The sequence below is a fragment of the Vigna unguiculata genome, chromosome 6 (assembly GCF_004118075.2).
Source record: "Vigna unguiculata cultivar IT97K-499-35 chromosome 6, ASM411807v1, whole genome shotgun sequence".
Taxonomy (NCBI): Eukaryota; Viridiplantae; Streptophyta; class Magnoliopsida; order Fabales; family Fabaceae; genus Vigna; species Vigna unguiculata.
In genome coordinates this window covers 13,046,087-13,111,639 of record NC_040284.1, presented here as the reverse complement: position 1 = coordinate 13,111,639, position 65,553 = coordinate 13,046,087, and the positions used below count along the sequence as shown (strand labels likewise).

The 65,553-nt window shown below is 33.2% G+C and overlaps 1 protein-coding gene, 1 long non-coding RNA gene, 5 other non-coding genes and 3 pseudogenes across 7 annotated transcripts; 3 read left to right on the top strand and 7 right to left on the bottom strand.

Moving 5' to 3' along the window:
* Positions 1 to 7,515: 7,515 nt before the first annotated feature.
* On the bottom strand, positions 7,516 to 7,676 carry LOC114189355. The gene has a single exon (XR_003605658.1). It is a non-coding gene; the product is annotated as a U1 spliceosomal RNA (small nuclear RNA).
* A 1,353-nt stretch (positions 7,677 to 9,029) lies between these two features.
* On the bottom strand, positions 9,030 to 9,177 carry LOC114189282 (annotated as a pseudogene).
* A 12,503-nt stretch (positions 9,178 to 21,680) lies between these two features.
* LOC114189338 lies at positions 21,681 to 21,841 on the top strand. Its single transcript, XR_003605641.1, has one exon. It is a non-coding gene; the product is annotated as a U1 spliceosomal RNA (small nuclear RNA).
* A 7,134-nt stretch (positions 21,842 to 28,975) lies between these two features.
* On the top strand, positions 28,976 to 29,135 carry LOC114189371. The gene has a single exon (XR_003605674.1). It is a non-coding gene; the product is annotated as a U1 spliceosomal RNA (small nuclear RNA).
* A 7,642-nt stretch (positions 29,136 to 36,777) lies between these two features.
* Positions 36,778 to 38,852, bottom strand: LOC114187560. Its single transcript, XR_003605279.1, has 4 exons — positions 38,177 to 38,852; positions 37,905 to 38,038; positions 37,748 to 37,819; positions 36,778 to 37,650 (listed from the first exon to the last, which is right to left on the bottom strand). It is a non-coding gene; the product is annotated as an uncharacterized LOC114187560 (long non-coding RNA).
* Positions 38,853 to 38,867: 15 nt separating this feature from the next.
* Positions 38,868 to 40,638, bottom strand: LOC114187559 (TMV resistance protein N-like). The gene is made up of 5 exons (XM_028075838.1): positions 40,012 to 40,638; positions 39,702 to 39,840; positions 39,444 to 39,528; positions 39,195 to 39,353; positions 38,868 to 39,017 (listed from the first exon to the last, which is right to left on the bottom strand). The coding sequence occupies exons 1-5, from the start codon at positions 40,187 to 40,189 to the stop codon at positions 39,000 to 39,002; spliced, it is 579 nt and encodes a 192-aa protein (XP_027931639.1). The 5' UTR covers positions 40,190 to 40,638; the 3' UTR covers positions 38,868 to 38,999.
* Positions 40,639 to 42,029: 1,391 nt separating this feature from the next.
* Positions 42,030 to 42,188, bottom strand: LOC114189368. Its single transcript, XR_003605671.1, has one exon. It is a non-coding gene; the product is annotated as a U1 spliceosomal RNA (small nuclear RNA).
* Positions 42,189 to 58,252: 16,064 nt separating this feature from the next.
* Positions 58,253 to 59,917, top strand: LOC114188427 (annotated as a pseudogene).
* On the bottom strand, positions 59,787 to 59,946 carry LOC114189341. The gene has a single exon (XR_003605644.1). It is a non-coding gene; the product is annotated as a U1 spliceosomal RNA (small nuclear RNA).
* A 1,176-nt stretch (positions 59,947 to 61,122) lies between these two features.
* Positions 61,123 to 61,248, bottom strand: LOC114189279 (annotated as a pseudogene).
* Positions 61,249 to 65,553: the final 4,305 nt, after the last annotated feature.

The window sequence follows — 65,553 nt, the reverse complement described above, 5'->3', positions numbered from 1 at the left end:
ATTTATTTATGGAATACAAGTAAAATTCTAATTAAAAGGATTATAAATTGAGAAATTTAATTACGAAATTTGAAAGTCTATTGACTTGTTTAAAACTTCTAAGTAGCTTTAGCATTAATGTGTTACAAATATAGATAGGTTGGAAGTATGCATGATGGTTTGATGAGAGAATAACGGGAAAAGTTGCGTTTATGGATTTAATGGTGAGGTTACCATGCTTAGAGTTCTGAAAATGACTAGTATTTCAATTTTTCAAGTGTTAACTAAATTTTATGAGTCTTCTTTTTCTTGGTCATCTGATGAAGGATTATCATGTTCCTTTTTAGAAGATTAATGAATATGATGTGAGTTGATTAAGAAAGCTAAGTGAAATCTCCATTGGACATTAAGATAGCAAGTTATCTAGATGTGAAGGTTCCTTTCACAAAGCTCAAGAGAATAAGATGATGGATTGATTCAAAATGAAAAGGAAATGGAAAGCACATAAATCACAAAAAACCAAGAACAATTAAAGGAAGAAGAAAACATAAAATGGAAAGGAAAGAAATGGTAAAAATGTGAGAAGCACGCCACTACAAGACTAGGCTAGAAGCCATGGCAACCTTGAAGATGAGTGGATGTGTGCCACCACTTGCTATGCAAGATAAGGCTTAAAATTATTCACTCCCAAGGGAGGAAACTCTCACAAATGGTTGAGACACAAGAGTGTTTTTACTTCAAAATGTTCAACCCTTTTACATGTCTAGGAGCACCCCTTATATAGAAGAGTTTAGGGGCCTCTAAGCAAATAAAAGATACCTAAGGATGTCTATACAAAAACCTAACCCTAGCTTCTAGAAACTAGGTCAAATAAGGTTACAAAAATGAGAGACAAAAGAGCTAACTATGGTGTGTGCAAGGCTAATTTCGTTCTAGCACAAAAGGAGACAAATAATGTGTCTCATATGTCTCCAAAACGTGGCCAAAGTGTGCTAAAAACAAAGGAGACCAAAGGACATAGGTACACTTGCTTCATGCCTTTTACTTTATGCTTTTTGCATTTGCTTTACTCTCTCCTTCACATCATTTATGCTCCCCAATCACCATGCGCCACCTAGCATTGCTTTCTTACTCTTAATTAACTTACAAAGCAAATAAACATAGATTAGCATGTTGGCTTAAGTAAAGTCAACTATAGTCAACAAGTCAAACCTAGTCAAAGGTCAACAAGTCAACTAAAGTTGATTCAACTAAGTCAACTTTGGAAATGAAAAATAACGAACACAAATGAAAGGGATGAAGGATTAGTGAGCTTCCCTTCTAAACATGCTTAGTCTTCTTAAGCATGTGCCTCCATCCTTGGTTGGGGTCAATCCTTCGTCATCATCTACTTTTCCTATATCATGTTCTCTAGTGCCTCATATTCTTAATATAGAAGGTAGGACTAAAATAATTCGGGATAAAGGATCTCAAATTGGAATTCGGTTGTTATCCTTACAAAAGATAGCGTTGTATATCTACATCGGTGGTGATTTTCATGTTTTAGGCTCCAAAATAAAATCCTTTCTCACTGTAGTTTGTGTTAAATTTTGTCACCATTTTATATATTTGGATTTTCAAAAGTTGTTCAACCCATTGTCATCGTCTCTCTCCCTTGCTTTGACTCGGGGAAATTATATTAATACCATAAGGGAAAGGAATGCTTTGATTGGTTAGTATCGAAATCTTCAGTAATAGTATATGTATTAAATTCTTTGAAGGAAGGACGGCGTGTCCATGTTATTGAGAGAGACTTAAGAAAGCCAGACAGAATCGTTAGTGAACTTCTCTAGCCAGGAGGATATCTAAAGCTAATTGATTTAGGGTTAGAAGGTATGTATCAAATTGGCTAGTAGACAAGATTATTCCAAGACTGAGGTTGGATATGGTCCGTTTTCTAAACATATATCTAATACTATATACAATTCTGAACTAACAAAAGGAAAGTTTTTCAATTAAATAATATATCTAACCTACTTCTCTTTTTATTTTTTTATCTACAAAAGTAATAAAGGCTGATGTGTCAAGCTCTTAGAATTTTGAACGTAGAAAAAAAATTGAAAAACAAATTAATCTCTCTCTTTTGTAGTTCTCATTGTCCACTCCTCTCCCTCTTTCGTAGATACCTAATCTTTTAATTGAAACTTCTTTCTCTCTCTTTCTCTGTGTTCTCATCGTCCGCCTTCTTACTTCTTTCTCTCTCTTTCTCTATCTCTCTACCTCTGCCTTCTCACTTATTTCTCTCTCTTTCTCTGTCTCTCTGGCTCTACCTTTCCACTTCTTTCTCACTCACAGACATCCTAAACTGTTCATCCTCTTCTTTATCTTCAGGGTTTCTCTATCTTTCTTAGCTTCTTCTCTAACATCTTATTCTCTTTTTATATTTACTTTGATGTTTCTTTCATCTTATGTTTCTTTTGTTTACAGGCTTGAACAGAAGAGTACAAACATATGCATCTGACATTTTCCGTTCATCTTATGTTTCTTTTGTCGACATCTTATTTTTTTTTGGCTTTCTCAAGCGAACAGGTATGGTTTTTTTATATTTACTGAGATCTAAGTGATTCTTGCCTTGATCTTGTGTTTCAGGTGTTTAAATGCTTGAAATGAAGAGTACAACCACATCCATCTGTTTTAAACCTAAAAAAACCGAGTATTGGTGGAGCTCTATATTTTTTTTAGCTTTCTCAATCAAACAGGTATTTTTCTTTTTATATTTACTTTGATGTTCCTTTCATCTTATGTTTCGTTGGTTATAGGCTTGAACCGAAGAGTACAAACACATGCATCTGACATTTTTCGTTCATCTTTTTTTTTTGTTTTGTCGACATCTTATTTTTTTTGCCTTTCTCAAGCCAACAGGTATAGTTCTTTTAATATTTACTAAGATGTAAGTGATTCTTGCCTTGATCTTGTGTTTCAGGTGTTTAAATGCTTGAAATGAAGAGTACAACCACATCCATCTGTTTTAAACCTAAAAAAACCGAGTATTGGTGGAGCTCTATATTTTTTTTAGCTTTCTCAATCAAACAGGTATTTTTCTTTTTATATTTACTTTGATGTTCCTTTCATCTTATGTTTCGTTTGGTTATAGGCTTGAACCGAAGAGTACAAACACATGCATCTGACATTTTTCGTTCATCTTTTTTTTTGTTTTGTCGACATCTTATTTTTTTGCCTTTCTCAAGCCAACAGGTATAGTTCTTTTAATATTTACTAAGATGTAAGTGATTCTTGCCTTGATCTTATGTTTCAGGTGTTTAAATGCTTGAAATGAAGAGTACAACCACATCCATCTGTTTTAAACCGCAAAAAACCGAGTATTTGTCGACATCTATATTTTTTTTAGCTTTCTCAATCAAATAGGTATGTTTCATGTGTTTAAATGCTTGAAATGAAGAGTACAACCACATCTATCTGTTTTAAACCGCAAAAAATTGAGTATTTGTCGACATCTATATTTTTTTTAGCTTTCTCAATCAAATAGGTATGTTTCATGTGTTTAAATGCTTGAAATAAAGAGTACAACCACATCCATCTGTTTTAAACCGCAAAAAACTGAGTATTTGTCAACATCTATATTTTGTTTTGAGCTTTCTCAATCAAACATGTATTTTTCTTTTTATATTTACTTTGATGTTCCGTTCATCTTATGTTTCTTTTGTTTACAGGCTTGAACTGAAGAGTACAAACACATGCATCTGAGAATTTCCGTTCATCTTATGTTTCTTTTGTCGACATCTTATTTTTTTTGGCTTTATAAAGCGAACAGGTATGGTTCTTTTTATATTTACTGAGATCTAAGTTATTATTGCCATTATCTTATGTTTCAGGTGTTTAAATTCTTGAAATGAAGAGTACAACCATGCAAGTGTTTTAAAGAACAAAGAACTCAGTCTTTGTCGCTGCAGAAATGAAGTGTTATTTAAAGTTTATGAATACATTTCATCTTTGTGAAGTAAACAGGTAATTTTAGTTTCTATATTTAGTTTGCTCTAAGTGATTCTTCCGTTTGTTGTTGGTTTTTGGTGTTTACAGGGTTGAAATTACCTGTTCAAAGACTGGCATCTTTTTTAAACAACAAAGAACTCATTATTTGTTGCTGCATAAATGAACTGTATAATAACATTATGACTACAGCTCAGCTTTGTTCATGTCGTTATTTGTTCTTATTTTTAATATTTTTCGATTCTTTCTTTAACATGTTCACAAATCTTTGTATTCTCTTTTGGCCAGTTTTCGTTTTTATGACTTCTAATGAGGTATCAAGCTCACGTCAATACAAAGTATTGCAACAAGACCAATTTAATAAAATATTTGTTCAAATATGTGAACAAAGGTCCTGACAAAGCTACTCTTAAAATAAGCAACAACTTTGCACAGTCTGAAAAATCAACCATTATTGATGAGATCAAAAGGTATTACGATTGTAGGTATCTATCACCATGTGAAGCCGCTTGGAGAATATTTGCTTTTGACATCCATCACAGATGGCCTCCTGTTCAGAGATTGACATTTCATCTTCCTTGCCAACAATCAGCTTTGTTTAAAGATGATGATGATGATATTAATGTGGTCTTCAACAGATATGAAAATGCTAACACAATGTTTCTAGCTTGGTTTGAGGCTAACAAAGTTTATATAGAAGGAAAAGAATTGACTTATTCAGAATTTCCAAGCAAATTTGTGTGGTTTGCCAAAGAAAAAGAATGGAAACCAAGGAAGAAAGGCTACAACATTGGTAGACTTACTTATATTCCTCCTGGGTCTGGAGAACTTTATTATTTGAGGATATTACTGACCATTCAAAAAGGTTGTACTGATTATGAAAGCATTAAGACCATTAATGGCAAATATTATGAAACATACCAAGAAGCTTGCTATGTTTTGGGATTATTGGCTGACGACAAAGAATATATTGATGCAATAAAAGAAGCAAGTGAATTTGTTTCTGGGTATCAACTTAGAAGATTATTTGTTACTTTGTTGTCGATGAATACAATTTCTAAACCAGATATAGTTTGGAATTCTACTTGGAGTATCTTATGTGATGGAATTTTGTACCAAAAAAGAAAGGAGATGAACTTTCCAGGTATTTTATATTGTGATTTATTTAATTTGATATAGATATAAATTTTAATTGCATTATTTACTTTATGCAAGTCTTGAAATTCAGACAGCTGAATTACAAAAAATATGTCTGCTGGAAATACAGGAAATGCTAATGTCAAATGGTAGAAGTTTGAAAGATTATCCTTCATTACCTCAACTTGATCTTTCAGATGTACATACATTCAATAATAGATTTATTGTTGATGAGCTGCAATATAATAAAGAAGAGATGGCGAAAGAACATGACCGTTTGTTTAAAGCACTGAATGATGAACAAATTCATGTATATCAGGATATCATGACAACAGTTCTTTCGAAGAAGGGAGGATTCTTTTTCTTATATGGCTATGGTAGTACAGGGAAGACTTTTATGTGGAAGACATTGTCAGCTGCTCTAAGAAGCAAGGGCATGATTGTTTTGAACGTAGCATCAAGTGGAATTGCTTCTTTATTACTTCCTGGTGGAAAAATAGCACACTCTACCTTTTGCATCCCACTGTTAATTAATGATGAATCAACTTGCAACATAGCACAAGGTAGTCTTAGAGCAAAACTTCTTATGGCAACCAGTTTGATTATCTGGGATGAAGCACCAATGATGAATAGAATGTGCTTTGAGGCATTTGATAAAACACTAAGAGATATTATGTGAAATGTTGATGATGCCAATAATGACAAACCATTTGGTGGCAAAGCAGTTGTGTTGGGAGGTGACTTTAGACAAATTCTACCAGTTATCAAGAAAGGATCTAGGTTTGGTATCATCAAATTAGCAATAAACTATTCAGAGTTATGGAATTGTTGTAAAGTGCTAAAATTGTCCAAGAACATGAGATTAAGTACTACATCAAATACTCAAACAGCCAATGAGATCCAAGAATTTTCTGATTGGATATTGAAGATTGGAGACGGAAAAATGGATCTAAATGAGAATGGTGAGTGCATGGTTGAAATTCCAGAACAGCTCCTGATTACAAATACAGATTTACCTTTATTAGCATTTAGTGTATTAGTCATATTTTTGTTGTTGGTTGTTGAAGATAATAGAATAGACAAAAAAACATAAAATGAAATAAAATATTAACTTCACATGCCACTTTAATTACATTCTAAATTGATTTATTCTATTTATACACTTCAACATCTTTTAAAAACATTAGATTCTCATCATATAGATTATTAAATATCCAAAAACCTATTGCTATTACAAAAAATATTACATCTAAAAAAACTCTGTGCGTTGCATGGGTAGACAGACTAGTTTTATACATGCGCAAATTCCCAATTGCCACTCACATTACATTAAAATGAAACTTATAAATATTACCATGTTTGAAGACTGCTATGCGCCTTTCGCTTTGTGTGCCTTGTGCTAAATATTCATTTTATTCATATTCTCTTACAATTTGTTAAAGTGTGCTGGAATTAAGCGTATGTTTCTTAATTTTTTATGTATTATGTGCCGAAATTTGCTTATGTTTAAGTGTGGTGGAATTAAGCTTGTTGAGATACCATTCTCATATTTCCATGTGCTGTGTGTATCCTTTGTCAGACATTGTTGATCAAATTGATGCACAAAGGGTGTTAGGATATGTTCTTTTCATGGATGGGAAAAAAACTAAGCTGCCTTATCCTTTGGAGAAGTTTCATGCTGAAGTGGCTGGCAGGAGCTTCCATGATGGACGTTTTATATAGATGATGAGAGAAAAAGTTGCTGCTCTGCAATTGTAGTCCTTAATATATTTTGATTGTTAATTTAATTATTAAAATTATTTATAGGGCAAGAAAATAAGCCTAAAAAATTACTAATTTTTAATTGAAATTATTGTTTGCAATGTTCTTTTTTGCCTGATAATATTGTTTGGTTTGTTTACTGTTCAATGTACGAATGGAGTAGGGCACTGTGACATCTCTTCTTGAACAGGATAACAAAAGTGTTGTAGGGGTCCAGTACAGAACTAAAGGTGGTGAATAGATTTTCCCTAAAATACTTGTCTAGCATAGATTTTTTTTTGTTGTAGAAAGATTTTTCACTTCCTCGTATTCATTCTGATTGTAAGGTTTAATGTTTTTGGATTTTAATAATTGAACAAAATTTACCTAATAAAATATAGAAACTATAAAAAAATAAAAAATAATAACTCAATGTGAATACTACAATAAATTAACCTTCAACCTTTAATATGAACAGTTAAATCAGATAATCAGATAGGTACTATTAAACGGAGATTTATGCTGAACCAACACAAACAGAGATTTATACTAGAGAAGAACTTAAAAGACTGTTGGAAAACATAAACTACACAAACAACACAACACTTAAGATCATAGATAAACCTGAATAAACCTAAATTTCACAAACAAAACAAAACTTATGACCGAAATGTAGGGGTCGCGTGAACGCAGACCCCTTCTGCCACAAATTATGACGTAGGCTCTGCCACTTGGACAGACCTTAGAGCAGCACCCTTTCCAAGTGCAATGGAAGTCATTGTCCTAGACCATGAGCCTTCTTGATCACCCAATGATCCCGTCCAGGTAAGTATGTTGCATAACCATCCACATTTTTCTTATGTACCACAAGCTCCACACTTCTCACTACTCTTTTAGTGATGTGGGACTCCAAATATCTTTGAAAACAAATCTCTCATCACCTATGTCACCAAATACATTAACATACCTTGCTTCATGCTTAAGATAATAAACTATTTGAAAATACCAACTTGTAACAACAAAAGAGAAAATTGACCTTGCACTTGTACCATAGAATGATTAAATGATTCTTCATTTAGGATACATTAGCTGCAAAGTGCAATCTTATCATGGGATTACAAACTTAAATATTTCAAAGAGAAATGACTAAATTTGTTGTAAAACAATTAATTACTTAACATGTTACTCTATGAAATGAGAATTTGAAACCAACATAGACAACATACAAAGTGCATGTCTTTCTTCTTTCTTTTGCTTTTGAAGGTTAATTTTTTAATTAAATTCATAATAACTATTTCAAATTTGATTAAAAAAAATAGATTTCCATGTGTTACATGAGATAAAGAAAATAATTTTTCCAGGTTAAATGCAATCATTATGTATAAACTAGACTAATTTTGAAGAATAGAACTATTTCAAAGCTAAAATCTAAATAATGAAAACACATGAATATAAAACTTTTAAATCTTCATAACTTGTGGATTTCAACTCAGCATTTGACATTTTGTTGCAAAACTTATAAGTGTCCTCTTATATATAATGTTTGGTACTCCACCAATCAAACCAAAAAGAACATGTACCGAGTATAAGATACAGACACAAGAGCAAAAGGCTAAATAAACAATAAGAGAAGAATATATCTATTGTAGATAATATAATGTGATAAAAAAGTTATATCGTTAGTTAGATATTTAAAAATAATGAATATATCCCAAAAATATATTAATGTTCTTTTTGTTCTTGTATATACCTTTAAACAAATTCATATAACTATTTCAGTAACTAACTTCAAAAAGTTAAGTGGATATTTATTCAACCTGAACCTAAATTTTAATGATGTTGTCTATATTGATTACTTACATACAATAAACTCGAAACTAAAAGGTCAATAAAAATCTATTTATAAAATCGGTAATAAATGAATCAAAATCTATGTTATTAAAAGATAATCACTTAGTAACAAATTAATTATACATTTATTTCAATGCATACTTTCATTTTACTCTAATAGATTAGAAGATAGACCATTTATTTGAAATTCACACACTATATTTTATTTTCTCTATTCATTGTCACCAAAGTTCTTTTGAAATAGATGATAGACAATATCTAGACATTATAATGTAAATTAAAGTGTATAGTAATGTCACTTGCTTTAGTTTTTATGGAAAATGTTGAGCTACAATGAAGGAGTTGCGCGAACACAAACTCCACTACCACAAATTATGATGTAGGCTCTACCATTTTGGTAGTAGGCTCTACCATTTTAGCAGACCTCAAGGCAATATACCTTAAGAGTGCAATGAAAGTAACTATCTTAGTCCAGGTAAGTATGTTGCACCTATGTATACACTTTTTTTTATATCTCTTGATTTTCATTACTTAATATACCCTAAAGAATGTGGGACTTTACACACTTGTATACTCTCCACTTGTACCAACTTGACCATTTTCTTATACATATGTTACTTTGCACGAGTATAAAGCTCCTTTGATTTTTATAAAGAATTACAATTACAACTAAAACACATCAAGAAATTGTTATTGCCAAAAAAATAATGAATGCTGAGTTGGTGAGAAATAACAAGTGAATACTACATTATTCATACGATGTAGGAGGAAAAAATAGTATATAATTACACACTTGTATACTTCCCACCTGTACCAACTTGACCATTTTCTTATACATATGTTACTTTGCACGAGTACAAAGCTCCTTTGACTTTTATAAAGAATTACAATTACAACCAAAATACATCAAGAAATTGTTATTGCCAAAAAAATAATGAATGTTGAGTTTGTGAGAAATAATAAGTGAATACTACATTATTCATACGATGTAGGAGGAAAAAATAGTATATAATTACACACTTATATACTTCCCACCTGTACCAACTTGACCATTTTCTTATACATATGTTACTTTGCACGAGTACAAACCTCCTTTGATTTTTATAAAGAATTACAATTACAACCAAAATACATCAAGAAATTGTTATTGCCAAAAAAATAATGAATGTTGAGTTGGTGAGAAATAACAAGTGAATACTACATTATTCATAAGATGTAGGAGGAAACAAGGTATTTTGATGCTTGCATGGTTTCACATATTTTTGAAAATCGTAAGTTTTTGAGAGGCTAAAACAAAGGTACTAGTAGTGACTAGTTTCATAGACGTAAAGTTCTTGTGACAAGAATTGTGGTATCTTCAAAAATTTTACTTGCTTTCTACTTGTAGTAAAATGGATCTAGATCCTCTAAAATGATCCATTCAACTTAGAGAGTAAAATCAATAATGTTAATAGTTGATATTGCATTCATATTCATATACATAAATTTCTCATTACTGATTGAAATGACTTATATCATTTTACTCACTTTAGGTGAATTATATCCTAGTACAATATTTTGATACACTGAAACTAATGTAGTAATAAGTGGAATTCATTCTCATTCTAGTCCCATGGGTTGTCTCTAATGTGTTGTATACATTATTATTTTTGTTTGATTTGACAAATGCATGCATTATCCTTATTCATGAAAAACTCTGCCAAGGATAAATATTCTTAACAAGGGTAAGGGAAAAAAACACTTTTTCCTTTTCTTTTCTAAGCACTTATTTCACATCAATTTATTTTAGAATGATGTTAGTTTTGTGCATTTTGAAAATGATGTCAGAAAAAATGGAATTGTTTGGAAGCTCGTTTCCTACTCGTGGAACTTCAGTTAGGTGTAAAAACTAATTAATAAGAAGGTATATAACAAATGTGTTGTTTGTTGCCCCATAGAAGGCTAAAAAGATTATGGACTAATGGATTTTTTTTTGTATTTAATGATTATAAACTGCCACCCTTGAATCTTAAATATAATTCCTAGTCCTTATGATAATCATATTACTTACCCTTTTATTTAGAAGTAATGCATTCATTAATGAAGCTATTATACTTTTTTCAATACAAAACTAAGAGACAAGATAAAATTAAGGTGATTTATATTTTTTATTTATATTAAATATTTTTCTTTGCATTTTCTATTATTGGTAGATGTAAAAGAGAGAAATAAAAGAAATATATATATATATATATATATATATATATATATATATATATATATATATATATATATATATATATATATATATATATATATATACCATAAATGAAATGGGGATGCATATAGGGTCATCAAAGAAAAAAAACCATGACAGCTGTAGGATTTGAACCCACACACTTTTGGACTAGAGCCTAAATCAAGGCACCTTAGACCACTAAGCCAAACTATCCTTTGATATTGACAATTGGGCTTGTAAATGTTATACTTTATTTACTTTTTAACATAACAAAATAATTTGCACTTACTTTATTAAGGAAGAAAATAAAGAGACTATGAATAAATTAGATTACATGATATTAAAAGGGACAACTTTTTCGCAATTGTGCAATTTAAGTGAGATATTATCCAAATTGCAAGTTTTGAAAAAAATTATGTACATGACTGAGTCTTGCTTGCATGGCATGACTTATAAATCCTCAAATTGAAGTTGTGTTTAGTCAAACATAACTCCCGTGTGTTGTCATCGTGTTCACGACAAGACAGTAAGAAATACATCTTTTGAAAACAAGAATGGAGTTGTCACCATAATTTATCAAGAAAAACTACGAGAAAACTACACAAAAAGTGGTATCCAACAATAGATTAGGTTTGTTCTAAGATGGTCCCTTTTAGTTGTTAAAATATTTTTTTCTCCAAAAATCAAACAAACTGTTTTTATATTTTTTATTAAAAAAAAATATTTATGTGGATCTGACAAGGATTGAATTTGCTCCAACTTAGTCTTGTTCACAATAAGAAATAAGAGTTATGTAGTTCTTTATTAAAAAACAACTATTTTGTGGTTGTTGATATTTTTAAAATTTGAAGTCTTTTCTATTTTTTGAAATTTTAATAATTATTTATAATTCGCGCTGTAATACCCCTTTCGAGTTGTCACGTGTAAATTTTTTTATCTTTTCAAACCAATGAAAATACTATGATACCATTCTATAAATAGGAACTTCATAAATACTTGTCCAAGTTCATTCAAATAAAACCTCACAAATACCAAAAACATCTATAAAGGTTCCTATTACAATTCTTTTAAACCACAAAAATTCAAAGGAAATTTCAACATAAAAGAAATCCATTTTTTTTCAAAAGCTTTAAAAAAATCCCAAAGTTCTCCTTAGCACATCTCCTCACACCTATGCATTTGCACCAACATCTATGACAACATTTGCTCCCGTATAACATTCACATTATATGATCATCGCACAAACACAACAATGCAATGCAACTCACGTCATGATCACAAACGTGTTACATAAATTTAACCAAGTCATATTACCACCAAGTAATATCAATCAAATTATATTAGCCCCAAGTAATATCGATCTAGTATGTCATTCTCTTATATCTTACCACTATCACAACGGTCAAATGAAAGAACAACGTGTTACTGATCAAATGTCACAATTTTAGCTCAATCCAATGGTTAACGAACCAAAAAACTCAATTTTACCAAAATTGTGTAGACTAGAAAAATACACACTTGCTTGAATACGGAAAATAACGTTTTGGCATATTAAAATGATCATGTTTCAATACAACCAATTCTCTAGAATACACAACAAAAATTTTGATCATCCCACCATCAAATTAATTGAGCATAGAATCATTCCCATATTCAAAAGGTCAAATTCTATGTGCTTATTCATTAAAATTGATACAACCTTCAGAGTTCAAATAATAAGGAGAAAAAAATACACTGCACCTGTAATCCTCTTAACATTGGAGTCACTTACCTTATATTCACTTAATGAGCATTCTCTTATTAAATCAAAATTATTCTCACCACTTAATATTAACAATTCAGCATGTAATTATTTAACCCAAACAGCAAAACTATAAATTTTCCATAGAGAATAGCAACCCGAAACCACTTCTTATACCCTTATAACATCATTCCATTGATCATATAAAAAAAAACATCAACAATTAACATATAGTCACAATTTAGTACCTAAAAATATATTTCCATTGGATATTCCACTCATAATTATTAACTCTAAACCCAAACTGACCATTAATCCAAAAACTCAAAATTTAATCTTGCATTATAATTTCCTGTATTTATCATGAATAGAAAAATTGCAAAATGTATAGAACCAACGTCACAACCATTGAGCGTCCCTTGAGAATCGTTATCCAATAATATAACTCATCATTCACTAAAATTCCATTTCACAATCCCATTATCATTATTTTTCCCAAAACCCAACCGTGCAAAACCACGTAACAAAATTTCCTTCCATTACACCCAATAATAGTCCATAAAAAATGTGTTCATCACCACCACTTTAGAATATCAACATTTCGATCAACCAATAAGAGCAACAATAGAAAACATACATTGCATCCACTATAACATCCCTATCGGATATACTAATTTAAATAATTAAAATAGGAAATAAGTATAAAATCGCATTTATGATAATTCATTTTCCAAAACGCGAGAAAGTTTGACATTTATTATACCGCAACAAACCAAAATCAACAAACTATAATTGTTGATTACAAATTTCGAGTCTGGTAAGATAAAGGTTTACAAAATGTTCAAAATCCATAAAACAAGAAAACATCATAAAGGCTTTTCCCCAAGCTAGCCCCTCTCCAATCTATGCTTCACCAACAACACCTGCAACATCATCTACTCATTACACGATCATCGTCAAACACAAGCAGACAATGTGAGCTTAATAGAATAAAAGTACACTACACAATATGATAAATAATCATTCATTATTCCAAATACATCTAATACTCCCAAGTCTCACCACATAATACACCATCCCCTCACAACCAACTAGTTTCCTTTCCTACGCCCTAACACCTATTGGAAGAGAATTTCTCCCCTTGCGCACCAACGCCTCGTGGAAAAACAAGCAACAACCCTTGCTTGTTCACCAAAACCCTAGTAAGAGTATTACTTTCCTTAGGACTTACAAGCAACCGCCCTTGCGTGCTCACCAAAACCCAGAAGGAGCACAACTCTTACCTGTTCACACAAAACCCGGTAAGGGCGTTGCTTTTCCTAAGACTCACAAGCCACAATCCTTAATCCTCGACTTCAAAAACTTCCCTTGGACACATCTTGATTCTACACCCTTTGATGATTACATTGATCGATCTTTGCTGCCACGAGTGTCTACTCGTCCCTTTGACTACAAACCACCACCTAATAGTCCACACATGGGAATAAATTTGCCACGACCACGATCCGCGACACGAAGTGGAGTTCCGCAATACGAACAACAATTTGTATTTGTCCCATGACTACCAACTCATCAGCTAACACTGAGGAAGGCAATCTTCCGGAACCCATCCGTACGAGCCACGATCTCGCACACTCCATTGGACTTTCAAAACCACCAGGCTACAACCTCGAGTGGCCACGTGTTACCCCAATAGAAGTTGCACTCGTAACTAGGCCCCCAACAAAGCATCACATCAAAACCTCCATTTAAAGCTGTGTAGAATACTCCTCGCAATCCAACTCTCCACCCAAAACTGCCTGGCGCATCACTCGAGTTGCTAGGCGAAAATTGGTCCCAAACCGCTTGGCGTTGTGTTTCTCCCAAAGCTTACTTGCACCCACTATCGCCTAGCAGCTTACCCTGTGCCGCCAAGCGCCACACCAATAACGTCAATGCTACTAGTTCTTGGCACTCCAGAATAGGTTCTAATGAACCTACTCACCTTACACATGTTGATACATATACCAAAACTCAATACACATTCCACAAGTTCTAAGAATCAAGCACATATATTTTTACACAAGGATTCATGCATTTATATCCTATCAATACTTGGTTTAATACGAACCATTCATGTTGTAAGGAACTAAAAATCTTAACCCAATATGCACCCAACTGATAACACAGTCATCAAGCGATCAAATTAATACTATCTATAACAACTTCAGTATTGTTAAGAAAGTAGTCAACAAAATAGAAAGGGTAAAGTAACCCAAAGTCGTCTACCAACGAACACAGAATTGATTTTTAACAAATCAGTTCTTATAAAACTATACAAAAGAGTTAGTCAAATAAAATAATAAAAATATGAAAGATAAAGATAAAAAGATAAAATAAGATGAAAATAATAGAAAAGAAAAATAGGTCGATTCCACTGCTTTTTCAAAATAGGATTCATGATTAGTTTCCTAAAGATTATTGTTATTGATTTCTTGTTGAAAACTTCACATTAATCAATGTAACTTCTCAATTAATTTGTTGGTGTCCTTACTTTTAACAAAAGTAACTTATCAATCAAAAGCAAGAACTTTGTAGATTAATCTTAGTAAATTTAACCAAAGTAACTTCTCAATTAAATATTACTAATCCTAATCATGTCTATTCTTTTACCTCTTATATCTAATCTAAGTTTTCACCTTTAATCAAAGTAACTTCTCAATTAAAATTTAAAAACCCTTGGACTCATACGATTGTTATGTTATGTAGATTTAACACCGTGCTAACTTGCTACAATGTAAAATTCATTACTTTTACTAAATTAAGAACCAAAAGACATAGATGAAAATAAATCTCAACAAGAATCAAAAGAACAAACAAATTAATTGATCTAACCTCACAATCCAATAAAGAAATTATAATGGAATCAACCCAAGAAGTTTAGCCTTCCATGGAATGCAAAAGTAAAACAAAAATAGAAGAAGAATAGAGAGAAAAAGAAAGAAAGGAAACGAAATTAGGCCCCCCTAAGGGTTCCTAAACTCCAAAGTCTCGAGCTTTTTTTCTCTGCTTCCCCCTTAGTCTCTTTATATAGGACTTGGACTGGACTTTTCTGTTGCTAAAATCTCTCAAATATCTTTTAAAATAAAGATAAAGATAAATATTCAAAGATATTTGGAGAGATATAGACTATTTGACAAATATAGTTGGTTGATAATATCAATATCTAATATAATTAAATAAATTAATTGCTTAAAGATATATGATAAATTATCACCAACTAATATTTGTATTAGTTTTCTAAATCAACCATTTTGAGATCTGAGAGTCCAAATTTGCAGAGACATCCAAAAATATCAACATTTGTACTTAAACCCCTCTTGTTTGATGAACTTTGATCAGAATTTGCCCAGAGTTGACTGTTTGACCATATTTGACTCTTTGACTATCCATTGAGAAGCTGACACGTGGCATTCCTCTCTTTCTCTCAAATGAAGCTTTCTCTCTCCTCCCTTAGGGTTTCTGCCGCAGAATGAATTATGGTCGTTACTGTTCATGCTTGGAGGCACTGGAGGAACGATGCAAAAACGCTGGTGCAGGTGCGTGAAGCTTGGTTCACGTTTTCCAGATCTGATTTGGACTACAAAGATTGTTGCAGCGCGATTTCCCTGTGTCAAACTCGTGTTCGTGTGCTGGTCTAGGGGCTCGTGCAGGTTTTGCATTTTCTGCTTAAACGAAGGTGTGCATGGTTGCGATGGTGGAATAGAGAGCAGTGTGACTAGCTGTTGTAGATCCGATGGTGGCCGGCTCACGGACTGTTGCAATTTTATAGATGTAATTTCGTGAGTTATGGTTGCTGTCGAAGGTTCATCAATGGAGGTCGACAACGGCTATCATGGTCGTTGTTCCCGAAACTGGATCTGCGTTTTGGAGTGTTGCACTAGTGTTTCACGAAACTGCATCCATGGTTGCTGCAATGGAAAAGATAATGCATCAGTTGTTGCAATGGCTGCTCCGACGAGTTGGTGTGTTGTGAACGCGGAAGGAGTTTCAAAATGAAGATGCATGGAGGTGCTGCTACTGCAATGGTGATTGTTGGTCCGTGAGGTTGCAAGAATGGTGTGGAACTGATGTGCTCTCCGTGCAGGTGGTGTTTATGGTGGCCAACGTTGTGCGTTGCACTGGATCGCAATGGCTCCGGCAAAAAATAGGAAGATGTTTCTAGACCAATTTGATGCGTGTTGTTTCTTTTTGAGATTACTTTTTGAGAAAATTGTGAAAATGTTAACTTTTTACTAAGTGAAACTTTTAAACAATATGTCTCATAAGAAATCCACCAAAAATCTACGGTTGCGATATTGGATAGATATAAGAGAATGACATACTAGATTGATATTAGTGGGTGGTAATATGATTTGATTGATATTACTTGGTAGTAATATGACTTGGTTAAATTTATGTAACACGTTTGTGATCATGAGGTGAGTTGCATTGCATTGTTGTGTTTGTGCGATGATCGTATAATATGAGTGTTATACGGGAGAAAATGTTGTCATAGATGTTGGTACAAATGCATAGGTGTGAGGATACGTGTTGAGGAGAACATTGGGAATTTTTGAAAGCTTTTGAAAAAAATGGATTTCTTTTATGTTGAATTTTCCTTTGAATTTTTGTGTTTTAAAAGAATTGTAATAGGAACCTTTATAGATTTTTTTGGTATTTGTGAGGTTTTATTTGAATGAACTGGGACATGTATTTATTAAGTTCCTATTTATAGAATGGTATCATAGTATTTTCGTTGGTTTGAAAGGAGAAAACAATTTACACGTGACTAGGGATGGCAACGGGGCGGGGCGGGGACGGGTTTCGCTATCTCATACCCATCCCCGTAGAAAAATTCATAGCCATCCCCATCCCCAAACCCAACGGGTGTCAAACTTTTTTCCCATCCCCATCCCCACCGGGTAACGAGTATAATCTCGTACCCATGCCCATACCCGTTTTCCTACTACTCCAATATTAATTTTAATTAATTTTTATAAAATAATAAAAAATTATGGTAAAGGAAACATAATATTATCAAATATTCATTATTAGAGGATAATTGTTTCTTCAATATCAAATAGTTTTAAATAAATTATAATTGTTTACATTTTATATTAGAGTATCAAATAAAATTTCATGAAAATCAAAACATTTATTAAATTTCCAAAATGCAAACATTAATGAAACAAAGTTGATAAAATTTAAAAATATGAAAGGAAAAAAAATTCAAATTAAAATATATTTTAAATTTTGTTTTACTTCAATTTTTAAAATTCTAATGAATCTCTTTTTTATACACTAATAAAAGTTATAATACATCACTTGATCAAAATGATGCAAAGAACAAATAATAAACATAATAATAAAATTTTGACATAGATATTGTATCTTTTGAACTTCAATGTATGTTGGATGGTGATAAAAAAATATTCACGGAAATTACATTAAATTTTTATATTGTAATAAATAAAAGTTATTTATACAATTATAGTGAAAAAATACAGTATGATTGATAATGAGTTAAAAAATAAAAAATAATTAGATAAAATATATCGAAATGATATTGTACATGATGAAAATAAACAACAAATAAAAATATTAAAAAATTATCAAATGTGTGTCTTAGAAATAATTTGAGAGACTATTGAAAGAAATCACACAAAAGAAAACAATTGTACAATTAAGGGTATGGTAAGATAAAAAATACCTTAGAGATCTAAGAAAACATTTCAAATATCAACATACATACTTAATGTTTGAGAAATAATGAAAAATGTATTGGAGATGCGAATGAGTTTCATGACAAACCAAATAATTAGAAAAAATAAAAAATAGAAAGTATATATATATGGTTACTTAATTAATTATGAATATTTTAATAATTTAAACGGAGACGGAGATACGACGGGGACAAGTATTATGGCGGGGATATGTACATCCCCATACCCATCCCCATACTCAATTGAAAAAGTCAGGGATTCTCCATACCCATATCCATAACCAGTCAATGCAAGAATTTTCCGTCAAAACGGGAACGGGTTCGGAAAATACCCATAGAGACGGGTTTATTTGCCATCTCTACATGTGACAACTCGAAAGGGGTATTACAATGTGAATTATAAAAAAATATTAAAATTTCAAAAAATAGAAAAGACTCCAAATTTTAAAAATATCAACAACCACAAAATAGTTGTTTTTTAATAAAGAACTACATAACTCTTATTTCTTATTGTGAACAAGACTAAGTTGGAGCAAATTCAATCCTTGTTAGATCCATATAAATATTTTTTTAATAAAAAATATATAAAAAAAAATTGTTTGATTTTTGGAGAAAAAAATATTTTAACAACTAAAAGGGACCATCTTAGAACAAACCTAAATCTATTGTCGGATACCACTTTTTATGTAGTTTTTTTGTAGTTTTTCTTGATAAATTATGGTGACAACTCCATTCTTATTTTCAAAAGATGTATTTCTCAATGTCTTGTCGTGAACACGATGACAACACACGGGAGTTGTGTTTGACTAAACACAACTTCAATTTGAGGAGTTATAAGTCATGCCATATAAGCAAGACTCAGTCATGTACATAATTTTTTTCAAAACTTGCCAATTTGGATAATATCTCACTTAAATTGAACCATTGCGAAAAACTTATCCTATTTAATATCATGTAATCTAATTTATTCATAGTCTCTTTATTTTCTTCCTTAATAAAGTAAGTGCAAATTATTTTGTTATGTTTAAAAGTAAATAAAATATAAAATTTACAAGCCTAATTCTCAATATCAAAGGACAATTTGGTTGAGTGGTTTAAGGCGCTAGATTTAGGCTTTAGTCCTACAACTGTCATGTTTCTTTGTCTTGTTTATATATATGTTTCTTTTATTTCTCTCTTTTACATCTACCAATAATACAAAATACAAAGAAAAATATTTAATATAAATAAAAAATAAAAATCACCTTAATTTTATCTTGTCTCTTAGTTTTGTATTGGAAAAAGTATAATAGCTTCATTAATGGATGCATTATTTCTAAATAAAAGGGTAAATAACTTGATATTATCATAAGGACTAGAATTATATTTGAGATTCAAGGGTGGCAATTTATCATCATTAAATACAAAAAAAATCCATTAGTCCATAATCTTTTTAGCCTTCTATGGGGCAACAAACAACACCTTTGTTATATACCTTCTTATTAATTAGTTTTTACACCTAACTGAAGTTCCATGAGTAGGAAATGATCTTCCAAACAATTCTATTTTTTCTGACATCATTTTCAAAATGCACAAAACTAACATCATTCTAAAATAAATTGATGTGAAATAAGTTCTTAGAAAAGAAAAAGAAAATGTGTTTTTTTCCCTTACCCTTGTTAACAATATTTATCCTTGGCAAAGTTTTTCATGAATAAGGATAATGCATGCATTTGAAAAATCCAACAAAAATAATAATGTATAAAACACATTGGAGACAACGCATGGGACTAGTATGAAAATGAATTCCACTTATTACTACATTAGTTTCAGTGTATCAAAATATTTTACTAGGATCTAATTCATCTAAAGTGAGTAAAATGATATAAGCCATTTCATTCACTAATGAGAAAATTATGTATGCGAATATGAATGTAGTATCAACTATTAACATTATTGATTTTACTCTCTAAGTTGAATGGATCATTTTAGAGTACCTAGATCCATTTTTCTACAAGTAGAAAGCGTAAAAGTTCTGTAGATACCACAATTCTTGTCAAAAGAACTTTACGTCTATGAAACTAGTCACTACTAGTACCTTGGTTTTAGCCTCTAAAAAACTTATGATTTTTAAAAATATGTGAAACCATGCAGGCATCAAAATACCTTGTTTCCTCCTACATCTTATGAATAATGTAGTATTCACTTATTATTTCTCACCAACTCAACATTCATTATTTTTTTGGCAATAACAATTTTTTGATGTATTTTGGTTGTAATTGTAATTATTTATAAAAATCAAAGGAGTTTTGTACACGTGCAAAGTAACATATGTATAAGAAAATGGTCAAGTTGGTACAGGTGGAGAGTATACAAGTGTGTAATTATATAACCTTGTTTCCTCATACATCTTATGAATAACGTAGTATTCACTTGTTATTTCTCATCAACTCAGCATTCATTTTTTTTTGGCAATAACAATTTCTTGATGTATTTTGGTTGTAATTGTAATTATTTATAAAAATCGAAGGAGCTTTATACTCGTGCAAAGTAATATATGTATAAGATAATGGTCAAGTTGGTACAAGTGGAGAGTATTCAAGTGTGTAAAGTTCCAACAAAATGTCAAATCATGAGTTGAAATTCACAAGTTATGAAGATTTCAAATTTGTATATTTATGTGTTTTCATTATTTAGCTTTTAGCTTTGAAATATTTCTTATTCTTCAAAATTAGTCTAGTTTATACACAATGATTGCATTTAACGTGGAAAAAGTGTTTTCTTTATCTCATGTAGCGCATGGAAATCTTTTTTTTAATCAAATCTAAAATCGTTATTATGAATTTAATTAAAAAAATAACCTTCAAAAGTAGGAAAAAGAAGAAAGACATGCACTTTGTTTGTTGTCTATGTTGGTTTTCAAATTCTCATTTCATAGAGTGCCATGTTAAGTAATTAATTGTTTTACAACAAATTCAGTCATTTCGCTTTGAAATATTTAAGTTTGGAATCCCACAATAAGATTGAACTTTGCAACTGATGTATCATAAATGAAGAATCATTTAATCATTCTATGGTACAAGTGCAAGGTCAATTTTCTCTATAATTTGTTGTTACAAGTTGGTATTTTCAAATAGTTTATTATCTTGAGTAGGAAGTAAGGTATGTTAATGTATTTGGTGGCAGAGGTGATTAAGTTAATGAGAGGTTTGTTTTCAAAGATATTTGGAGTCCCACATCATTGAAAGAGTAGTGAGAAGTGTGGAGCTTGTGGTACAAAAGAAAAGTGTGAATGGTTATGCAACATACTTACCTGGACGGGATCAATGGGTGATCAAGAAGGCCCATGGTCTAGGATAGTGACTTCCATTGCACTTGGGAAGGGTGCTGCTCTAAGGTCTGCTCAAATGGCAGAGCCTACTTCATAATTTGTGGCAGAGGGGGTCTGCGTTCGCGCAACCCCTACATTCCAGTCATAAGTTTTGTTTTCTTTGTGAAATTTAGGTTTATTGCAGTTTATCTATGATCTTAAGTGTTGTGTTGTTTGTATAGTTCACATTTTCCCACGGTAAGTTCTCTATTATAGCATAAATCTCTATTTGTGTTGGTTCACTCTATGTATGTTGTTTTTTATCTTGTTTTTGGTTGCTTATAAGTTTTTCTAAGTGGGATTCTTATGTTCCTGTAGTCGCCAATTATTTCATTTGATAGTACTATCCGATTTAACTATTCATATTAAAGGTTGAAGGTTAATTTATTGTAGTATTCACATTGAGTTATTATTTTTTTTTATAATTTCTATATTTTATTAGGTAAATTTTGTTCAATTATTAAAATCCAAAAACATTAAACCTTACAATCATATTGGATATGAGGAAGTGCAAAATCTTTCTACAACAAAAAAACTATGGCAGACAAGTATTATATATATATATATATATATATATATATATATATATATATATATATATATATATATATATATTACACTCATGTATAAACATGTGGCATAAAAAATTCTTACCTTTGTAGTTATTTCTTGAAACACATGGGTGGATGTGAGAGACATGTTAAATTTGTCATTATATCATAATTGGCTTATTTATGATTTATTTATATAATCTACAATTATGGTATATTAGAGGTGCAAATGTAGGAGATAACTATTTAAAACTTGATTTTTTTCTAATAATGTAATAGAAAAGTAAAAAGTATGGAGTTAGTCTAATAATTAATAAATATTTTTTAGAATTTTAAAAATTTAAAAAAAACATTTCAAATAATTTTTGGCGGTTTTTAATTATGAAAATATGATATATTTTTGTGGCAGTTTTTAACAATAAAAATATGAAATTTTATATGTAGGTTTTTAACCGTAAAAATATGACATATTTTGTGGTGGTTTTTTATTATCAAAATATGATATATTTTGTGGCGATTTTTAAACGTTAAAATATGATAAAATATATTCAAATTAGACTACATTTTGTAGCGATTTTTAACCGTCGTTATTTTTTTTCTTTTCTGACAACAATACCCGTAGTTAGAATATTTTTGTCACAAACTATTTTTGATTTTTGTAACTGTGATGGATAACTTTTATTTTAACTGTAAAAAATTTCATTTGTTTTTTGTATTGATAGTCTTCTCTTGTTATTTCAAAATTACTTTAATAAATATTAATTTTATATATGGTAAGATGTATAAAACAAGTGTTTTTCTCAGAAATTAAATTAACGCTTGATATATGTTTACATTATCATCTCATATTGTGCATTTTGTAAAACTATCCATCTAGTCACTCGCACAACGTTATATTCTAAATGGCATGAGTTATAAAAAAAATATTAAAATCTTAAAAAATAAAAAGGACTTCAAATTTTAAAAATATCAACATACAAATAGTTTTTTTTATATAAATAACTACATAATCCTAATTTCTGATTGAATGAAAACATGTTGAATTATATTGCTTGTTTGAATTTTGGAGAAAAATAAATATTTTAAAAATTAAATTAATCTTGCAAGTTTAATTAAAGGGGTCATATTAAAACAAAACTAAATCTAGTTTCATAAAACATTCCTTAATTAGTTTTTTCATAATTTTTCTTGATAAATTATGATGACAATTCCTCTATTCTTTTTTTTCAAAAGTTGTCTTTCTTAGTGTTTTGTCATGAACAGAGTGATGACACACTGGAATTGTGTTGACTAAACACAACTTCACTTTAGGGAGTCATAAGTCGTGTCATGCAACAACGATTTACTCATGTACATAATGTTTTCAAAACTTGCCCATTTGGATAATATCCCATTAAAATTGTACCACTATGACAAACTTATCCCATTTACTATCACCTAGTCTAATTTATTCATAATCTCTTTGCTTTCTTCCTTAATAAAGTAAGTGCAAATTATTTTGTTATTTAGGCCAGTTGTATGATTGAGAGATGGTAAATTTGGGTCGGTTGTGACAATTTAATTCATGATTACATGACAATGCAAGACTTCATGAGTATCTAATTCAATGCATAAATCTAGAATTGAGTGTAGAATAGTTTATGTCAAAATTATAAAGTTGATGAATTGATCATGTCTGATATATTGTGAAATGTGCTAGTCTAGTAATTCTGGTCATGTAAAATAGTTTATATTATGTGATGACCATATAAAGTACTTTTAGCTTACCCTATTTCCTGTGTTGTGTTATAGGTTATCCACTTGCAATGGTCATATGTTGTACGTGAGCATATGATAATGCAGGTAAAGATTCAACAATGAGATAGCTCAAGAGTGATATAGACAGAAAGAGGTTGCATATGTATAGTTTCTTTTATGTTTTGCATATTTCCTCCAATTTAGAGTACTTTTATGTTTTTTTTTTTTGTAAAACTTTATTGTGTAACTTGTGAGGAGTACGATAATACACAATTCATATACTATGTAGTTGTTTCGCTTATATATAAAATTTCAAAAACTTTAATATAGTACAGTGATTCTATTAAATTGGGTGTTACATTTATGGTTTTAAGATTTTATAATTTTATAAAGGTTAAAATACCTTTTTAGTCCCAATTTTCGTCAAATTTTTTCAAATAAGTCATAATTTTGGTTTTGTGTTCAAATAGGTCCCAATTTTCATCAATTTTGTTCAATTGGTTCCTTTTTTGCTAACACTGTTTAAATCATTAGCGGCCATGAACAGTGACTGTCACGTGTCACTTCGTAGTTTTTTTGATATTTTTTGATATTTTTTTTATTTTTTTTAAATGTACACGTGTCAATCCAGGAGTGTGCCACGTGTCACTTCGTGTTTTTTTTTTAAATTTTTTAAATTTTTTTTGAAATTTTTTTAAAAATGTCCACATGTCAACCCAATAGCGTGCCACGTGTCAAAGTCAATGTTCTAAATTCAATTTGGTCCCTATATTTGTTATTTTTGTTCAATTAGGTCCCAATTTTTGTTAACATTAACCAATTTGGTCCCTCTCTAAATTAAAACCAAATTTAATTTTTATATTAAAATTCACATTTTTTATTAAATATTTTTATAAAATATATTAAAATTCACATCATTATAACTGATATAAAAATTAAATTTGGCCACATCTTCGATAGGGACCAAATTGGTTAATGTTAACAAAAATTGGGACCTAATTGAACAAAAATAACAAATATAGGAACCAAATTGAATATAAAATATTGACTTTGACAAGTGGGACACTACTGGGTTGACACGTAGACATTTAAAAAAAATTCAAAAAAAATCCAAAAAAAAATCAAAAAAAAAGTAAAATAAAAAATTCAAAAAAACCACAAAGTGAAACGTGGCACGCTCTTGGGTTGACACGTGTACATTTTAAAAAAAAAATTCAAAAAAAATAAAAAAAATCAAAAAAAAAATCAAAAAAAAATCAAAAAAAAAAAAAAAATTCAAAAAATTCAAAAAAACCACGAAGTGACACGTGGCAGTCACTGTTCATGGCCGTTAATGATTTAAACGGTGTTAGCAAAAAAGGACCCAATTGAACAAAATTGACGAAAATTGGGACCTATTTGAACACAAAACCAAAATTAGGACTTATTTGAAAAAAGTTGACGAAAATTGGGACCAAAAAAGTATTTTAACCTTTTATAAAATAAGTCTTTTACACTGAAATAAAATTAATGCACTAGTATTGATATATTGTTTACATTATCATCTCATATTATGCATTTCGTAAAAGTATCAAGCATAGTCGCTCACACTAATTTATACTCTAAATGGTGTCAATTATAAAAAAGATATTGAAATCTGAAAAAATAGAAAAGACTTGAAATTTGAAAAATATCAACAACTATCAAATAGTTTTTTTAATAAGGAATTACATAATCCTGATTTCTTATTGTTAATGCGATTATGTTGGAGCAAGGTCAATCATTGTTGGATCCACATAAATATTTTTGTAATAAAAAATATAAAAATTGTGTGTTGATTTTTGGAGAAAAAAATATTTTAACAACTAAATTGATTTTGCAAGTTTAATTAAAAGGGACCATCTTAGAACAAACCTAAATCTAATTTCGCATACCACTTACTATGTAGTTTTTTTGGTAGTTTTTCTTAAATTATGGTGACAACTCTATTCTTTTTTTAAAAGATGTCTTTCTCAATGTGTTGTCGTGAACATGGTGACACAATATGGGAATTGTGTTTGACTAAACACAACTTCACTTTGAGGAGTCATAAGTCTTGCCATGTAAGCAGGACTTAGTCATGTACATAATTTTTTCAACACTTGTCTATCTGGATAATATCTCATTTAAATTGCACTATTGCGACAAACTTGTTCCATTTAATATCACGTGGTCTAATTTATTCATAATCTTTTCATTTTCTTCCTTAATAAAGTAAGTGCAAATTATTTTATTATGTTTAAAAGTAAATAAAATATAAATTTACCTAAAGTCATGCTTATGATTTACATCTACCAATAATACAAAATTTAAAGAAAAATATTTAATAAAAAATAAAAATCTCCTTTATTTTATCTTGTCTCTTAGTTTTGTATTGGAAAAAAGATAATAGCTTCATTAATGGATGCATTACTTCTAGATAAAAGGGTAAGTAACATATGATTATCATAAAGACTAGAAATTATATTTGAGATTCAATGGTGGCAATTTACCATCATTAAATACAAAAAAAATCTACTAGTCCATAATCTTTTTAGCCTTTTATGGGGCAACAAACAACACCTTTATTATATACCTTCTTATTAATTAGTTTGTACACCTCACTGAAGTTCCATGAGTAGGAAACGATCTTCCAAACAATTCCATTTTTTCTGACATGATTTTCAAAATGCGCAAAACTAACATCTGTCTAAAATAAATGGTAAAATTACTCTTTTAGTGCTTGTAATTGTCAAGTAATGTCAAATTGGTCATCCAATTTTTTGTTGTCTCAATTTAGTCCTTGTTTTTGTAAAAATGATTCAATTTGGTCGTTGTCGTTAATTTTGACCAAACGGTGTTAAAGTCAACGCCAATTTCTGTTTTTTTTCTTATTTTTTGATTTTTTTAAAATTTTTTTAGTGTTTACACGTGTCACTTCACAGTTGTGTCACATGTCAAAATTGTTGGTAGGGGGAGCTACTTCACCTATGAATGAAGACTGATTTGATGATGTCTACTGGTTTAGAATAGAACATAGATTTGGTCCAGTTAGGTTATGCATTAGGCTAACAGTTTTTCTATTATCAGATGTATTTCAGGCCTGCTGTGTAATTCTGCATATGATTAGTTCTTTAACTAATGGATTAGCTGTGAGTATTGTACAAAGTAAGTGAAAATATACTCACGATAATCGATTAGGTAAATTGCTAATCGAATTAGTGACAGCAAAAACCTTTGTATAAAAGCTGTTTTAGAATCTGTTTTGGGTCTGGAATATTAGAGAGATCACGCAGTCTTCATCTGAGATAGAGCCATCTGAGAGACACAAAAGCTTTAGAAGATTCTGCAATAACTCAAGTACAGATCCAAGTACACATAAGTTCAAAACAAAACTAAAGTTTAATGATTTGTTTAGAATTTAAAGTTATTTTAAAATATTTCTAGAAATATTTAATAAAAACGTTAATTTTAGTAAGAATATCACTATAAGATTTATAAAAAAGTAAATTGAGTGTCAATTTAAGGAGGGACAATATTGCTTCATTTTTATAAAAATTGGGACTAAATTGAAACTAAAAACAAATATAGGGACCAAATTGAATCATTTTGACACATGACACAATTGTGAAGTGACACGTGTAAACAATAAAAAAATTAAAAAAAATTAAAAAAAAATAAAAATAAAAAACATTTTAAAATATTAAAAAAAAAACAGAAATTCACATGTGATGTTAACTTTAACACCGTCTAGTCAAACTAACGGAAATGACTAAATTGAATCATTTTTTAGAAAAAGAGGACCAAATAAAGAAAGAGAAAAAACTTGAGGATCAAACCGACATTACTTGACAAATAAAAGGACCAAAAGAGTAATTTAACCAAAATAAATTGATGTAAAATAAGTGCTTAGAAAAGAAAAAGAAAATGCGGTTTTTTCCCTTACCCTTGTTAAAGAATATTTATCCTTGGCAAAGTTTTTCATGAATAAGGATAATGCATGCATTCGACAAATCCAATAAAAATAATAATGTATACAACATACTAGAAACAACCCATAGGAAATATTTTACTGGGATCTAATTCATCTAGAGTGAGTAAAATGATATAACCCATTTCAATCACTAATGAAAATTTTATGTATGTGAATATGAATGCAATATCTACTATTAAGGTTATTGATTTTACTCTCTAAGTTGAATGACTCATTTTAGAGGATCTGGATCCATTTTACTACAAGTAGAAAGCAAGTAAAATTTCTAAAGATACCACAATTCTTGTCATCAGAACTTTACGTCTATGAAACTAGTCACTACTAGTACCTTGCTTTTAGCCTCTCAATGTTCACATGTACTACCCGATTACCCTCTGGTTACGAGACAATTTTAATAGCTTACCATATCAAAATTTTGAAATTATATAACCTTGTTTTCGTCTACATCTTATGAATAATGTAGTATTCACTTGTTATTTCTCACCAAGTCAGCATTCATTATTTTTTTGGCACTAACAATTTCTTGATGTATTTTGGTTGTAATTGTAATTCTTTATAAAAATCAAAGGAGCTTTGTATTCGTCCAAAGTAACATATCTATAAGAAAATGGTCAAGTTGGTACAGGTGGAGAGTATACAAGTGTGTAATTATATAATCTTGTTTCCTCCGAGATCTTATGAATAACGTAGTATGCACTTGTTATTTCTCACCAACCCAACATTCATTACCTTTTTGGCCATAACAATTTCTTGATGTATTTTGGTTGTAATTGTAATTCTTTATAAAAATCAAAGGTGCTTTATACTCATGCAAAGTAACATATGTATAAGAAAATGGTCAAGTTGGTATAGGTGGGGAGTATACAAGTGTGTAAAGTCCCATATTGTTTAGGGTATATAAAGTAATGAAAATCAAGAGATATAAAAAAGAAGTGTGTACATAGGTCCAACATACTTACCTGAATGGGGTGTATGGTTGATCATGAAAGCCCATGGCCTAAGGTAGTGACTTTCATTGCACTCTTGAGGTATACTGCCTTAAGGTCTACCAAAATGGTAGAGCCTACATCATAGTTTGTGGTAGTGGAGTTTGCATTTGCGCAACTCCTTCATTGTAGCTCAACATTTTCTGCAAAAGCTAAAGCAAGTGACATTACTATGCACTTTAATTTACATTATAATTTCTAGATATTATCTATTATCTATTTCAAAAGAACTTTGGCCATAAGGAATAGAGAAAATAAAAGATGGTGTGTGAATTTCAAATAAATGTTCTATTTACATGTTTGTGGTGGTAAGGAATAACCCAAGGACCAAATTCCAAACATCTAGTGGTGGTAAGGACTTTTACATGTTTGTGTTTATGTTTTGGATTTTTTTTTTCACTATTTAAAGCTTGGAATATAAGAATCATGAAATGTTTCCTCCATGAATGAAGTGTATTACCCTTGTAAGTTTTATTCCTGAATGGTAGTGTATGTGTATGCATGATTCTTGGGGATGTTTTCCTGGTGGAATATCACACCATCTTTGACTACGCAAATCTCCAAGTTGGGTTTGTTAAAGTTGTGTTGACACCAAATCTTTTTTAAAGCGTGTACTTTTAAATTGTTTTTGAATTTACTTTCTATACATAATTAAATTTTTCTTCGGGAAAACACTATTAAAGATGTAAATTTATTCTCTTTATATATATATATATATATATATATATATATATATATGTGTGTGTGTGTGTGTGTGTGTGTGTGTGTTTTCTTTTAAAAAATTGTACTTTTATTCGTTTGAATAGAAATTGAGATTCTGATATAAGTTTGGTTTAAATTATGTTTTTTACTATGAATCTTAATTATTGATTCAAAAGAAGACGTAAGAATTGTTACAAAAATGTTTTTCTTTTATATATATATTTCAATTATCTACGAAATACTTCGTAGGTAATTTATTTAGGAAATTGATAACACTGTCGTTGACGCGATCAAATTCATACTACTAAACTATAGCAACTTCAGTATTGCTAAGATAGTAGTCAAGAAAACAGAAAGGGTAAAGTAACCCTAAGTCGTCTCCCAACAAACACGAAATTGATTTTTAACAAATTAGTTCTTATAAAACTATACAAATGAGTTAGTCAAATAAAATAAAAAATATAGGGGATTAAGATAAACAAAGATAGAAATAAAATTTAAAAGATAAAAAGAAATAAAAACAATAGTAAAGAAAATAGATTGATTCCATTGCTTTTTCAAAATAGATTCATCATCGGTTATCTAAAGATTATTGCTCAATTAATTATTGTTATAGATTTACAAATTAATCAATGTAAAGTCTCAATTAATTTGTTGGCGTTCTCTTTTTTAACCAAAGTATAGTCTTAATTAAAAGTGAGAACTTTTAGATTATCCACATTAAATTCAACCAAAGTACAGTCTCAATCAAATTTACTATGCCTAATCATGTCTATTCTTTTATCTCCTCACCAAATAAAAAGCTTAATTAATCAAAGTAAAGTCTCAATTAATTGTAGTTAGAGTAAATACCTTTAACAAAAGTAAAGTCTCAATTATTGGTAAAAACTCATTTAATCCTATGAAAGTTTCTAAATAAAATCAAAGTAAAGTCTCAATTCAAACTAAAAACCCTTGGACTCATATGACCAACATGCATATAGATTTAAAATCATTACTTCTTATGTGATTTAAAGATAAAAGACATAGATGAATGAAAACCTCAACAATAATAAAAAGAACAAAGAAATTAATTGATCTAACCTAAGAATCCAATTAAGAAATTACAATGGAATCAACCTAAGAAATTTAGAACTCCATGAATGCAAAATAAAGAAAGAAGAAAAGAGAGAGAGAGAGAGAGAGAGAGAGAGAGAGAGAGAGAGAAATTAGGTCCCCTTAAGGGTTCCTTAATTCTGACATGCCAAGCTTGTCAAGCTTGGTGTGATGGTTTCGGCTGATGTGTTGGTGCAGGTCTATTCCAGCGTCAATGGTTCGCATTTCTAATGGTGGAGAATTAAGATGCGCGAGATGGAAGATGATTCCATGGTGATTGTTCGAACAGCTGGTGCGAATCTGGATCTGATATGGTTCAGAAACTTGGTGCTCGACTCCTCTCTTCTCCGACGACATAGTGAACGGCGGCGGCTGCCGGCATGGTGACGACTAGGGTTTGAGGAGAAATTAGGGTTTCTCATGGGAGAGATGAAGATGATGACGTGGCACCATTTGGTTGGCTGAATTTTGAGTGCTTGGATGCCGCCACATGTCATTCTCTAATTGGTTAGTTTAATAAGTGGAGGATTATGACATGTGTCATCATGGTTTATAAGTGGAAAGAGGGGTGAAAATAGAAAAAGGCAGGGGTGTAGAAGTAGATTTTCTGTAGCCCATTTTGGAAGAGGGGAGTGTATAAGTAAAAATTGGGGTGCAGAAGTGATTTTTCTAGAACTTGCTAATTTCAGCCTTATTTAAAGGTGTTTTGTAATTTCAATCAATTTATTTTTCCACCTTTAAATAAGCTTAATCTTAACTTCAGCTGCATCAACAAACGTTAAAATATCCAAATATAATTTATGCAGCTAAAAATCACTTTTTAAGACATTTTTATCATACAAGTTCAAACCGCCTAATTATCAGAATTATCAATTAAATCAATCTTTAAGCACATAAATTCAATTAAATACCCAGAATTAAACACCGAATGAGGGCAAAAATACGCACTCATCAGAAATATTTCGTAACTAACTTATCTATGAAAATCTTCATAGGTAAATTATCTACGAAGATTTTCGTAGGTTAGTTACCTATGTAATATTTCGTAGGTAAACTTTGTAGGTAAGTTACCTATGAGTGCACATTTCATAGAAAAAGTTACCTACCAGCTGAATACCTACAAAATATGTTTCGTAAATAATTCATAGATAATATCAAATTACCTACGAAGATTGTCCATTACCTACGGATTCTAAGCGTATATAATAATCATATTTCTTATAGTGGAAGGAAGATTACATCAGTCGTGGTTTGAAAATAGCCCATTAGATATGGAACACGTGGCAAGGGTCAGTTGAGAAGTCATGATGGCGCATAGAAAGTGGTGAGCAACAGTTACTGAAAGGACAATTTTGGAGTTTCCTCATCTCAAGAAGAGAAAACTCAAAAATTGGAGAGTCATGTACCTTTCTAGATCCAACACGTCAACAATGTGTCGAGGTATTATGCAAGGATGTCTCCTAGGATTGACGCGCTCAAGGAAAGCTAGTTGATAGTTTAAGACCTACAAGGATGTCTCCCTAGGACTGACGTGCTTAAGGAAATCTAGTTCATAGTTCAAGACCTACAAGGATGTCTCCCTAAGACCGAAGTGCTCAAGGAAAGCTAATTGATAGTTCAAGACCTATAAGGATGTCTCTCTAAGGCCGGTGCGCTTGAGAAGGATGTCGCTCTATGACTGACCTCCCTGTAGGATGCTAAGATGTGGCAGAGAATGTTTGAGAATCTTGGATTATGTGAAATTAATTAGTTTCGAGGATATTTTAGTTGTTATTTTAGAAGACATTTTAGTTATTATTTTAGAGAATATTTTAGTTGTTATTTTAAGAGGATATTTTAGTTATTATTTATTGATTATCTTCTAGAGTGATTATTTTACAATATCTGATTATGTATATCTACAAAAATTGTACTAGACTTGCTTATAAATAAGAATGTTGCTCCCAAAATCAAGGATGGGAATGATTTTGGCCTAAGTGAATCATTAGCTAAGGTTAAAATATTTCTTTCTATTTTGTCTTCGGTCTAGGGTTATTTCACACCTTTTTTACAAGAACAAAAAGTGTAATGAAATTGTAAAACAAAAAAAAATTAAAGACATGGAATTCAAAACCATAATGAAATCCTTACTCTTCTATGATGCTTTTTATATTGCTATGATAGCAATCAAAACAACAACTTCTTTTTTCTTTTCTTTTTTCAGCTAAACAATAATTAGATATGTATAAGTCATGAGAAGGAAAAATATGTATAAGAGGTGTTTGATGAAAAGTAAGTCACAGAGCTTTCTTATTTTTCATATTGATATATTAGAAATTTGTTCAATATATAGAATACAATAATATTTGATGATGATGATGATAATAATAATAATAATAATAATAAAGAAGAATAAAATATGTTATATCTTAATAAATAGAATTGAAACTAGGAGATATATGAAATCTCTAAAAAATAGCCGCGTTGTTCGACCACATTGTACTAAGCACATACTCTTTCACAATTCTCATCCCACCATTGTTGTGCTTGTTTCTCGCTAAACAATTCCTGACTACATTTATCGTTGCAAGGTTAAACCCAAGTTATATATCATATGGGTAAAATTTGGAATGCAAAAACAATTATCTGAATCTGCTTGAAATTGGTACAAATTTCTAGAAAATATCACCGGAGTTGTAAGAAACAGAAAAATAAATCTAGAAAAGACTACATAGCATTATTAAATGTTATAATTCTAGAATTTTCATTCCAGAAAACTCACTTCACCTACTGACATGCCTATAAAAATGCAATTCACTCATACATTGTAACAAACCTCTACAATTTACAATATAAAGCTTACTATATTTCACCTTACTAGAAATCCTTAACTTGTTCCCTTCCTATATTCTCTTTCTTTCTTTACTTAAATATTTTTCAACTAATTCAACCACATTATATTTTTCTTCTAAAAACCTATCAATCAGAGCTATGTTTGGTCATCTATTGCACATAGATAAACTTTTCAACTACTTCAAAAAAAACCTATAATTTTATTCTACACCATTTCCAAAATATTTTCTCTACACATGGCCAGTTCCATTGTCACTTTTAGTGTGTCAACATGATGACATTCTTTTGCTCTCAAGATTTATGGGACATTATAAAAGAGAGATTCATTATTCTAGAACTCTTACTATAGCTCACAAGAAGGGGTTGAAGGAAAACAAATAGAAGGAATTACGTGCTTAATTTGCTCTTCAACAAGCAATTGATGACACAATCTTTCAAAATGCCACAAATGCAAAATAAGCTTCGAACACACCACAAGAGGAGTTTCAAGGTAGTGATGAGATATATAATGTTAAACTTCATAAGAGAAGAGTTTTAATTAATAACAATGAAAGAATCTTAGACCATTAAAGACTACTATTCTAGAATAAAAGAAATAGGTAGTCAGCTAAGAGCCTATGGAGAAAATATTCTTGACAAAAAGATCGTTAAGAAAATTTTAATTTCTATTTTCCAGAAATATAATGCAACCGCAACCGCAATTGAAAAAAAGAAGATTTGGCTACACTGTTAGTAACACAATTTATGGGCTATCTTGAAACTTATGAACAAAGATTTGAAAATTTATGGGCTACCCCGAAAATGCCTTCAATCAAAACTAAAATTATTGTCTCAGAATAAAAAAATATGAAGGAAATAAAATTAAAGGAGAAATTTCTAGAAATAAAGAAAATTCTAGAAGCTTATCTATGACCCGTCAAGGAAAATATCCTCCATGTTGCATTTGTCAAAAGACAAGTCACTTGGAAAAAATGGTCGGCACCTCAATGTCAATACTACAAGAAATTTGGACACATGGAGAACATTTGTCGCAACAAAAATCAACAAGCAATTTTTTTTAAATAAGAAGATAAATAGCAAAATCTTTTTTATGCACGATACTCCAACAATCAAAAGGGAGATGATTCTTGAATAGTGGGTGCAGTAATCACATGATTAATGATCCAAGCATCTATAAAGAAATTAATAACTCTATCAGAGTTCAAGTATGATTGGGGAATGGAACAATGGTGGAGTCAAAAGGCAAAGGCACTATCATGGTGAAGACTAAGGAAGGAACGAGACTCATCAATGATGTCATACTAGTACCTAAGCTTAAAGAAAATCTCTTAAGCATTGGCTAACTGATGGAGAAAATCTACTACATACATGTTCCTAATCAAAGAAGGCACAAGCTTGAAGACAATTAAGACTATATGAAGAATGTTCTTGGGATATAGTACATAGTCAAAAGGTTATCGAGTCTACAACCTACAAACAAAAATCTCATCATTAGTCGAGATGTTGAGGTTCATGAAAATGCTTCATGGAATTGGGAAGAAGAAAAAGTTGTTAAAAGTAACATTTTAGTTTGAGTGCAACAATCTTAAGAAAAAAAAAATCAAGAAGAGACTAAATATTTAGGTACACTTTCTACACCTCCATAACAACAACAACAACAACAAGATTCTTCACTACAGTCCACTCCAAGACTTCTAAGATCTTTGGTAGACATATACGAAACTTGTAATATAGTAATGATTAAACCTAATTGTTGTGAAATAACATCAAAGCAAGATGTATGGGTTAAGGATATGGAATAAAAGATTAAAATAATTGAGAAGAATAACACTTAGGAGTTCGTAAATTGTCCTCATGGAAAAGACATTATTGGAGTGAAATGGATATATGAAAAAAAATGTTCAATCTTGATGGACCTATACAAAAGAACAAGGAAAGATTGATCGTTAAAGGCTACTCACAACAACAAAAAATCGACTACAATGAGACATTTTCTTTAATTGCTCGCTTAGATACAATTAGAGTTTTAATAGCTCTTATAACACAAAAAGGATGAACATGAATTGGATGTCAAATCAGTCTTTCTAAATGGAGTGCTCGAAGAAGAGATTTATGTTGAACGACCACAAGGCTTCATCAACAAAGGAAATTATGAACGAGTTTAAAGAAGACATGGTGAAGACATTTGAGATGACCGACCTTGGCATGATAAACTATTTCCTCAGAGGTGAAGCAACAAAAAGAAGATATATTTATCTCTCAAAAGAAATATATTGAAGCTCTATTGAAAAAGTTCAAGATGTATGATTGTGTAGTAAGAAGCAGCATAAGAAGCAGATGCATCACACTACATGAGTTTAATTGGAAGTCTCCTATATCTCAGCCACATGGCCAAACATTATGTATGCTACAAATCTGTCAATATTCATGCAAAAGCCAAGTTAAATTCATTAGGAGTAGGAAATAGAATTTTAAGATATGTGCAAGGCACAAAGTAGTTTGGTATATGATACAAAACTATGACTAACTCAAGAATGAGCGGCTACGCCAATATCGAGCATCAAAGAAGCAAGTAATTGTGGCACAATCAATAACAAAAGCAGAGTATGTAGTAGCTACTAAAACCACGAGTCAAACAATATGGTTACGAAGAATACTTGAAGAAATAGGTGAACCACAAGATGGACCGACTATTATGTATTGCAACAACAAATGACAATAGTAATAGCTAAAAATCCAATCCATTATCAAAGAACAAACACATAACCATTAAATATCACTTCATTTGAGATGAAGAGGCAACTCAACAAATTCAACTCTAGTATTGCACAACAGAAGATCAAGTTGCACACATATCTATGAAAGTGCTACCAAGAACAAAGTTTTAACAATTACAAACTATTTCTACTAGTAGTTCTATTTCTACAATGGTCCCATTAATTCCAACTAAATAGAGAATCTGATGGAAAAGAGGCATTGGAAAGTTCATTCCTAGCATTCCCTTGCTCAAAAAAATGCAAAAATATAATAGAGCATTCTATACCTGAAGCATAGTCTTTTAAGATATATTAGACCTACTAGGGAGGTCAGATAAATATGTACACCAGGTTCATCTTGCTCAATCCATTCAGTCTCATCGGAACCAAGAACATGCACCAGTACAGGAAGGTGATTTGACAGCGGTTCTTTTCCTCATTTTGCCTCGGGTTTGGAACCGAGGCATATTGGGACGAGGCCAAAAGGGATGCCTTTTGGCCTCGGTTGTCACCCGAAGCCATATAGTCCCTTTTATGCCTTGGTTGTAAAAAAATCGAAGCCATAAGGTTGATTTTCTACCTCGGGTCATAGTGAACCGAAGCCATAGGCTGAACATAATTTTTTTTAATTAAAATTTTCGCAGAGTCTTTGGCCTCGGTTATGATAAGAACCGAGGCCTATTCTACTGCTTTTTAATAGTTTTCTTTTCTCGTTTTCTAAAACTATCATCAAGATGCAAACTGCAGAATTACTCAAATCATGGCAATATCACAGACCAAATACAATGCAGCACATTTCAATCATGGAAATGCCAATGCCGCAACAGTTTTCTTCAGCGGGCCTCGTATTGGATAACTGCACAAAAAACACTATTTTAAGTACAGTACATAAAAATAATGCAGCTAAAATGTGCAAAGTTTATATTAGATATGATAATTTTTGCCAAGTCAAGTAGTTCTTCCGATGGATATGCCCAAACTTGTGTCTAGCCATTAACAAATCATTTTCATGATGCTTCATATTCATTAACACAATGAATAGCAGTGTCCTCTTCTCCAACAACTGTGGAGGAAGATTCGCTCACATCTCTGTCCCCTTTCAAACCAAATTGTCTCTGTCCTCTGTCCACAATGGATGAATCACCACTCTGAGAATAAAAGTAGAAGAAAACACCAACAATCACCAAAAACAAGACAGCCACCACCCCTTTTTTTCTTGAATTCACATCTGCTCTTCCTCTTGCCATGCTTGCCACTGCAAAAAGAATCACCTTTTTCAATACGACTTCAACTGCCACACCACAACATCAAAGATCAAAACCTACACAAAATCTTTCACATAAAGCACTTACTTATTCGAAGTTCACTCACTCACGCCCGTGAGGAACTTGTGAGACTGAGAAGTTAGAACCACAAAACAAGAACTGCAAAGACAGTTGAAAGGTTGAGAAAAAAAATCATAGAAAATAAACAGCCCAAAGGAATAAGGATGTCTGAAACATGATTTACTTTGTGTGGGACCTGCAGCACATCCGTCATGATAGAAACATCTGAACTAGTGTTGAATTCATTGTGCTTTGACTGCAGATAAGGTGGTGGTTGAGGACGCGGTGCTTCAAACGTAAGTGAAGAAGAGAGAATTTCTAACGGCAAAGAGGATCACTGATTAGTTCTAGTATTTGAATTAATGAACATAAGTGAAAAAGACAAAAACATAACTCAGCAACAACGAACGAAACATAATGTATATAGAATATCGCGTAAACGAAATTGAAGCTTACTGCAACGAGTGCGCTTCTTGTAAAGGATACGGTAACTGCACTCGCGGCACTGTATAACGTCACCAGGCTTCAGCGTATTCTCCATGCCACAATCTGAAGCATATACACACACACACGTATATCACTCTTCATTCTCAAAACCTAAACACACATTTATATTTACGGAAAAGAAAACAGGAAAACACGACTAGGTCAAAGTGAGAAGAAATTAGGGAATAAACACGACCGGCTCAGGCTGAGGATCCATCGGTGATTCCGGCAAACTATAAAAGAAGAAGGTTCTAGGCTTTAGGTTTCGCCAAGTGGTGGTTGTGGTGGACTGTGGTGAAGTGGTGCGATGGAGGGCGCGACGGTGGCACAATCTGGATGCTTTTCGTGTGCTGTTCGGTGGCGGAGCAATACCGACGATGCTAGTTTCATGGACGGAGATGCAATCGACAATGGAGGGCAACAGAGGACGCAATCGCGACGGAGGGCGACGGTGGCGAAGAGAGAACGCTGCGTTCGCGAGAGAGAAGATGAACAGTGATGGGCCTCGGTTCTGCAAACACCCGAGGCATAAAGTGTTATAGGCCTCGGTCCTGTGCCACTCCTGCTGTAAGTGGCAATTTTGTAATATTGGGGGACACTGACAGGTTATAGGCTTCGGTTGATGAATAACCGAAGCATAAAACAAGTTATATGCTTCGGTTGGATAAGGACCCGAGGCAAAAAGGTTAGAAAAATTTCAAAAATGCCACCGCTTCCTTATAGGCTTCAGTCCCGCAGTAACCGAGGCCTATAAGGCGAGTTAAAAACCAGAATCTGCACTAGTGATGTAACCTCATGGCATATCCTTCAACTATTCAGTGCAAGAAACAAAAACATGTAAGATTAGCCAGATCAATTCTGATACATCCACACTATATACTCAAGAAATAACTAAAGAAAGCATCACTAGGGATAAAATGTACTTGAATAAGGGTTTTCTCTAGATATAGTTAGGTTATTTTAAATGAAAAAACAAAATAAATGTTACCAATCCTCTATCTGTGTACGTGAGAGATTGTAGCTCTTGTAGGAATATAGTTTCTACTTGAGAAGTAAGTGACTTGATCACTTTCTCTACTGCTTTGCATTTGGCACTTTCTTCAATTGCAATTGCTTGAAGTTGGGCTTTCCGTGTAAGGTTTTCCACCTGAAGGGAGACAAAAAATTCACCAGCCTCACTACAAATGAATGAACACGAGATTTCATCAATCTGTTTATGGTGTTCCTCGATTCTTACCCATCCTTTACATTGGTTTCTGCATCTAGGAGGCAATTTTTCCAAAACATCTTCAACAATGTCCTTAAGTAATTCAGAGTCAGTCCTAGCATATGAAAAAGGAAAACAAAGAATTACATCATGAAAACATAACTACACAACTAGCATGAAAGGTGTTGCACCACAACAATATGCTTAATCTAGAAAGGAATTAGGTAAACATAATCCAACACAAAATAATGTCCGACTAATTTGCACACTCTCAATTCATTTTGTTACCTATAATTTTGAGAGCTCCATCCAGCTAAGTTGGCTGCTTGAGTGAGAGCAGTTTTCCATTTTATGCAGTTGGGTTCTCCTTCATGTTTTACAAAGCTCTCCATAAACCTCCCAGTTTGGTTCCTGACATGGGATGGATCTGTGTTGTAGAACACTGGTATTACAATCTATCCCAACTCTTTCTTGTAATCCATAATCTTTATGAGTTCATTCAAGCACCACTTTGAGGAAGCAAAATTCTCTGAAAACACAACAATAGATACACGAGAATCTTCAATGGCTTTCATCAGTGCTGCTGAGATTTCATCACCCTTTTCAATATCTTCATCTACATAGGTTTCCACTTTCTTTTGCACCAAAGCCTCATAAAGATGGGTGCTGAAGTTCCTGCGTTTGTCTTTACCTCGATAGCTTATAAAAACATCATATTTTTTTGTACAAGAGTTAGAGGAAGAAGAAACAACACTCATAATTCTCTGCTCAACCATCTTGCACCTGCAATGAGTATAACACTACAATTGAAGAGATAGAAAATGTTTTTATATTTCCCTTTGTTCTTGACACTTCTCCTCAACATGAGCATAGATAGAAGAGAAAACCAGAAGATACCAAATTAACCATATCCATTATTTCTATTCAGAGGTAAAATTGAAAACAGATCACAGTTCTTATGGGAGAGAATGAAACAAAGATTATTTCCCTAAGCACAAGAAATTCTGAGATGCAAGAGAGAATAACTAGACTCTTTTACAACAATTAAAGAACTAGAAAAATGAATGTAAATAAAATGTCCATGTGATGCAAATTTCTGAGAAGTATCGTAAAAGGGTTCCAAGTGGGGTCCATTGGTTCAACATTGCTTTGAGAAAGTGTTTCATGTCTCTTCACTTTTGACCAGCACAAGCTTGAGTATGCAATATTCCTGCTGTGAATAAAATTTAGGACTGTTTATACGAAGAGCTATTTATATCTAAATTATATATAAAAAATACAAGATGATACATTTATTCTAACAAATAATATAGTAATATTTTATCTAAATTATTTATTTATTTATTTAATCACATTAAATATCTAATGTAAATTAAATATTAACTTTTTTAACAAAAATTATACAACAGTAAACATTTTTCTTAATTCATTCATTCTACTCTAATAAACTCCTCTTAATTTTATTATAGAGCTCAAACTTGTTATTAACGCTGTGAAACGCCTTCTTAGTCGGTAAAATGTTTTGCATTGATAATATAAGGTAACATTAACAAATGAAATCAATTAATATTGATTTATTTCCTTATTATTCAATTTATGATAATCTTAGAATCATGAACAAATGAACTAAAATTATAAAATACTTGTTTTTCATTATCTTTATCTCTTCCGTTTGCTTCGTACAAGAAAGCCAACAATAACTATGCTTTATGTAGAGTTGTACAACCGTAAAAAAAAGACAGTAGTTGCACTAAAACAATGTGCATGAAAAGCAGTTCCTAACCATCAATAAAATTGTATTACATGCACTACACTATTTGTTTCTACAATTGGAGCATAAAAAATGTTCTTCTTGATGCAAATCTTGGTTTAATCACGAGGTTCACGACAACATTATCACTTATGGTGAAGTTCTCATCTCTTTGGTTGCAGAAAGAAGTTGTTCCCTCTCTCTTTCAGAGCCTCTGATTTCTTTACATTCCCATTCAACAATTTCTTTGCTACTACTATTAATCACCTTCAACCATGTTGTTGTTGTGTTGTGGCATAATATAGTGGAAACACACCCACCCTCTTTTATCATCCTTTCGGTGCCAAAAGTGCATTCATGTTCAAACACAAATGTTATGTCCCTAAGCAATTCAGGATCGGTCCTACCATATTAAAAGGGAAACAAAGGAAGACAATGATTCTTTACTTCACAAAACAGAATAGTTATACAACCATTGTAGTGTTCCTGTTTTTTGTCTTCAGAAATTCACACGTTTTCCTAGATAGTGTGATCCAAGTTTCATGTAACTATGCTTGTCGAACTTTTCACCATGCAAAAGGTTAGGGTATATGCTTTTTTTTATCCCGTTGGATATGTTTTTTCGTAAAAATCGATTCTTTTACAATATTAATCTCAACAAATTATGGTATGAATTTAAAGTGGCAACTACAAAAACATCCCTATTGGAAAAGCATACAGCAAAATAAAATTGCCAACCAGATAAATTAACATCACAAGTACCTAAACAGAAACTTCTGCTAAACCTAAATAATCTCAAATAAATGGAAAAACGCATAGGCTACAAAGCCCAAATGACTGACAAAAGCAAAACTTAGGACTGAAATGCAAGGGCCGCGCAAACGCAGCTTCCTCTGCCACAAATTATGACGTAGGCTCTGCCACTTGGGCAGACCTCAGAACAGCACCTCCTCAAGTGCAATGAAAGTCACTGTCCTAAACCATAAGCCTTCTTGATCATCTAGTGATCCTGTTCAGGTAAGTATGTTTTATAACTGTCACACTTTTATTTTGTACCACAACTTCCACATTTCTAACTACTCTTTTAAAGATGTGGGGCTTATATATCTTTGAAAACAGACGTCTCTGATAACTTAACCTCTGCCACCAAATACATTAACATAAGTTGCTTTCTAATCGGAATAATAAATATAGAAAAAATTAACCTTGCACTTGGTAACATAGAATGATTATTCATTTAGGATACATCAGGTGCAAAGTGAAATCTTATCGTGGGATTACACACTTAAAAACTTCAATATTTGAAAGAGAAATCCCTCACTTTGTTGTAAAACAATTAATTACTTAACACAACACTATGTGAAATGAGAATATGAAACCAACATAGACAACAAACAAAGTGCAATGTCTTTCTTCTTTTTCCTGTATCCGAAGGTTAAATTTTTAATTAAATTCAGAATAACTAATTCAGATTTGGTTCAAAAAAATTAGATTTCCATGAGCTACATGAGATAAACAAAACACTTTTTCCACGTTAAACTAGACTAATTTTGAAGAATAAGAAGTATTTCAAAGCTCAAAGCTAAATAATGAAAACACATAAATATAATACTTTAATATCTTCGTAACTTCTGGATTTGACATTTTCTTTAAAACTCATGATTGGCCCAAGGGTGTTCGGCCAGAGTGATTGGTCATGGTGTTCGGTCAAGGTGATCAGCCCAAGGATGTTCAACTAGGGTGATCGGTCATGGTGTTCAGTTCAGTCAGGGTGATCAGCCTAAGGATGTTCAACTAGGGTGATCGATCAGGATGATCGATCCAAGGGTGTTCAACTAGGGTGATCAACCAAGGTGATGCCCCAAGTGTGTTCGGCCAAGGTGATCGGTCACGATGATTGGCCCAAAGGTGTTTGACAAGGGTGATCAGTAGGGTTATGAGCGCAGCTTTGGCGTGTTTGCAAGCTCAAAATCTAAACCCATCCAATGCTTCTCCCTATAGGCTTGTGGTCTGCCCACCTAACCCGTCCTGCTTTACCACCCCTACGACAACATAGACATGTTTACTAGTTAGACCAATGTAGTCTGTAGTGAGGATCTCATTAATTGGGGTTTGTTTAAGGAAGGTGTTTAGTCTATGGTAAGCAAGAGTTGTGAAGAGTCTTTCTTTTACTCTATGTTAATTGGTACAATTTATTTCTGGTTTGATTGGGTGGAGAACCAAAGACTTTATATAGGGCACGTACAAGTTTTAAACAAAATGTCAAGTCATGAGGTCCTATGGTCTAGTACAGAACGCAGCCCTTATATTTCAGTCTTGAGTTTTGTTTTGTCTGTGAAATGTGAAATTCATGTTTAGATGTTGTCCCTGTATTACAGTCTTAAGTTCTAGTGTAGTTTATTGTATGTATTACAGTCTTACATCATGTTTAGATGTTTTGTTTTGTTTTTTGTTTTTATTGTTACTTCTTAGTTGCTTATTGTTCCTGTAGTTGCCAATTATGACTTTTGACAGTATTTTCTAATTTAACTGTGCAAAATCTTTCTACAACGAACAAAAATGATGCCAGACAAATATTTTGACAATATCTAATTCTAAAATTTAGGATTGTTTATATGTAGGGTTATTTTATATCTAAATTATATAAAGAAATAGAAGATAATACATTAATTCTAACAAATAATGTACTAATATTTTATCTAAATTATTTTTATTTATTTAATCACATAAAATTATCTAATGTAACAATTAAATATTGATTTTTTTTTAACAAATATTATACAACAGTACAAATATTCAATCTACTATAATAAACTCCTTTTAATTTTATTATACAGCTCTAACTTGTTATTAGCGCTGAGAAACCCCTTCTTAAATAATAATTAATTTTACACAAGTATTACTTTTAATGTATGTAACAAAGTAGACGAGCTTCAACTTTTCCCTTCCAAGACATTCAACACATTTGTATTTTCTTCCTAAAATACTGTCTGGCATCAATTTCTTTCCCTTGTAGAAATTTTTTGCAATCCTCACTTCCAACATTATTGTAAGGTTTAATAAGTTTTGGATTTTAATAATTGAATAAATTTTACCAAATAAATTATAGAAACTAAATAAATACTATAAAAACACTTAATGTAAAGTCACAATAAAAGAAACATGAGAATTCCAAATACAAGAGCATAGAACAATAAAAAATAAACATCATAAAAAATAGAATGGAAACATCATATAAAACCTTAAACTTACACAAAGAAAACAGGACTGTGCAATTATGGGCTGCAATCAAACTTAAATTATACAATATAACAATACTAGAAGAGTTACACTTGAACAAGAACTATACAGACAAACAACTTACGACCGGAATGTAGGACGCGAGCGTAGGCCCCACTGTCCTAGATCATGGGCCTTCTTGATTATCCATTGATCTTGTCCACGTAAGTATGTTACATATTCATACACACTTTTGTTTTGTAGCACAACTTCCACACTACTCACTACTCTTTCACCCATGTGGAACTTGAAATATCTTTGAAAACAAACATCAATAACTTAATCACCTCTGCCACCAGTTACATTAACATACAATGCTTTCAGCTCAGAATAATAAATTATTTGAAAATATCAACTTATAATAGCAACATACAGAGAAAATTAACTACTATAATGGCTTGCACACAATGATTGTTAATTCAAGACACATCATCACCAAAGTGCAGTCCTATAGTAGGATTACAAACTCAAAAACTTAAATATCTAAAAGAAAAATGACTGAAGTTGTTGTCAATTAATCAATTAATATACCCATGTAGTGAAAACATGAAAGATATACCCATATAGTGTTTTGTGTGTTAAAGTTGTACATGTTAGTGTGTATAAATGTAATTTATTCTGTATTTAATAGATTATTCTATACTTTTTATACTTTTAATACATAGCTCTTAGTGATTCTCAATTACTCCATGTAAATAGAAAATCTCCTATAATTCCTACCCCTTTATTGAATATTAATGTACATATATTCTATAGTGCCTATTTAAGAAAAGGGGGCTGCAGAATAAAAGCAAGTCATTCTAAAATACACTCTTGAGTATTGGATTGGTGTATGTTTTCATATACTGTGATATTGTGACAATACAACCATCAACAGAAGACCGTATTTGTGGTAAACAACTGTGCATGAAAGCAGTTCCTAACCATGATAATATTGTATTACATGCCCTATAGAATATTTGATTTTTCCACTTGGAGTATTGAAAATGTGGTTGTTGATGCAAGTTTTGGTTCAATCATGCGGTTCACAAGGTTATCACTTATGGTGAAGTTCTCATCTCTTTGGTTGTAGAGAGAAGTTGTTCCCCATCTTTCATTTTCATTATTAGAGCCTCCAACTCTGATTTCTCTACATTCCCATTCAATAATTTCTTTGCTATTGCTACTAATCAGCTTCAACCCTGTTGTTGTGGCATATTTGGAAACACCTCACACTCTTTTATCATCCTTTAGTGCCAAATTCATGTTTAGACACAAATGTTATGTTCTTGAAATCATCATACTCTTCATTTATTGTTGTCAAATTTTCTGATGTCATGATGCCAAAATAACGCATGATCTTAAATTCAATTTGTGAAAATTATCTTCTTGAAACTCGAACACGCCTCATCAATGGGTGTGTCCGTGTCCAACACGTATCGAACACCGACACTCGTATGACACTCGTACGACACGTATCAGTAAAATGTCCAATTTGAAAGACATTTTTTTTGTCTTTAAGATGATTTTGAAATGACTCCATACAATATTAATAACTACAAATTCAATGATTTTATAAAAAATCCATAAACTTGTAAATTTATCACATAAGTTTCTATTATGATTATAAAAATAAGGAAAAAGTATTATATGATCACTAATTTTCATTTTTTTTATATTAGATAAATAAATTAGATTCATTTATATATTAGTTGACAATGTGTTAGTTGAAAGTTTGAAAATAATATGTATATACATGTGGTGTCCTAGGTCCTATATTTTTCAATTTAGCCACCTTTATACCATCTAGATAGACATAAAATGAAACTTCATTGTCAAAAAGATATAATCCTATATAAAGAATGATACAGTAAATGAAACCAAACAGGTTAGATTTTGGAAGGTAAGAAATACTTATTTCTAGTTGTAACAATGACTCAATCTGCCTTCTGTCTTTCTTGCATTCCATAATCTTAATGAGTTCTCGCAACCACCACTTTGAGGAAGCATATTTTTCTAAGAAGACAACAATAGAAACATGAGAATCTTCAATGCTTTTGATGAGTGCTGGTGAGATTATTTCATCTTCCTTTTCAAGATGTTCATCAATGTAGTTTCAACTTTCTTTTTCATCAAAACTTCGTAACGATGGCTAGAGAAGTTCCTACGAGTGTCTTCACCTCAAAAGCTTAGAAAAATGTCATGTCTTTTAGATGAGTTAGAGGAAGAAGTAACATCACTTATCATTCATTGCTCAACCATTACGCATTCCAATTATTGTTGCACCTCCAAACTGCAATAACTATAACGTAGAAAAGGTTTTATGTTTCAATGTCTTCTTCACACTTGCCCTTAACATTATTATTTGTGTGTCTAATATTAAAGAGTTCAAAACTAATATGATTATTGTTAGAAAATCTTTAATTAGTAGATTATTTTTACCAGATTTGTTTTATACAGTAGATTATTGCCTTTTATTTTGTGCGTTACACGTCATGTCTCGTCTTATTATTTTTCTAGTGTGCGTAAAGGTTTACTTCAACAAAATGGTATCAGAGCTCTTAAGCTCTGAGTGCCGAGTGAGAGAAAAAGAGAGAGTGAAACAGTGTGAAAAAAAGAGTGTGCGCTTGAGTGCTTTTTAAAAAGGAAAGGAGATAGCAAAAGTCATTAATGTTATGATTGTACAACAATTGTCGAAGAAAACTAATTATCATAATTGGTGTTTACAAATGAAGACTCTTTTGAGATCCAAGACATATGGGATATAGTAGAGAGCGGGTACCAAGAACCCGCGGAGGACGCAAATCAGACAGTGGCCTAAATTACCACATTGAAAAAGACATGAGTGAAAGATAAATCGACCTAGTACTTCTTGTACAATGCGCTGTATAGAGGTGTCAATTTGGCCCAGGCCATAGAGTTTAGCCCTAGCCCATGTGGGCTAGGGCCAAAAAAGCCAACATTGAAAAAAAAAACCACTTCAAAGAACCCAACAAGGCCAAAAACTCCACAAAAGCCCTGTGAGTCAACGCTAACCCATGGGCTTTCTTATTCAACATGAAAAATCTCTTATTTTCTAACATATATTACTAAACTTTCTGGCGACCTAGACATGCCCGACGACCCGGATTGGCCAAGAAAACGCAACAACATGGACGGGTCGGGCGGCCCTGATGAGCTAGGGCCCAACGACTAGAACGCGCCCAATGACCCAAACAAGTTGACGTGTCAGATGGACTCAACGACCCAGACGAGCTCGACGTCCTGAATGGGCCTAACGACTTAGACAAGCCCAACGACCTGAACGGGTCCAACGACCCAGACGGGCCTAACGACTCGGATGATCTTGATGACCAGAATAGGCTTGACAATTCGGATGGGCCCAATGACTCAAACAATTTCGACAACCAAGACGAGCCTGATGACCAAGATGGTCCCAAAGATCGGGACGAGCCCGACGAGTCGAGCAGTCCCGACGACTCAGACAAACCCGACGACCAGGATGAGCCCGAATACCAGGTTGGGCTCACTGACCAACACGTCAGGCCTTTTCGGGTCGTCATGCACATTTGGATCTTCCGAATAGTCGGGCTTGTTCGGTTCGTCAGCCTTGTCCAAGTTTTCAGGTTGGTCTAGGTCTTCGGGCCCATCCTAATCATCGGCCTCGTCCTAGTCGTCAGACCAGTTTGGGTCTTTGGATCCATCCAGATCTTCGAGTCTGTTCGGGTTGTTAGGTCATTCAAGACGTCGGGCTACTCGGGTCGTCGAACTTGTCTGGATCGTTTGATCTGTCTAGGTAGTCAGACTCGTCCAGGTAATTAGGCTCGTCTAGTTCTTCGAACTTGTTTGGGTCCATCCGGCTCGTTGGGCTTGTCTTGGTCTTTGGACTTGTCCGGGTCACTCGACTTGATCTTTGACTCTAGCCTAATGTAGTATTTTTAGGGGAGCCTAACCCACTAGAGAGGGGGCTTTGGGGGCTGGGGCTTTTGTTTGGCCCCTCATTTGGGGGCCTTCTAAAATGGGGCTTAATGAAGAGTTGTTCAGGGTTAGTCCATGGGCTACAAATTGACAATTCTAACGGTGGACGAGTCAGGCTTCGAGACATGACGTGCACCTTGATTTAGATGGAACTCGTAACACTCAGGGTTCAGTTCCTTGAGGTAGAGGACGAGGTAGCCAAGGACGAGGTGGACGTGACTAAGGTGATGTTGAAGATAACACGGATCAAACCAAGTTGCATAATTGACGTGGCCATGGTCAAGAAAAGGGCCGAGGAGGTCGATCCAAGTCAAAAGTGAAATGCTTCATGTGTGGCAAGCATGACCACTACACAAGAGAATGCAGGTCGACAAGCTGTTACAACTATTGCAAGGCTGGTCATATAGTAAAGTTTTGTCGAACTGAAGAAATGGAGAAAAATCTTCTAACAAAGGAAGACGACGAGGAAGAGATAGGGATTTTAATGATGATGCAAAACTTGGATGCTGAACTCAGCAGTTGTAATTCGCCATAAACTTAGGAACTCAACCTCACGCTCATGTTTAGCGCTATTAAGGAAAAATTCTCCAGGAACCTCCTCCTGAAGCTGGTCCAAGTCACCTGCACATCCCGGGTCTGCATCTACTTCTGCATCCCCAGCCATCAATACTCTGCCTCGGTCACCAACAGGAAGGTGGCGAAGGTGAGCTTCTACGCCTCGGTGCACTCTATCACTCAAAAGATTTTCTCGCACTCTCGCATCCATGTGTCTGCCTCGTCTAGGGTGGCTTTTCCAGTGAACTTAGCTAGTTTATGGCGCATGAAATTCTCCATCGTCACAGGCCTGACAGGTGGGATCATGGCTCTCGGTTGCACTGCCACAGGCTGCATCGCATCCACCATCCTGTGGATCACGTTCGCAATCTCATCAGCACCTACGGTGTTCCTGCGTCTCCAGTTTGCCATTGCTTGTGCACGCCACATAGTTCAGCTGTTAACATTAAACACCTAAATTAAAACAAACATTATTAGTTGCAAACAAACAACCACACATCACACAATTTCACAACAATACGCGGTCAGCTCACTTCCCAAGTTCCCCAAAAATTCAAAATGTTTGCTCTGATACCAAATGTAACATACCTAAGGAATATTACTTAATTAAATAAATAAAGAAAGAAAGGAAAATAAAACATCACGATATCATTATTTCCAAATGCGGGAAACTTTAAAATATTTAAACATCGCGCCAAAAGTCCAAAAGAAATTAAATCAAAATCATTACAAGTTCCAATGTTCCAATGAAAGTCATGAAAACAGAATAAAATCCCTAGCTCTAATCCCAGCTATCCCTCACTCCGTCGCCTGAGCATCCTCAGCATCACCTGTATCAACATTTGCTCCCGTGTAATGAATCACACGATCATCGCCATACACAAAATAGAAAGGGTGAGCTGAGAAAATAAAAATCACATATATATAATATGCAAGATAAATCATACACCCATCTTATTCAACCTACTCAGTTCCTGGCAGGGACCTTAACCACAAGGCTTTTTAGCCTTCAAATCACACAAATGGTTAGCCTTTGACTCGAGTATATGATGCTCACACGAACCTGCCCGCTCATGGTCCTACCTCTACGAACCTCCCCGCTCGTAGTCCTGCTCTACGGACCTACCCGCCCGTAGTCCAACACATGTGATCCACCAGCCACGTACCTCCACGCATGCAACATCTCTCAAGTGTGAGAACGGAATATACGAACCTACCTCGCTCGTATCCCCATGCAAGAGTAACTGGATATGAACCTCCCCACTCATATCATCACATGTTCAACACCATCCATGAACCTACCCGTTCATGGCACAACATCTCCCGATCCAAGTATAGCATCGTTGTTTAACACACAACACATAAACAAGTCAAAGTCTGCAGGATTTCTGCCCAACGCAGCCCCAAGTGCCGCCAGGCGAAACAGGTCTAGACCGCCTGGCGGTACCTTCCTACTACCAGTTGCCAGGGCGCTCCCAAACCCATTGTTTCACAGACACTACCTAACGGAGCACACCCTGCCGCTAGGCACCACGCGGTGCAGGGACCTCTTACGCTAGTCCTATCGCCTTGCGCACACACCCGTGCCGCTAGGCTCTACACTAGTGGCCTACATAATGTCTGATTTTCTCCCACAGGTCTGAGTACATGGACTTATACCACTAAACAACACCAAGATACTCATGTGTGTTTATTCTTCAACCTCGAATTGGTGTAATATTGTCACACTACACATGGTCCATTACCTATGATCCACTTCCAAGGTTACTCTAGTCATAACTTGGCCTTTAGCAAACATAATTTTCACACTCTCCAAAGATTTGTTTTAACTTAACACCATTATTGCTCCATCCAGCACCTCCACTACATATAATTGGTATTTCTATGCAATGTTACATAATCCAATATCGCCCATCAATGCATTTAAGTCACGAGTGATACCTAAAGCTAATAAGTCATGATCAACAATTATCTAATCACACATATGCAAAGACTATGCTTCCAGAACCTGAACTTTTAAATAAAATTACTCTTCTCCCTTTCTTTACTTAACATTCCTACCAACACGACATACCCTAGTCATACTTTCAACCCATTACCATTCACATACTTAATTACCACAATATATTGCCCTTCCAATGTTACCCATTTAATTATGAAACCACTCACTCGCCAAGGTTCCTCCTCATTTTTCACAACCTAAAATCGCAAACAGTACCTGGCCTCGCCATCGCCTGGCGGCAAGCAAAGCGCCGCCAGGCGGTGTGTCAGTACCCCACATAAACCAGACGTCTTCATACCTGTGACAGATTAAGCCCATTTTCCAGTATTCATCCCTACCACTTACAGTCACCAAGACGCGACAATACATATATAATGGACTAACTTTGTACTCTTAATTCATTTCATAAAGGTATCTCTATCTTTATTCTCTTGAGTAAACCCAATTCAATTCATGCACGAGTATATCTCAAGCTTTGCCATAGCCCCAATTTTAATCGATTTCAGACCAACAAAGTGTCCAATAGAAGCTACACACATCAATTCCAGAAACCATATTGATTCCTGTACGAACAACATTGAAATCATCAAAATGAACATGAACAGTGTCGCGCTGCTTGGCAGAAATTCATCGCCGCCAGGCAATTCAAGCCAAAATCAAGAACATTGCCAATGTCTGATGTGCCGCTTGGCAGTAGGGGATAAGTCGCTAGGGTTTTCATGCCTCTTCATTCCCATGCCAAAATAAAAATTAGCAAAATATAAAGTTCTAGTCCCTTTTCCCCAACAAGAACCCACAACCCATCAATTATTAAGTCAAGTTCATAACCAATTCAACAAATTCATATTTGTTATAATTCCTATAATTTTAGGATTATATTATCACGTCTCACATTCATATATATATATATATATATATATATATATATATATACAAAACACATAGTACTCTCAACCACTTGAGTTAGTACTTCTCCACATCATAGCACTCCGCATTAAATGCCTTAAAGGCTTCTATTACCCGCATTTATTAAATAATTATTTAATTAACTATTTAATTTTTTTCTAGTCTTACAATGTGTGATCTGACATGTTTTTAATCTATTATTTTTCACAAAACAACACATAGATGTCATGTAAGACCCGTGAAAATTAATTAATTAAATATTTAATTAATTAATAAATGCGGGTAGAAAGCGCCTTTATGGCATTAACTATTGTTTAATGTGACGTGGAAAAGTACTAGCTCAAGTGGTTGAGAGTACTTTGTTTGTGTGAGAGGACTTGGGTTCGAGTCTTATGTATGCCAATTATGTATAGATATTTTATTATTGATTTTAAAAGATATGTAAGAGTATGTGATTAGTATTGTAAACTTATGTGATTTATGTGTATCATCAAATGTGAATTGGCATAGTGGTTGTGCTTTGGCCTTATGAGTGGAAGGTCATGGGTTCAAACCTTTGTGGGCAAAGAAAAAACTTTATTTTTGCTAACTAATAGTTGAGGTATGAATATGAAGGGGTAAAGAAAAGCCTAGCAGAATCGGGTAGTCAAGGGGGTTGGAAAATTACCAAATAATCAAGGGGGTTGGATTATTGCTTCTTGATTAAATTCTGAATGGTGGCAATTTCGCATTCTATGTGCCGTGATTGTTAAATGGAGATATTTGGAATTTGGATGATATATTGGGTTGGAATGGATGATTCTGAATGGCATTTGTCATTATAATTACATTGGTATCGATTGAATGGTTGTGGTACAATTTTTGGGTATGATTTAACATGGTTTTAGGTAAAATGCGTGTGTGACAGTGAGGGAACTCTGCAAGTCTCGCCCAAGCGAGTTTATCTCGTCTAGGCGAGAGTTGCAAAACCTCACGTCTGGTTTGGGTCGCGCTGCTCGCCCAGGCGACCTTTGTTTGGTGTTGAGCGACTTAGTCTCACTCAGGCGAGGGACAGCTCGCCTAAGCGAGGTCGCGAGGAAACTTGGACGCTTTTTGAGCGCGATATCTCGCTTAGGCGAGAAGTATTGGTGTTTTGAGCGACTCTGTCTCGCTCAGGCGAGAGACATTCGCCTGAGCGAGGTCGCGATGAGAAATGACGTTGTTTAGGTTCCTCGTTTAGGCGAGGGGTGGATGTTACTTTGAGCGATGGTGCAGCTCGCCCAGGCGAGGGAATCTCGCCTAAGCGAGATAATGTGAGATTGTGGTTGTTCTAAGCTCGCCCAAGCGAGGCGAACTAGCCTAAGCGAAGCAGAGGGCTTAGCTTGGGCGAGGGTCCCTAGCTTAAGCGAGTTTATGTGATTTACTATGTTTTTATGTGCTTGTGAATGTCTTTTGGCTGTTTATACTAAGGTTAGGTTATATATGCATGTGGTGTGGTGTTTGGGCTTGAAGGACTAAGTCCATTAGGGGTCTGGGATGTGCTCGGAGGTTGGACACATGATGGGCATGGAACTGGTTGAGTTCCCGTCGGCTACTAATGGGCTAGGAGTCCTTAGTATGGTGATTGCATGTGTCGGGCGCACGATGGGCAAGGAACTGATATGTTCCCGTCGGCTACTACTGGGCGAGGAGTCCATAGTATGGTTATTGCGTGCGTGCCAGGGTCCAAGTATGAGACTTGGATGTTTTACTACAAACGAGGAGTCTGTAGGGCAGGACTATGAGCGGGATAGGCTCATAAGGTTGGACCACGAATGAGTTAGTTTCATGGGAGCACAGGGAAGTCCCAAGACCTAGTTCATGCATATGACTCATGAAGGACTATGAGGTCATGGTTGGGTGATTTGGAAATTATGAGTTTTGTACTTATGTTGTTTTGGGTGGGGAAACATGTTTATTTCATATATTTGTTTATACTTTATTGTGCATAGCTCACCCTATCTGTGTGTGTGTGGCGATGATCGGATACCTTGTTATCCGGGAGCAGACGATTTGGCAAGTGAGCTAGGAGACGCTTAGACTCGGAGCGTGGGCTAGCTTGGGATTTTTGTACATATATTTATTATTTTAGTTTTGAGATAATTATGTAACCATTTCGGGAGCCATTGAATTTTAATTCCATTTTATTATTATGGAGTCCTGGTGTACCACAGTTATATTAAAGTTGTAAATTTCCCGTGTTTTGGGGAAATAGTTTTCTTAAATGTGGACTTTAATTTTAATTTGGAATTATTTATTAAATATTCGTAATATTCCTTAGGATGTTACATTTCACGTAAACTGTCGCAACATGAATTTCATGTGATCAGAAACTTTTAGTCTATTAAATTTGCAAAAACAACACATAAATTTCACTTCAAATTGTCACTACACTCAAATTATGTGACCTGGTGCATTTTTAATCGACTGACTCTGAATTTTTATGTGTTGATTTCATTTATGCTGATGTGGATTTGCTCGAATTGCATTCAATTGATAGACCCAGTCAAATTACTCATCATATGACATTGATTAGACTATAGTAGCAACAATAACAACTAGTGCATCAACTAAAAACCAATTTTGCATATTGCATTGACCATAAAGCACTTTAATTACATGATTCCCAATGTGTATGCATTTGTTATGAACTGTTTTGAGTTGATAGCATAAAAAATGCTTGGGAAACATCTTACTTTATGCTTTAATACTGATTCCAGAACATTTAATTGGTTATGATTCCCTGTACTACATTGAATCCACAATATTTGTGCAAATTAATTGACTGATTTTATTATCAACATGTTGATTCTATAAATACATGCAAAAACATTATGCATTTGCACTCATATCTGCTAGTAAGAGCCAAACCTAGATTTACCATGTCTCGCAGACAAAGAACAACCCCGTCAAATGAAGAAAACTCCATCCTACCTACTCTATCCTTTCCCGTTGCCTTGAATCATGGAAAGCTTGAAGTTTGGTTCGAAGGCCATGAAGATAGGATCCAAACCTTCTTGATTAAGATCACTAGGAAGCACATGATCATTCCTAAGGTGTTGTGTCTATCATGGTTGAGGGCAAAGAACTTTGGGACTATAGAATAACACTTCAAGTCTAAAATATTTAAGGCTTTTGTTGAACTTTTGGGCTAGATCTATCTGGACTTGGCGAAGGTCTTCTATGACAACCCCAAGTTCAGCAATGGCATCCTCAAATCAAGGGTTAAAGGTGTTGACATGCAGATCACTAGGAAAACATGGAAAGATGTTGCTTGCCTAAGGCAAATGGGTGTGCAAATTCACAAGGGTGAAATAACTATTATGGATGAATTCAATAAAGTCCAATATTTCAACTAATGTGTGCGAAATCAAAGTAATCAAACTCGCAATTTTCATGTGGGAAGGGTTTGTTTGGAGGAAAGGTTGCTAGCCATGGTGTTGACTAAAATTATCATGCCTAGGGGGAGCAATCATTCAACCTTGAATGAAGGTGACTTGGTGGTGATGTATTGCATCCAAAATGGTGTGGTGGTTGATTGGATATACACCATCTATGGTCACATGTTTAAAGCAAAGAGACTCACTGATTTCAAGCTACCATATGTGGTTCTCATCTCCAAGTTCATTGAGCATTTTGGTGTTGATGTGGAAGAAAAGATTGAGGAGTCCACTGGCCTGTTGAACCATGTTTCCACAATCAATATGCACAAGATGGGTTTCACAAAAATATGTAACACATGGCTGGTTGAAGGAGAAGAAGCTGCAAACATTGAAGTTGGAGCCAATGATCACGAGGCTGAAACTGGTGGAGCAAACCTAGGAGAAGATGATGTCTCTGATCCACAATCCATGGCCATTGAGATCTATCAACCTCCTAAGAACACTAGACCTGTATATTCCCAGTTTGAGAGGATGGTTCTAAACAAACTTCAAGACTTGAACATGTCACCAAATGCTCACCATGCATAGGTTAAAAATTATATTTGAAGGAGTTGATAGACAAAGATTATGGTAACTAATGTAAGCCTTTTTTTTTCTTTCCTTTGCTGTCCCAGAGGTGTGGGCCTGGCCCTTCGTAGGCCCAAGGGCAGCCCTTCTGAAGGACACCCTACCTTGCTACAAACCCCTCCATTCTCCTCATTCCTCAGTTTTCAATTTTTTTCAGAAACAGCAACTCCACACCTCTGCTCTCTGCTAGGGCACACCAGCCGCACGTCTCCGAGCTACCAAAACCCTTCCTTTTCCCAGGTTCCAGCTCTTTCCTAACTCCGGGAGCTGTGGTGCCCTTAGTTTCGAATTTGTTGCTTTGGTTGTTCTCCAGAACAGGTAAGGGAAGTTAGACTCATCGGTCCTAAGTATTCTTGGCTGCTTAGGTCGATTTTATATTTATGTGCGTGCCTAGTATGCTTTATTGGATGAAATGAAGTTGCATGTGTATTTGGGCGTTGATCTGGGCTGTTTTCGCTACTGCATGTGTGCTGACAGTGGTGAGACCTGTTAATCTCGCCCAAGCGAGCTCGTCTCGCCTAGGCGAGAATAACAGGGCTTTTGCTTAAGGTTCTGCATCGAGAACTCGCCTAGGCGGCCATTTTCGTTTTTGACCGACGCCTAGTCTCGCTCAGGCGAAAAGGCCTCGCCTGAGCGAGATCTCGTGAAACCTCTACTGTCGCGCGTCTCGCCTGGGCGAGAATTCGCTGTTTCTGTGAGGACAGCTTCTCGCCTGAGCGAGTTCGCGAAGGCGTGCTCTGTTTTCCTAGCTGTTTGGATGGTCTGTTGCATGCCTTGGTTAGGTTATCCTTCCTAAATAAGATGTACATAAATATGCTTGGGTGTTTGAATTTTGTGAGTTTAATTGGCATGATTGGTATGTGGTTTATCATGGATTGTGGGTTTGTAGTAACTTGACGTGAGAATTGGATAAATGACCAAAATGAGCTGGGAATTGTATGAGAAACATGATTCTGAATGTGAGATAGGCGTAATTCCATGAGTCCCATGGGGAGACTTCATGGTGGCGTGTAGTGTATATATTAAGATAAGGATTCAAGTAAGGACCGCATCCCGAAACTCTGAAAGGGTCAGTGAGTCTCAAGTAGAGCAAACTGACCCAAGTGGTGAGAGTAGCGGGAGGCCCTAGTCTATGGCAGGATAATGGCCTTAGACGTTTAAAGGCTAACCTTATGCGTGGTAGGGTGAAACCCATTGGCAATGGCTCTACAGAGCAGTAGAGGCCACCACAAGTGCAAGCGTCCAGTGAATCCGATCTTAATTATGTATCCGGATAATCGAGTCATAGTGTTTTGCTTGCTTGTCATAACATGAATTATGTGCCTCTGTGTTGTATGTCTGGGAATGTTTATGCACTTCTTCCTTTATACCATGATAAGTCTTATATTGCACTAGCTTACCCTTGCATTTTGTGTTGTTTCTGTTATGTTTTCTCTTTTGCGATGATCACCTTCGGGTGGGAGCAGATGAGAGGGAGGTTCGAGATGGATCCGGGAGACGCAGCGGTGCGGCCTAGATTTCCTTGTCTGGATGTCTTAGGAGTAGTTTCATGGCCATGAGGCCTTTTGTATTAGTTGCCTTAGTGGCAACCTTTTTGCAAAACTGTTGCACCTTTTAAATTTCCTTTTGCTTAGGACTATGTGGTATGCCTAAGTTTCCTTTTAAGTAATTCTGGATGACTGTAATAGTTATCTTTCCTACGTTTTATATTTCTCTGAGTGCTTCTCGTTATTGTGATCTTGTGACGTTTTATTTAGTAGTAATATCTTTCTAAAATGGGATGTCATAACTAATTTATATAAAAATTTAATTTAATTTATTTCAATTTTTACTTTTTATCATTATTTATCTAAAAAGTTTTAACTCAATGAATAAACGATATTGCCGAGTGATTTGCTAAATAGTTGAATTTTGTAGTGAAGTGCATTTATTTATGGAATACTAGTAAAATTCTAATTAAAAGGATTATAACTTTAGAAATTTAATTACGAACTTTGAAAGTTTCTTGACTTGTTTAAAACTTCTAAGTAGCTTTAGCATTAATGTGGTACAAATATAGATTGGTTGGAAGTATGCATGATAGTGTGATGAGAGAATAACGGGAAAAGTTGCGTTTTTGGATTGAATGGTGAGGTTGCCATGCTTAGAGGTTTTGGATTTAAGTTTGTTGAGATACAATTCTCATATTTCCACGTGCTGTGTATATCCTTTGTCAAACAGTGTTGATCAAATTGATACACAAAGGGTGCTAGGATATGTTCTTTTCATGGATGGGAAAAAAACTAAGCTGCCTTATCCTTTGGAGAAGTTTCATGCTGAAGTGGCTGGCAGGAGCTTCCATGATGGACGTTTTATACAGATGATGAGAGAAAAAGTTGTTGCTCTGCAATTGTAGTCCTTAATATATTTTGATTGTGAATTTAATTATTAAAATTATTTACAGGGCAAGAAAATAAGCCTAAAAAATTACTAATTTTTAATTGAAATTATTGTTTGAAGTGTTCTTTTTTGCCTGATAATATTGTCTGGTTTGTTTACTATTCAGTGTACGAATGGAGTAGGGCACTGTGACATCTCTTCTTGAACAGGATAACAAAACTGTTGTGGGGGTCCAGTACAGAACTAAAGGTGGTGAACAACTTAAAGCATATGCTCCCCTCACAGTTATTTGCGATGGCTGTTTCTCAAATCCGCGTCGGTCTCTTTGCCACCCCAAGGTTGAAATGTCTTCAAAATAGTTGAGTGACAATACTTTCCTTTTAGTGACACCATATATCGTGCTTATGATCAATTCAGACACAGTTTGTAGATGTTATGAAATCTGGAGGATTTGATTCATCAGTTTTGCACAAGTTTTGGCTCCCCTAATATGGTATTAGCCACTTGCCAGGTTGAAGTACCCTCCTCTTTCGTGGGTTTAGTTCTGGAGAATTGTCAACTCTCATGGGCATGTTATTCAAGTTTATCCTTCCCCTATCTTATTTTATCGTATCAGCAGCATTGAGGTTCGCTGCTTAGTTGATATACCAGGTCCAAAAGTCCCTCTTATTTGGAGCGGCATGGCCAATTACCTGAAAAAAGAAAATTATATTACTTGTGGTACATTCATATACCTGTGGAATAATTGTACACTATGGTGAGCATTAAACTCTTAAACAAAATCAAATCAAAAGTAAAATTTATTTTTTCATTTTTTGCAATCGAAAGTAAAATGAGTTTTTGATACAGTATTTGAGCATTAAAAGTAAATCAGCTATAAGAAAGTAACCATCAAGCAAAACAGTAGTTCTTTTAATGTGTACTACTTGTAATCTTATATATTTTCATTTTTCTAGTATCAGTTTGAGTACTTTCGTGTTGTACCAAAACAAAACATAAACTAGACTGGCCTTACCGGTTTAGCAATCGAAACATAAACTAGAATAGCTTCTCCTTAAACTGGCATAGATTTTTTTTTGTTGTAGAAAGATTTTGCATTTCCTCATATCCATTCTGATTGTAAGGTTTAATGTTTTTGGATTTTAATAATTGAACAAAATTTACCTAATAAAATATAGAAACTATAAAAAAAATAAAAAATAATAACTCAATGTGAATACTACAATAAATTAACCTTCAACCTTTAATATGAATAGTTAAATTGGATAGTACTATCAAATGACATAATTGGTGACTACAAAACATAAGAATCCCGCTTAGAAGAGCATATAAGCAATCAAAAACAAAATAAAAAACAATATTCACAGACTGAACCAACACAAACGGAGATTTATACTAAAACAGAGAAGAACTTAAAGACTGTTGGAAAATGTGAACTACATAGACAACATAACACTTAGGATCATAGATAAATCTGAATAAACCTAAATTTCAATAACAAAACTTATGACTGAAATGTAGGGGTCGCACGAACGCAGACCCCTCTACCACAAATTATGACGTAGGCTCTGCCATTTGGGCAGACCTTAGAGCAACACCCTTCCCAAGTGCAATGGAAGTCACTGTCCTAGACCATGGACCTTCTTGATCACCCATTGACCCCGTCCAGGTAAGTATGTTGCATAACCAACCACACTTTTCTTTTGTATCACAAGCTCCACACTTCTCACTACTCTTTTAGTGATGTGGGACTCCAAATATCTTTGAAAACAAACCTCTCATTAACTTCATCACCTCTGCCACCAAATACATTAACATACCTTGCTTCCTGGTTAGGATAATAAACTATTTGAAAATACCAACTTGTAACAACAAAGTATAGATAAAATTGACCTTGCACTTGTACCATAGAATGATTAAATGATTCTTCATTTAGGATACCTCAAATGCAAAGTGCAATCTTATGGTGGGATTACAAAATTAAATATTTCAAAGAGAAATGATTGAATTTGTTGTAAAACAATTAATTACTTAACATGGCAATCTATGAAATAAGAATATGAATCCAACATAGACAACAAAATGCATGTCTTTCTTCTTTTTCCTGTTTTTGAAGGTTAATTTTTTTAATTAAATTCAAAATAACTATTTCAGATTTGATTAATTTTTTTCCATGTGCTACATGAGATAAAGAAAACACTTTTTCCACGTTAAATGCAATCATTGTCTATAAACTAGAGTAATTTTGAAGAATCAGAACTATTTCAAAGCTAAAAGCTAAATAATGAAAACACATAAATATAAAGCTTTTAAATCTTCATAACTTGTGAATTTCAACTTATGATTTGACATTTTGTTGCAAAACTTATAAGTGTCCTATATAAAATGTTTAGTACTCCACCAATCAAACCAGAAAGAACATGTACCGAGTATTACATATAGGCACAAAAGCAAAAGGCTAAATAAACAATAAAAGAAAAATATATCTATTGTAGATAATATAATGTGATAAAAAAAGTGATATCATTAGTTAGATATTTAAAAATAATGAATATATCCCAAAAATATATTAATGTTCTTTTTGCTCTTCTATATACCATTAAACAAATTCAAACGACAATTTTAGTAACTAACTTAAAAGTTAAGTGGACCTTTATTCAACCTGAACCTAAATTTTAATGATGTTGTCTATATTGATTACTTGCATAAAATAAATTCGAAACTGAGAGGTCAACAAAAATCTATATATAAAATCAGTAATAAATGACTTAAAATGTATTAAAAGATAATAAATTAGTAAATTAAAATGCATAATAATGTCACTTGCTTTTGTAGAAAATGTTGAGCAATAATGAAGGAGTTGCGCAAATGCAAAGTCTACTACCACAAATTATGATGTAGGTTCTACCATTTTGGAAGACCTTAAGGCAATATACCTCAAAGTGCAATGAAAGTCACTACCTTAGTCTAGGTAAGTATGTTGGACCTACATACACACTTCTTTTTTTTACACACTTGTATACTCTCCACTTGTACCAACTTCACCATTTTCTTATACATATGTTACTTTGCACGAGTATAAAGCTCATTCGATTTTTATAAAGAATTATAAAACCAACATACATCAAGAAATTGTTATTGCCAAAAAAATAATGAATGATGAGTTGATGAGAAATAACAAGTGAGTACTACGTTATTCATAAGATGTAGGAGGAAACAAGGTTATATAATTACACACTTGTATACTCTCCACCTGTACCAAGTTGACCATTTTCTTATACATATGTTACTTTGCACGAGTACAAAGCTCCTTTGATTTTTATAAATAATTACAAATACAACCAAAATACATCAAGAAATTGTTATTATCAAAAAAATAATGAATGATGAGTTGGTGAGAAATAACAATTGAATACTCCATTATTCACAAGATGTAGGAGGAAACAAGGTATTTTGATGCTTGCATGGTTTCACATATTTTTGAGAATCATAAGTTTTTGAGAGGCTAAAACCAAGGTACTAGTAGTGACTAGTTTCATAGACATAAAGTTCTTGCATGTGCTTTCTACTTGTAGTAAAATGGATGTAGATCCTCTAAAATGATCCATTCAACTTAGAGAGTAAAATCAATAACGTTAATAATTGATACTGCATTCATATTCATATACATAAATTTCTTATTAGTGATTGAAATGGCTTATATCATTTTACTCACTTTAGATAAATTAGATCCTAGTAAAATATTTTGATACACTAAAATTAATGTGGTAATAAGTGGAATTCATTCTTATGCTAGTCCTGTGGGTTGTTTGCAATGTGTTGTATACATTATTATTTTTGTTGGATTTGTCAAATGCATGCATTATCCTTATTCATGAAAAACTCTACCAAGGATAAATATTCTTAACAAGAGTAAGAGAAAAAAATGCATTTTCTTTTTCTTTTCTAAGCACTTATTTCACCTCAATTTATTTTAGACAGATGTTAGTTTTATGCATTTTGAAAATCATCTCAGAAAAAATGGAATTGTTAGGAAGATCGTTTCCTACTGATGGAACTTCAGTGAGGTATAAAAACTAATTGATAAGAAGGTATATAACAAATGTGTTGTTTGTTGCCCCATAGAAGGCTAAAAAGATTATGGACTAATGGGATTTTTTTTTATTGAATGATGATAAATTGCCACCGTTGAATCTCAAATATAATTCCTAGTCCTTATGATAATCATGTTACTTACCCTTTTATTTAGAAGTAATGCATCCATTAATGAAGCTATTATCCTTTTTCCAATATTTTTCAAAATAAAATAATTTTCCCTACCCAAAAAGAAAAAAAAAAACATGACAACTATGGGATTTGAACCCACACCCTTTCAGACTAGAACCTAAATCTAGTGCCGTAAACCACTCAGCCAAATTATCCTTCAATATTGACAATTGGGCTTGTAAATTTTATATTTTATTTACTTTTAAACATAACAAATTAATTTGCACTTTTTTAAGGAAGAAAATGAACAGATTATGAATAAATTAGATCACGTGATATTAAATGGGATAAGTTTGTCACAATGGTGCAATTTATGTGAGATATTATCCAAATTGGCATGTTTTGAAAAAAAAAAATATGTGCATGACTGAGTCCTGCTTACATGACATGACTGATGACTCCTCAAATTGAACTTATGTTTAGTCAAACATAACTCCATTGTGTTGTCATCGTGTTCACAACAAAACATTGAGAAAGACATCTTTTGAAAACAAGAATGGAGTTGTCACCATAATTTATCAAGAAAAACTACATAAAAAATGGTATCTGAAAATAGATTTAGGTTTGTTCTAAGATGGTCCCTTTTAATTAAACTTGCAAAATTAATTTAGTTGTTAAAATATTTTTTTCTGCAAAAATCAAACAAACAATTTTTATATTTTTTATTAAAAAAATATTTATGTGGATCTGACAAGGATTGAATTTGCTCCAACTTAGTCTTGTTCACAATAAGAAATAAGAGTTATGTAGTTCTTTATTAAAAAAACAAATATTTTGTGGTTGTTGATATTTTTAAAATTTGAAGTCTTTTCTATTTTTTGAAATTTTAATATTTTTTTATAATTCGCGTTGTAACACCCCTTTCGAGTTGTCACGTGTAAATTTTTTTCTCCTTTCAAACCAACAAAAATACTATGATACCATCCTATAAATAGGAACTTCGTAAATACTTGTCCAAGTTCATTCAAATAAAACCTCACAAATACCAAAAACATCTAAAAAGGTTCCTATTACAATTATTTTAAACCACGAAAATTCAAAGGAAAATCCAACATAAAAGAAATCCAAATGTTTTTTCAAAAGCTTTCAAAAACTCCCAAAGTTCTCCTCAGCATGTCTCCTCACACCTATGCATTTGCACCAACATCTATGACAACATTTTTTCCTATATAACACTCATATTATATGATTATCGCACAAACACAACAATGCAATGCAACTCACCTCATGATCACAAATGTGTTACATAAATTTAACCAAGTCATATTACCACCAAGTAATATCAATCAAATCATATTACCACCAAGTACTATCAATATAATATGTCATTCTCTTATATCTATCCACTATCACAACGGTCAAATGAAAGAACAACGTGTTACCGATCGAAAAAATCATTTTTACCAAAATTGTGCAGACTAGAAAAATACACACTTGCCAGAATACGGAAAACAACATTTTGGCATATTAAAATGAACATGTTTCAATACAACCAAGTCTCTAGAATACACAACAAAAATTTTGATCATCCCATCATCAAATTAATAGAGCCTATAATCATTCCCATATTCAAAAGTTCCAATTCTTTGTCCTCATTCATTAAAATTGATACAACCTTCAGAGTTCAAATAATAATGAGAAAAAAAATACATTACACTTGTAATCCTCTTAACATTGGACTCACTTACCTTATATTCACTTAATGAGCATTCTCCTATTAAATCAAAATTATACTCACCACTTAATATTTACAATTTAGGACATAACCACTTAATTAAACTGTAGGGATTGAGAGCCTTAATTTCTTCCTTGGGTGATCTGATATAAAAACTCCTTACATCTTTCATAATCTCATGATTAAGCATGGGAAGCTTAATGGCCTTGTTGTTCTTCTAATTGTGGGTTGTGAAAGGGCTATTTTGAAAATCTCTTCAGTGATTATATCTACAATGTCCACCATATAGCCTCTCATGATGCAATAAAGCAATTGTGCTTTGTCAAAAGTTATGCCAGACACATGCGAACTTGGAAGAATGCTGGTAAACACAAAGGTCACCCCAAATCTGAGTGATAGTCTTCATATTTTCGTTGTTCCGCCTTTAGGGTTGACCATTCTTCTCCAAACTCAAATGAGCATTCAACCACACATTATAACTCTATTATTTGTTGTACAATTATATCTCTCATCGTGCAATGGAACTCAATTATTTTCTCATCTTCCATGAGCATATTAATCGACAAATACTTCCTTATAGTCTACCGACCATAATGCACCTTTGATAAGTGTCAAGTTTTAGTAAATTTACATATCATTTAGACATTTATCCTGCATGATTTTAATATAAATCTTAGTAAAACAACCCTATTTACCTTTAATTACTGAATGAGGAGTAGAGAAGTTATAAAAAGTCGAAATTAATATGTTTGTGTGATTTTTGCATGTAAAATGAAGGAAATTATGGTTGGTGTGGCTGAGAGGTAGAAATGGTGTTAAGCGCCACAAAGGCAGTTCTCTAAACTCTTTGTACTACACTTGATTCAATATATTATGTTCTTGTTTTATGTGTTGGTTATTTGATTTGCTTTTATTGCTTTGATGACTTGGCCAATCATCATACTTCATCAACACTAGATAATAGTGAGAACTGGTTTAATGTTTAGATCCAATTAAATCTTCTAATGCTTGGGATATACCAGAGATGGATATGCAATTTTAGTTGGTTTAAAGAGTCTTGTTCTTAAAGCATGGGTTCCTCCACTTGGATGGGAATCATCATGCGTATGGCACCCTTCGGTTCTAATACTACAAACATGAGGTTAGAATGACTTTTAAGAGTATTTCCATGACTACTAAGACAAAAAACATAACTTATAGATCAAGGGTAGTGCAGTCGTGTGAGTGAAATCAAGTTCAATCCCAAGATCTTAATGAACATCACTTATCAGTTATCACCTATCTTTATTACTATTCAAACTTTTATTTCGAACAATCAAACATTTGTCATTTTGTTATTGCAA

Coding starts and splice junctions, on each gene's coding strand:
- LOC114187559 (XM_028075838.1), bottom strand. CDS start 40,189: ATGGTTGAGCAGAGAATTATGAGTGTTGTTTCTTCTTCCTCTAACTCT. Junction 39,529..39,701: donor TGGAGCTCTCAAAATTATAG/GTAACAAAATGA, acceptor TTCATATGCTAG/GACTGACTCTGAATTACTTA. Junction 39,354..39,443: donor GAAACCAATGTAAAGGATGG/GTAAGAATCGAG, acceptor GTCTCCCTTCAG/GTGGAAAACCTTACACGGAA.